Here is a 54,409-nt window from a genome sequence, read left to right on the forward strand (position 1 = left end):
TGACGGGTCTAAGTAGTACACAGGACAGAAAAGGGATCTTGTTATGGGGGGGGAAAATGTCCAAGCCCCAGGGCCGGATTTAGGTCTGATGAGGCCCTAAGCTACTGAAGGTAATGGGGCCCTTTATATGTCCAGCTGTCTTTTGTCAAGAACAAATTGTCACTTTTTTGTGTGTGTTGAATATATGCTATATGGTAATTTATGGACCTAATCTAAAACCATTTTTTATTTGTGCATAACAAATAGGAGCCTACACAACACAAAACACTGTTGCTGTATGTTTTATTTTATTGTTTTTATCTCATATTTTGGGAAATGTACATCCATTCCCTTAAAATTTTTGGTGGGGCCCCAAGAGAGTGGGGCCCTAAGCTATAGCTTGCTTAGCTTGTACCTAAATCAGGCACTGCCAAGCCCTAGTATTGTGTATGGAACTAAGCATAGGTCCTGGGAGCATCCACAAAATTCCCCATGAAGGGGCCAGGCACCCACGAATTTTGGCGCCAGGGCCATTCACGCTACATGGCACCCACGGCCCCTGGCACCCAGGTTGCCGGGTCATGTTGGCACTCCTGCAACTAAGGCTGCCATTCCATGTTCGCCTCCGGTGGAGCGAATTCAGCGATCCATCGCATTCCCTGAGCACATCCAGGACGCCAGAGCGCAAGGCAAGTTGGTTGTTGCAACTGCTAGGAGAGCTCCTGTGAGCAACTTGCTCTGATGAGGGCTAGAATTTTAAGTGGAGAACCGTCGGTCAGCGCTGCTCCTCCCCACACCACCCGCGGGTGACCGCGTCCCAGCGAGGACTCGCGATCTCTTCCCCCGCGCGATACCGAGCGCACTACGCGGCTCTTCTACCTACGTTTCCCACCCGCCAATCCCGAACGCGCGCCTTTGCCGCCGCCTCCAACCGGCATGCGCGCGGCTCTGGGGCGGTAAGGCCGGGAACCGATAACGGCGGAGACGGCTCCCTCTCTTCGCCCTCCTCCTGGAGTACCTTACCTGAAACCACGCTAGTGCTCACGCCCCTTGGCTGAAAAAAGCGCCGCCGCTCCCTTCCCCTCGAGTTGCTTCCCGGGCCCGCCACGTCGCCTTGCTTTTCCGTTGGGGTGCTTTTTGTTTTTCTGACTCTGGGTTCTCTTTTGCTGTGCTGCTGCAATGGCGCCTCTTACAAGTTACTCCAGCGGGCCTTTGTTGTTGGCGTCGCCGCCGCTGCTGCTGTTTCTCTCGTTTTCCAGAGTTCGAGGTGGGGTGGGGTGTGAGGTAGGGTGAGGGGGTTCAATGCATTTCGGTCGTACCCCTGCTCAGAGTGTTGGCATATCTCTCCGATGAGCTGCCGGCCTCTTGTGTTGTTTTGGAGAGCTAAGCGCAAGAAGGCCACTTTCTGTGTATGGACTGAGAGGCCAGTTACTTCAAAACATGTAAATTTTAGGGCATCAAATTGCACTAAAAGTTAAGGGTGTCCTTTTCTTGTTGCCTTCAAAACTTCATAAAACAGCAAACTGTCAAACGCTGAGGGTAAATGTGGTTGTTGCATATAACCTATCTTCAGATATGAGGATTATGCTTTAATTTTTGAAAAGCTGAAGGCCATGGTATGGTGATAATAAATAGTTGTTGGGACCAACCAAAAGGTTACCGGCAAGGTTTCAAAGAGCTAGGATATTTGTTGGGGATGTGCCATGAATGCAACCCAGATTGGAGGAAGACAACATGGACTTTGTATGAATCTGCAAAATTATTTATTAGTTTCATCTACTCAAGATCCCTCAAGAATACAACACATTCACACAGGCTCTGCAGGGATATAATTATAAAAGGTAGTTGCTCTAACTAGATGGCCAGTCTGCTCACACAAAGGAATGGATAGAGCTGGCCAATGATGGAAGATTCACATTGCTCCTTGGCCTTCTGAGCTTTTTGCCCCCAAATGGCCCTACGATTTTTATACTTTAAGAATATTGCCTCTTGGTAACATGCCATATTGGTTCATCTTCCAGCCTTACTTTAAGTAAATAGACATAACTGTCCTAAAATATGGTATTATTCCAAGGAAAGTTCGGCTGTGTCATCTTTCTGGGAATGCTCCTTAATCTGCTATTTTAAGTCCTGTTTATTTAAAATAGCCACCATTAATTGGACCTGTTTCCTCTTTGCATCCTTTGCACAGAGCTCCCTCTGTCTCCTGTTAGTCATTAGATGGTGGTAGCAGGTGTGCCACCCATATGGTTCTCACAAGTCTGTTCAGATGAAAAGGCAACCACTTGCGGTATTTTCCATGTGAGTAGCAGGTGGTAAATAAGGCTTCCATCTGAACCTCACTTACCTACAAGCATGCCCCTTAAAATTTGAGAGAGCTTACATCTGAAGAGACATAGTTATGATTACTCTATAAGTCTTAATGGTGCCAGTCTTCTTCCAGCTGTCCTCTGCACATGAACTCCCAGAATCGATTGGAACATGGTCCTATAGATCCCAGTAGAGGAAAATGTCATAAAGATTTATGAATTATCCAGAGTTCTGCACTACAATGAACCTCGTTTTCTCTCCCATAGCTTCAGAACTTCCTCTGAATTTTTATTTCCAGGTGATTGCCCCTATCTGTATGTAACCAATGCTAGCCTAAGGACTGGGAGTCCAAGAGACAGCTATCCTACTGGGACTGTTTTGCAGTACCGTTGTATCCCAGGTTATGAGCCTATTCCTGGAGAGACTCTTTCTATTACATGTCTTGCCGATTCAAAATGGTCAGTAGAAAATCCTAGGTTTTGTCAAGGTAAGTTTCACTTAATTTTCTGAATATCTAAAACTGTTGAACAGCCACCTTAGATCAGACCAGTTACGTCAGTAACTTGCTTATGAACTGGAGGAGGTCCAAACATTGCAGAAAGTTAGGAAATAATAAAGGAGGCTTTTCTTTTGTAGAATATTGGAGACTTAAATAAGGGAAATGGAATATTCTGAGCATCACTCCTCCTAATGATGAACTCAAGTGGTGAATGCCCTTGGGTCTGTAGATACAAGGTGCTTCTAAGAAACAAGAAAGAGCAATAGCATGTTTGAATGAACCCCAAAGTTTGCAGAAGTACCAGATATTTAAAAGAGAACTAAGGGGGCAAAAACAGCCCAGTGAAGCTTCGCTGCCTTAAACCTTAGGCAGGAGCTCCAGCTGGTCTTGCTGCACCCCCACACACAGGCATGACGTGGCAGCTCCCATAACCTCTTGGGCAAGAGTGGCGTCCAGCACACTTCCCTGTGCCTCTGAGCCTTCAGACTTCTTCCTGGCTCCAAGCAGAGTATCGCAGCAGTGGTGTGTGCCTTGTGTAGGTGCAATAAATCACAGTACATACACAAGCTTCTTTCTGAAGAGGCTTTAATGAACAGCATAGCTGGGAGATCTAGCAGCCATCCTCCCGGTTCATCAGCCAAGCCACACCTTAGTAGGCTAGACAATACACAGAACTGTTTAACCCTGTAAGTTCTGATTCTCCTCACAGAACATAGCTGATGGACTGTCCTTCCTGGGAGGTTTTTAAGCAGAGATTGGATGGCCATCTGTCATGTATGATATAGTTGAGATTCCTGCATTTTAGGGTGTTGGACTTGATGACCCTTAAGTCACACTATACACTATAATATTGTGAAGGTGAGAGGTACCAACACTGTCACCTCTTCTCCAAAAGTAGGTGAGGAGGATGTATTGGAGGTTCTCACCTTAAATAATGACCAGAAGCTGCCCCGGCCTGATTTTTCTCCACCATGGCAGATGAATAGTATGCTTACAAAACTACTGTACTTAAAAGTATAACTGTCTTAAAATTATTTGAACAAATATACCTTTGTTTTACCTATTGTCATAAATACAGGGGTGTGGGAGTACTATTACAACTTTATAGTAAACAAAATAGAGTTTTTAATGATCTCAGATGTCAACTTTTTGATACTGGATAGTGTCAGCAGCAACAGTCCAAAAACTTTGAACATCTATATGCCAGAGGCAACAAAGAAATAAGTGTACATAAAGCAAGAAATGGTCTCTCAACTGCTTTCAACTCATGAAGGAAAAAAGAAAGAACACTTAACATCTGCATCCATCCCTAAAGATCACATTATTGTGAACCACCAGTAAAACTGGATATTGAATTATCCTTTAATGAATATAGTATTTCCAAGGACACTTTCAGACTGTCTCTATATTGTAGGAGGGATTCAATTAAATACCAACAAATTCAGGTAGCACAGTTGACATGTATTTGGTTCTCTTGTGCACCAAATCTGATTTAAAAAAAAAATAAAAAATTGGACATTTTGCAGTAAAGAATGTGACAGGGAATTGCACTGGAGATACTGAGATAATTTTTTTGATACAATGTCGTATAACCTCTCCCCAAACAAATCAGGATGACTGCTCAAACAGATCATCTGGAAGTGGCCTTGGTGTCTGTAGTGTACCCTTTTTACTTTATTTTTAAAGAAATCAAGGCTGCATGTGCTAATGCTTGTTTTGATTTTCCTGTTAGGAAGGCGATGTCCTACTATAAATTTAGAGAATGGCAGAATAATAAAATCAAGAGACTTGCGGCTAGGTGATGAAATAACTCTAGGCTGTAATGAGGGGTGAGTTGTAGGTTGCCTTTTGTACCTACTTGGCTTTGTTTAGAACTCCTGGGAGGGGCTCGTGACAGACATATATTAATTGTTAAAATATTAGGCTAGATTTTTGACATTAATTCTTATCTAGTTGTGTTGTTATTATACTCCAAATAAATTAATAAACACAAATAAGCAGCACCTAAGAACAGGTCTACCATTTCTGGTTGATTTGGTAACTGAGCAACGGCAACCTCTGGCTTCTGAGAAATGTGTATTCAGGTCTTTCATTTGGTATTTCTCAGTGTGTAGAACTGTCTTTCAATGCCGGCATCTGGATGTGTTTCCACTAACTGATGAAATCCCCAGTTCTTTCCCTGGCTCCTTTTACTCCTTGTAGCCCTTAATTAAGTGCACTGCTGCTTCAAGCAAGTTCACAGTTCTCTGTTCATTTCTCTAAAAATAAAATAAAATAAATATGCTAGAATAACTATATTAGAGGGTTTTCATATGCCCCTCTAACTTCCCGTTCTCTCCAGCAAAATAGACATAATAATATTTTGCAGAGTTCATGTGATCCACACTTTCTCAACCACAGCTCTGCCCCCTATGATATGGTGTGATAATCATGGATTTTATCTACAATTGTGTTCTACAATCCCTTCTCTCCAGCAAAGTAGACACAATAATATTTTGTGTAATCCACACTCTCTCAGCCAGACACCCTGCGATATGGTGTAATAATACTGGATTTTGTTTATAATCGCTTTGGGAAAGTAATTTTCTTAATGGCAATAAACTCAAGTGGGGTGGGATGGCATTTTTAATGACATAAGGTCTGTTGGGAAGATCATGAATTCCTGCCTTTACTGCTCCCCTTTGTTTTTGAGGTCACACACTACTCCCCATCATAGCTGAATGTCAATCCTGGATTAGATACTTGAATTGTGTTTCAAGTACTTCACCTTGAATTGAGGAAGTCCACTATGATGAAATTTGAAAGCCTAGGTTGCTGCTTACAAAGGCACTATGTCCAAGCTACTGGCGTTTTTATGTTGGTATCACTTTTTCTGGGCACTCTTTAACAAAGAGAGAATTCCTGTATCTGGAATTAAATTAAATTGCTAGCTTGTCTCAACCTCGACTGAGAGCCCCCAGAGAAAGGGCTTTTTCAGTTGCCCCACCTTTAGAATCCTCTCCTCAGGAAGTTTCCCCTGGTCTCATTTTCACATTGTTTTAGCAGCAAGTGAAGACCGCTTTACCAGGTCTCATTCAGTGTTGTTTGAACTGGCTTCAATCCTACTGTTATTATATTCTTGCTGCTGTGTTGTTTGTAACTGCTTTTGAACTGGTGGTGGTTGGTTTTATTTTTTTCTGTTTATGTCAACTAGCACAGTGGTGACTCTGTAGAATGGGATATAGTCTAAATAAAGCAAGTGTACTAGATAAGAAATATGCTTTATCTGCACACTTTATGTCCCGTGCATTAAAATACAAGATTTGTCTTTCTCTTTAGGTACAGAATAGTAGGCATAAATACTCTTCAATGTAGGCTTATAAACAACAACGTTAATTGGAACAGAGACCTTCCACTTTGCCAACGTAAGATGAGCTAGTTTGAATTTATTAAGTGTGAGCTCAATGTGTTACTGTGTTACTTTGTTTATTGCAAAAGTGTAACCAATATACAGAGTTCAAGATATTTTCTGATCATGTACCATATGCACACCGTCATGGTTGTTGCCAACTAGCTGACTTCACCTACAGCTTTCCCCAGAGCAGGAAATTGGTGTTCTGAAATAACCCATTTGTTTGCAAAATCACACATAAATGGGAACTGATGGAATTGGTATTAGATCAAGGAGAAGTCGTGTGCATAAGGAATTGCTGAAGTCATTCAAACTATTGCCATTCCCTACAAATGGATATATTGTTAATCAGGAACCCTACAGAGCCTGTCCATTAAGCCACTTTTCAACGTTTCTTGGAACAGAAACGATTTCTTCCGTTTAATTTAGCATTTAAGTTTTAGTGGAAGCATCTTTGCTTCATTGTTCTTATTCAGACAAGAGAATCTAAGGGAGTAAAGCAGTGCAAATAGAACATGTGCATTGCACTAATCCCACATTGTGCTCACTGAGCCACTGGTGAAAGGGGTTAGTTTGGGGAGCACCAGAAGGTCATCATCTCTGTGGTTTTTCATATGGGAGCAGGGGAGAGAATCATGTATACCACCTTGAACTCATTGGAGGAAAGGTGAGATAAAAATATAATATGAAATGAAATGAATTAAAAAATTAAAAATTAATTTGGCTACAGCAGATTCCATAATGCTTCAACATTTTTTACCTATTTTTTTGGGCTCACCTTTTGGCCTGAGTGCTTAACACTTAACAGTGGCCTCTGAGGAGCCTGAATTTGAATCATCCATTGGTTGCCCTATATAACTTGTGGGGACTTACATACTCTTGGAATTAGAGTTTCACCTGTGGGTGGATTGGGGAGCAATTGGGTCAGATCCCTCTGAATTACTGGAAACCTCCTGGAACATCATTTGCCTTTTCATCTAAAGCAGTCTCTTTTGGGCCTCTTTACATGCCTTTCAAGTGGTTTTCTGCATGCGGAGGTTCTCTCCCCGCTCCCAGTGGTTTTCAGGGGTTCATCCTTTATTACATCATTTAAAAATACTTTTTATTAATTAAAAAAACTATGGAATTCAGCAAATTTATTTGACCTACAAGCAAATATGGTTGATAAAGTGACTTAGGGCATTCACATACTCTCATTGCTTTCCCTTGGTATAATAGGGTCCTTGTTTTTGTAACCTTTCCTTGTCTGACCATTCTGTCTATGGTATATACAGTTTTAGTCACTTCCTTTCATGCATTCCCATACCTGTGGTTTATCTATTTTGGTTTTATGTCATGTATGAATTTGTTCGACAGCGATATGAAATTGTATATGGACTATGTATATTGTCATTAAATCCCATTTGATACCCTACATTTTGGGGTCAGCCTTTATTATTTTTCCGTGCACAGCTGTGAAGGCAGCCCTGTCTCCATAGGCATGCATGAGGGGAAATAAAGGCTAATAGTAAGGAAGCTGAGGCCACAGCCCCCGCCCCCGAGCATTCCTTGCTCTGAAGGTGGCACTGGGGCTTTGACAGCTCCCTCTGTGAAGCTTCAAGGCTAGCTTGCTTCACAGAAGATCTAGTTTGCTTTTGAGGAGGTTGTAATACCTACACACCTAATACCTAAAGTCCACTTTAGTTCAGTGTTTGGGTGACAGCTAAAATGGATGCTCAGGCCTTGAATTATGAGAAGATTACTTCATAAAGTGGAACATCTTTTCCATGAAAATAACTTTAGTCCAAATACAATGCTAACAGAGATGCTTTTACAGTTGTCGTCCTACTGAACGGTTAATGTTGCTTTTGATCCCCAGGAATCCCCTGTTTCCCCCCTCCTAAGATTGCCAATGGTCAACACAGTGAGTCAATCGATGGACATTATGACTATGGCACAACAGTGACGTACACTTGTAATGCTTATTACTCACTTATTGGAAGCCGTACTATTACATGTTTAGTGGCTGCAGATGGTGTAAACGGAGAGTGGCGTCCAGCTGCACCTGAATGTAAAGGTGATGGAAACTAATGTTTGGTACCTTTCCTGTACTATGTTAATGTCCTTTGTGAACAGTGGCAGGAAAAAGTAAATCCTTCTTGGAATTTGCTAACTTTGCAGTCTGCTAAGCACTGTGCTGCTGCTGCTCAGCCTGTGAGGTTTTCAGTGGGATTGCAAGTGATTCAGTGTGGGAGATGCCCACACTGCACTGCCCCCTCAATGAGTTGCTTGTTTTAACCTGAGTCATTTTCAGAGGAGCTTATGGTCTGGTCCAATTAAAATAATCACTATTATGTCCCACTGAGAACAAAGGAACCTAGATTTGGTTGTGAGCTATGTATTTGATTAATTTCATTTGCACTTAATCGTTGCCTTTAGGTTGTTTTGCTCAGGGTGCTATGAAGAATAAAAACAATATAAATATAATGTTTCCTGCAATAAATGAAGGAGTATTAAGTAGTAATTGTTATCCTTTATAGATTTAGATTTGTTTGGCTTTCTACATTCTAAGAGCTATCTGTGCAGGAACTTTGATAATGCCTGTCTCTGAAGTAGTTTATAGACCTGTAGAAATTTAGTTGGATTGAAATTATATATTTTAATCGGCTTAATTAGTTATTTGAAGTCACCAGAAGTGTGTCCACCTATCCATAAAATAAAATAAAATAAATCCCAAACAGGTGTGCTAAGGATTTACTTCCAAACCACCCCTTAATGGTTCATGCCTAGGTGAAGAAATAACACCTTAAAGCAAAATGCAACCAAGAGAGCTATACAAGCTCAGCATCTGGTAGGACCCAGTTTATTAGAGGAACCATTGCAGTAGGGAAGCCTCTCTAAACCAGAACCACCAGTTAGGAGAACTGCTTCAAAGGCACATTCTACCAAAGCTTTTACAAGATTTTCCAAACACAATACATTACCACTGCAGTACCACTGCAATTATAACAAGTGGCTAAAGAAAAAAAATCTATCACCGGCATGGCTAATTATATTCCCTTTTTGCCAGAGTTGGGAGGTTTACAAGTTTAAAGTCCCTGCTGCTTCTTTGGTGGAACATTGGTCTGGTTTGCATAGAACACTAGCCCATGATACAACAAACCACAAGTAAAATTCGAATTTTTCCACAGACAAATAAGCAAACCTTTGTTTTGTTTTCCGGGCGCTCTTCCTTCCTATCTTTGCAGTTTGGCGACTGTCTGAGGTGGGATGGCTAAACAAGCCACAGTTAAGAAAAGGGTGCTGGGTGTACCTGTAATGCAAATCCACAATTTAAATTTTATATGCTAACATCAGACTGTAGTTTATTGGCAGTAGTTAAGTCCTTGTGCAAGCTTTAGCAAGCCATAGTTTAAATAACAAGTATATTTCTAAATGCTGTTCTTTTCAGTGGTCGTATGCCGTAGACCTGACATAAAAAATGGAAGAATAACAACTGTGTATAAGCCTGCGTACACCTATGGAGATCGTGTAATAATTACATGTAATCGTGGATACACTCTGGTGGGGAATGACAGTAGTATATGTGGGGCTAACAATGCCTGGCAACCTCCTATTCCAACATGTGTTAGGCGTAAGTATCTTCCTACACTTAAATGGGTTCCTTGGGAGGAATCACAGGGTATAAATTCAATAAATAAATGTCCATAGAAAACGGGAGATACGTAGCCGCTCCAGCAACATATCTCTATTTCCTCACATCCAGAAACGCAAGAAGGGCTTTTACTCTTGCTAGAAGCTCGGTCTTGCCCTCACCAGTTCTGGAAGGCTTCTATAGAAGAAGCCTGTACGCACAGAGACTTTGCGCCTGCCCATTAGGGGAAATAGGAAGCCCTGAACATATATTTTTTTAGATGTCCTTTTTATGTTGAGATCTGTAGAGACACCATTGATCCATTGCTGAAGAGGCTCGCCGATCTTTCAGACAAGTCTAAACTTAATTCTCTCCTCTTAGGCAAAGATCACAAGACAACCTGGCTGGTAGCCAGATTCTATGCCCAGATTTGTAGGCACAGATCATCCTCTAGAATAAAATAGCTCACTAGGGAAATGCTGAAGTTGCCCTTTGGGTCAATTTTTTTATGGTAGCCCAAATCTCAGTTGTATGGGTGTGTGTATATATCTCAATTTTAACTCATGAGTTATTGCTGCAATCTGCTCCGATTGTATATTTTATCTTTATGAACGCTGTTTTTATTGTGTTATGTTACGGGAGCTGGTCTTTGACTGTAATAAAATCTAATCCAATAAATAAATGTCAGAGCTATTGTGTTGCACTTTAAAGCAGATCATCCTTATTTCTTTGCCCCCTCTCTTTTCTGCTAGAATCCACCACCACTGTTGCCACTATCCGTCCAAGTGGAAGTACCAAAAAAACAACTTCTAGCAGACGTGAGTTAGAAAAATGTGACTTAAATATGAGATATTAAAGTCAGGATTATCTTACTCCATGTATGCTAATAGGATATATAAGATTTCATAATTAAACCTCTTGGTGGCAGCATGGATGGGGCTCTGTTGTTTTCCTGACTTCTTGGGTCACAGCCACTTACCAAGATGGGGGAGGAGTGAGGAGAGGGGATTACTGCATCTGGTGGACCTCACACCTCCTCATCCAGTAACAATCCATGATACTGGTTAGTGATTTCGCCCTTTCACCACCTGCTCCACCTGTCTGGGCCAGTGACTCACTCATTGTTCCTGCTGGGGCCGCCTGCCACCAGGGGGCAGGAAGACCAAGGGGCAGAAGGAGTTTTCTCCTTCATCCCCACCCCCTGCCATATTGACCCACAAAAGAAAGCCTGCAGTTTTGAAGTGCAGTCTTCCTTCTTTTGGTGGTGGCAGCAATGTGGGCATGGCAGTGACTTCTTCCTGGGCCACTTGCTTGCTTTGCTCACTTCACCAGCCTACTCAGACATTTCTCTCTTTTGCTCTGTCCTGTCTTCCGCATCAGTGGTAGCATCAGTAATGGTAATCCTTGACTGCCCACGTACACTCTGTTACCTGCCCAATGATGGACAAGTACTAGAGGAAAAATGCAGATAAAATGAGATGTTGAAGAAAAGTTGGCCTATAAAAAATTCAAAATATAAGTAACATCAGATTATTATTATTATTATTTTAAAAAACTATTTTAACTTTCTAAAGCTGATTCCAGAGACTGAGACCATAGAGGACCTGGTGTCCTGAGACCATATGGCACCCTATACGGACCTTTCTGACTCCTAATTTTGAAAGAACACATAAATGCAGAGCAATCAGCACTTGAAAGTTGATATAAATCTCTTTACACAGCTCGTCCAACCACTGGAGGTGGTGGTGGTGGTGGAGGAGGAGGAGGAGGAGGAGGAGATGAAGGAGGTGGAGGAGGAGGAGATGAAGGAGGAGATGAAGGAGGAGATGGAGGAGGAGGAGTAGATGATGGAGGAGGAGGAGGAGAAGACGATGGCCTAAACCCAGAAAATGGTAAACAATTGCTTTTCACTGTTATGAGTTGATGTATTTCAATAAGTGGAGAGTGACCAAGGAGTAAGCTTATGGATAGAACCAGAGTGGAGGAAATGGACCCTTATCAAGAACTGGGGGGGCGGGGGCTGGTGCTGTGGTGTTTGTTATTGTAATTATCTGTATTTTTAATAGGTCTCTCTCTCTCTCTCACACACACACACACACACAGAGAGAGAGAGAGAGAGAGAGAGAGAGAGAGAGAGAGAGAGAATTTAATTGTTTTTACATGACTTTTTAAAGCTGTTACCCTTTCATCTATAAGCTGCCTTTACTCCCTGTCTGGGAAAAAGGCATGATATAAATAAATATAAAAATAACAATCCCCCCCCCTTTTGTATAGGACCTACAAACAAACCACTGACAACTCCCCTCTTTTTTTTATAGGACCAGGTCCACAGACAACGCTTCCTCCAGACGATATAGGTACAGCGGAAAGGTGGTAGTGACAGCAAATTTATAAGCTTGTTTTTAGATTCGGTATAACACTTCTAATGAGTGTGGTAGCTTTTTAAAAACAGGAAATGGTTTTGAGCTGAGAATGGGAAGCTGCCTTCCACCCAGACAGTTGGTAGCTTGCTAAGTATTGTCAACTCAGACTGGTAGCAAGTCTCCAGGTTTTCAGACAGGGGACATCCTGGGCGCTACCTGGAGATGCTGGGCAGTGAACCTGGGACCTTCCATATATAAATATTCATTCTTATGTATTTATCTGTCTTGTGACTACCCTTCCTCTGCATTGGGGAGGACTCATTAATCTGATCCGCCCCCCTGAGACTTAATGGAATTTGATGGGTTCTTCTGGGGTATTTTGTAGTAGGCAGCCAACAGTCCTCCTGAGACCTTAATCTCACATTGGAATAGGGAGATACAGCGGGCTTTTGACATGATTGCCCCTGTATGCCTTCTCTGGCACTGTTGAGCCCACTTTGCTGCCTGGCTTTCTGCGGTACTTGCAGCAGTGAAGCAGGCTGGATGACAGCTAGAGTGCAGGAGATGTAAGGCTCCATATGAAGTTAACCATTCACATGTTGGAGTGTATGGCAGTGAAAGCTACAAAGGGTTATTTTCCTGTCTTGTTATTGGCATGTACAGCCCTGAACAACTTGGAACCAGGGAACACCTTACCTTGTATACTGCTGTCTGGACACTTTGACCCTCAGGAGATACACTCTCAGTAGTGCCATGTTCTGCTGAGGTTCATCTTATGTCTAATAAGACCAGGGGCTTTAGTGTGGCAGCACCTGCCCTTTGGATTGCGCTTCAAGTGAACATCAGGCAGCCGTCTTGTCATTTAGGCAGCTACTTAAAGCTTGCCTATTCACTCAGCCTTTCCTTGGAAGGTGATTCAGCTGTGTTGCTATATTAACTTTGTCTACAGATTTGTGATACATTTTGTATTTGTTTTATGGGTGTAAGACACTTAAAAATACATTTGTATGCTCAGACTTTTCTGACTAAATATTATTCTACTTAAATTCTATATATATCTCTGACATTGTTTATTGTTTGCTGCTGATTTTATTTTAGTTTGTTTATATTTTAATACCTACTAAAATGTTTAACATGTTTAACATTTTAGTATTGAATTTTATTCTATAAACTGCTTTGGGATGTTTGGAAGGGAAGAGGTTTAAATAAGTAATTAGAATGTGTGTGAATTATTTAAACGTGGGAAACCCATTTCTTGGTTCCAGCGAAATACCTCTAAAATCAGTCTTCCATTGTGTACTGGAGTAGATTATTTCCAGTTATTAGTTGTACTATATTTTATTCAGTGTGTGACACACACAAATGCATACAGGCATAGAAAGAGAGAGAGCACACTACGATCTGCCACAATTACATTGCTTCAAATTTTAGCTCACACTTTTTTATTTACTTCTTTTCTAGAATCTGACAACACCGCAACAATTATTATCGGTAAGCAATTACAGAGCAAGTTACTTCGCTGCTATTGTACTTTCATGCCTTGTAGTAATGTGTGTTTCCTTTACCTTTTACTCCAGTTTTGGTTTAAATGTTGAAGACTCCTACTTGGAGAAGATGTTCATTCTTTTTCAAATATGCTTAGGGTGCAAACTTTTCTCCAAGATCTGCTGTTTATTTATTTATTTGGTGAGGCCAGCTCTGCTTCCTCCACTGTCTTTGCTCCTGTAATGTACATAGCTGTCTCTAAATTCAGCACAGACTTCCCCCATGCTGTGACTTCTAATGTTCTTGCACCTGGGTGTTACTGGTGCTTTAAAAAAATCCTCAGGAGTAAGGGTGTCTTGAGCTCAGGCATGCCAACTCTAGGGGGCCTAGTGTTGAGGTGGCTGTGTATGTGAGACACATCGCAGGGCTAATGGCCAGCTCCTTCAGAGTGCTTGGTCTCCTCCGCTGCATGTGCATGACACGTGATACGTGTGACATCACACACATGCTGGGCCCCCTCAATCTTGGGGGCAACCTGGTGACTCTGCTTCAGCTTCACATACTGCTTGGGTTGGAGAGTTGCTCTTTGATTGTCATTAGGGCCACTAAGTCTGCAGACATCTGTTAGGGGCAGGAAGAACTCGTTGCTGCAATCAATCTGAGGACAACTGCACACCTGCCCCAAAAGGGGGTAACTGCAGATGTACAGTGGACTCGCTGCTCAAGGTATATATGCGCCAAGTAACTCATCCACTCGAGTGGCTTTAATGTCCATTGAGCATTACAAAGGAAGAAGAAGAAGAAGAAGAAGAAGAAGAAGAAGAAGAAGAAGAAGAAGAGGAGGAGTTTGGATTTGATATCCCGCCTTTCACTCCCTTTAAGGAGTCTCAAAGCGGCTAATATTCTCCTTTCCCTTCCTCCCCCACAACAAACACTCTGTGAGGTGAGTGGGGCTGAGAGACTTCAAGAAGTGTGACTAGCCCAAGGTAACCCAGCAGCTGCATGTGGAGGAGCGGAGATGCGAACCCGGTTCCCCAGATTACGTGTCTATCGCTCTTAACCACTACACCACACTGGCTCTCAACAACTTGTCTTGTGACTTCTATTGATACTATTGCTTTTCCTCAACACAAAAATAATTACTTTGTCTTATTAATTGGTACTACGGCATATCACTGGATTTATTTCTTTTTTCCCTTCAAGGATTGGTCCTGGCTATTTTAGTTGTACCTTGTCTAATTGTTGCATTTTGGAAATACAGATCGTCCATGAAAACTAGGTGAGCCAGCCCAAGAGCAGCTGTCCCTGATTCTCTGTTGCCTTCTTGGTTGCTGAGTGAGCTACCATATGCTTCTTGACTTCACTTTGCCTTCTACTTTGCTCACACTTTCCGCATACATGTGCTTAGTCTTCAGAAAGGGCTTGCACATTTTTTGTTGAACAGTTGCACTAATCTGCTACCATAGAATAAAAGCACAGTAATTTTTCTAGAATGAGTAGTCAGTATTTTATCCCATTTGGTGTTCTGATGTGACAGAAACGGTCTGTCTCCATTTACATCAGCTGTCCATCCTAATGCTGACTTCACAATGACTATTCTGACCCTGAAAATCTTGAAATCTGCTATTAAATAAAGTTATAAAACATTCTGTATTATACTGGGGCCACCAAGGGTACTTGCAGTTTGTGGTTATTACTTTCAGAAATAGTAAGCAGAGGCGGAGCTAGCTGCTCCAGGACCCGGAGTGGCCCGCAGGGGTGGGGCTAGCCGCCCGCGGAGGTGCGCCTGCAGCAGGGAGCGTCCCAGGGGGGTACACTGGCAGCAGTGCGCGTCCCATGGGGGCGCCACCCATGGCGATGTCAGCCCCCTCAGGGATGACACCAGGGGTGGGCTGTACCCACCTTTCTCCACTACTGATAGTAAGAAAATGGATTTGTTGAATAGTTCTGTCTAAAGGCAGTAATGTTTTGTTTTGATTTTCCCCCTAGAAGAATCTAGGCCAATGCTATAATCATTCTAAACCAACAATTTGCAGCAATCACTTATTCTGCACATTTCTCTCGCATGGCTTTTCTTTCTTTATTTGTATCCAGGGCTCTCCATTTTTGTTGTAGCATTGTATGCATGATTTTACTGTTTAGATATGATGCATATATCTTCCCATCGCTTTGTGAGTGCTAATTAAGCTGTTTCCATAGATTAATACAGAAATTATTTACTCATTATGAATATCCAGTGCAATAATTTCTGTCCCAGGTAGGTTACATGTCTTTTAAGTCTTCTGTGGGATTCAGATTTGATACCAAAGCATGCTGATTGTTTTGTCAAAGGCAAGAGTTCTGTTTTATGCAGAGGCAATAACAACCCCAGTAGAGAAAAGGGCAGGCTCATCTAAGAGGAATCCGTTAGTAGTTACCATTTTCTATAGTTAGTGTGTTAGTCTCCCACTCTTATATCTGTTTTGCTTATATAATCCTAATTCACGTCATCTGCTTTACTTCTAATATCCTGCAGTTGCCAACAATCAGTGCATTACTTCTGCAACTTCTGAAATTGATTTTCCTGCCCAAGAAGCAACAGCATGGCTACTGTTTCAGTGTGAAAGTTACTTACAATACTTTTAAAATTTGAATAACATGAAGTGGAATGCAGATGTATTTGTGTGTTGCTTTTTTCCTTCCTGACAGGAAAACAAAACAAAATGATATAATATTTGGAACATAGGTATTAATTTTAAATATTTTATTTTATTTTTACAGAGCACCTGAAGCTCCTTCTAGTCCTGCTCAATTTGACAAGTCGGTATCAAAATCTGGATTGGAAGCCAAAGGTTCTCAATTGAACAAGGTTTCTTCAGTAAACCTGTAATCCAGCACCCTTCCAGTTGATCCTAACAGTTCTAATTTTTATAACAGGAAATGAGAATTAAGGGAAGGACTATGTGAAAAGTCAAAGCCTTTTTCATTAAGAACTGGCCATCCAGCTACTTGAAGCATGAAGCAGTACTGGGCCCCAACACAACTCTCATCATTTGCTCTTACTTTTGCATAGAACTGGGTTCCAGCTTCCCTTGAAGAATGTCTCTTTAAGTGCCTTAATCAAATACAGAGCCAAGCAGAACTGATTGTGTATCTACCCTGGCAAGGTGCATTATTATTTCTTCAAACCTTGTAAAGATGTCATGGGTTCAGTGTAGGAAATGTGAAATGTTACCATTTGTTTCCTAGAATCTTGTTCATCTCATGAAACGGAGGGGGCAAGTGTAGTTGTTAAAATTTACCAAACTTTTGACTTCCTCAAGACTTCCTCATTCATAATTCTAAAAGCTGCCTTGATTTCCTTACAGGATTTTCAAAAGTGTAAACAACAGTAATATGTGCCTAATATGATATGTGCCTGTGTGTGTGCGTGCGCGCACGCGTGTGCCTATACACACACACACACACACACACACATATATATATATATATATATATATATATATATATATGGTCATAGGCAAACAAAAGCTCTGCATCCTTAACCGAAAAATCCAGGAACACTTTTACAACACCTTAATTTCAGTGGGAACAAGTTAAGTAAAATAACTCTCCCGTTAAAATCAATTAGAGTGAAAAGTGCAGTGCTTCAGATAGCTGAATTAAAGCTTGCTATATTCATGAAGGTATTTTGTTTGCTATACACTGTTTTTTAAAATCTAATTGTGCATCTTTATTTATTTAAATTGATTAAATATGTATAGAGAAGAAAAGTTGTTTATCTTAGAATGCGTGCAAATAAATTGAAATGTTGAATAAAAGACATTAAGTATTATCACTAGCTTTTCTACTCCCAATGTGATTATGCAGTACAGCTTGGGTTGATATAGCTAATGCTACATAGCTGTTTCAAATCGCTTTCTGGCTATACATAGATACACAATGCAGTGAAGATACAGTGGTACCTCAGGTTACAGACACTTCAGGTTACAGACTCCGCTAACCCATAATTCGTACCTCAGGTTAAGAACTTTGCTTCAGGATGAGAACAGAAATTGTGCGGCGGCGGCAGCAGCAGGAGGCCCCATTAGCTAAAATGGTAACTCAGGTTAAGAACAGTTTCAGGTTAAAAATGGACCTCCAGAACAAATTAAGTTCTTAACCCAAGGTACCACTGTAGATGTTTGTGGGCGGGTATTTAACTTCTCCTTTACAGCACCTAGCCAAGCATTTTGTGCACTCTTTTTTCTTATGCAAAGCCTCACAAGATGGTGCCTTGAACAGAAGTGAGTGTTCTCAGTATCTCAGGTGGGCCCTAGTATCTCAAGTGTTGCTGCTGATCAATGCTAGGTCGGTGAATGGCAAAACAGCCATTGAGGAGTTGATCTGGGATGAGCATACTGGCCTGCCTTGTGTTACAGAGACCTGGTTGGATGAACTGGCAGGTAAGTAACCTCTCAGCTTTGGCCACTAGAATTATCTGTACAGCAGGAGGCAAAATCAGTGCGGTGGGGAAGCAGAGCTGCAACGGTCTATCATGATTGCATCTCCCCTGACCAGGTGCCCTTTCTCCCAGTTTGTTGGGTTTAATTGTATGCATCTGAAGATGGGTGGCTGGGACAAAATATGGATTCTGCTGCTGTACCCTGGGGCTCACAGTCTCCCTCAGCTAGCCAAGGAGGTCTTGGGGTTGGTGCTGGAGTCCCCCAAGGTTGTGCTAGGGAACTTTCATTCATGCGTAGATACCTCTGTCAGAAGCCCGACTCTGTCCCAAGTAATTTCTGGCCCTACTCATGCATCTGGGCGCACTCTGGACTTGGTATTCTGTGCAGAATTGGATGATGGTGGTCTTAGAGTGCAGGAACATTCTATAGCTCCATTGTCATGGTTGGATCACAACGGAGTTCAGACTCGCTGAAACTGGATACATTTCAATTTGTACAGCCTAGAGACGTACACAGGATCCTTGGAAATGTGAGAGCTACCACGTGTACCTGTGGTGGGGGACATGTTGTGCACCTTCTGGGATATTTGTCTACCTTTGGTTCCCACTCTGAACTCAGCTTTCATCTGTGGTTCCTAGAAGCTATCAGCATATGACATCTACACACCAGGAAATGCCTTCAGCTAGCTGGCGAAACCAGGTGGTTAGGGACTTGCCCTGCATCCGAAGACAGGATCTGGCAGATTGAGTGGACAAGACTAATAGTGGTCCAGTGATCAATAAAGCAGTTTCTCCACGTGTTGTAGAAGGAACCTGGGTAGGTAGCCCATCTAGGATGATTAATTCTCTGATTCTAACTCTCCCGCTGCCATGTAAGATCTCTTTGAGAGAAGAAAAGGCCTTTTGTAACCCTACACAAATTCAGAATAGAGTCCCAAAGATGGTTGGATGGCTCCTTTCGGCAGCTGCTGCAGCTCAGCTGGAGCCAAACGTACTGCTCTACTTTCCACATCAAAGTGGCCGAAAGGGGTCTTGCCATGCGCAGATCCCGCGATCTCCCCCCTCGGGCGGTGCAGAGAGCAAACCCGGCAGCACGTGGCTCTTCTCCCCACGTTTCCCACCCGCCAATCCTGAGCGCGCGCCCTTGCCGCCACCTCCAACCGGCATGCGCGCGGCTCTGGGACGTTAAGGCCGGGAACCGATAACGGCGGAGACGGCTCCCTCTCTTCACCCTCCTCCTGGAGCTCCTGAGCTCAAACCACTAGTGCTCACGCCCCTTGTCTGAAAAAAGCGCCGCCGCTCCCTTCCCCTCGAGTTGCTTCCCGGGCCCGCCACGTCGCGTTACCTTTCCGTTGTGGTGGTTTCTGTTTTTTCTGACTTGCCCCAAAGGGTTCTCCTTTTTGTGCTGCTGCCATGGCCCCTCTCACCTGCTCCTTTGTCGGGCCTTCTTTGTCGCCGTCGCCGCTGCTGCTCCTGCTGCTGTTTCTCTCGTTGTCCAGAGTTCGAGGTGAGGCGGGGTGTGAGGTTGGAATTCCTTTCGGTCATGCCTTGCCTTGCCTAAAAGACGGAAAACCTGGCACCTTAAATGTTGTCTGAGGGCTAAGCAAGGCTTTCTCAGGGATGGGGAGAAGTCCAACTCCTCCCACCACTCAGTGTAGGGCAGTGATGGCGAAACCTGGGCCTCCAACTCTTTCGGGACTACAACTCCCATCAATCCTAGCTAACTGGACCAGGGGTCAGGGATGATGGGAATTGTAGTCCCAAAACAGCTGGCGGGTCAAATTTGGCAGCTGCTAGCATTATCTATCAGATGAGCTGCCGGCCTCTTGTGTTGTTTTGGAGAGCTTAAGCGCAAGAAAGCCACTTTCTGTGTATGGACTGAGAGGCCAGTTACTTCAAAACATGTAAATTTAGGGCATCAAAATTCACTAAAAGTTAAGGGTGTCCTTTTCTTGTTGCCTTCAAAACTTCCTAAAAGAGTAAAGTGTGCAGCACTGAGGGTAAATGTGGTTGTTGTATATACCACCTATCTTCAGATATGAGGATTATACTTTAATTCTTGAAAAGCTGAAGGCCGTAATATGGCAAAATATACATTTGTTAGGGCCAATCAAAAGGTCACCAGCAAGGTTTCAAATGAGCTAGGATATTTGTTGGGGATTTGTCATGAATGCAACCCAGGATTGGAGGAAGAAAACATGGACTTCATATGAATCTGCAAAATTATACATTAGTTTCATCTACTCAAGATCCCTCAAGAATACAACACATTCAAAACAGGCTCTGCGGGGATATAGTTATAAAAAGTAGTTGCTCTAACGAGATGGCCAGTCTGCTTACACAGAGGAATGGATAGAACTGACCAGTGCTCCTTCGTTTTCCAAGGTTTTTGCCCCAAAATTGCCTGTTCCTATGATTTTTGTACTTTGGGTCTGCCTCTTGATAACTTGGGATGTTGGATCACCTTCCAGCCTTACTCTGGTGCATTTAAGCAAATGGGTACAACTGTCCTTAAAAATTGTATTCTTCCAAGGAAAGCTGTTCTGCAATGTCATCTTTCTGGGAATGCTCTCTAACTTACTCTGCTATTTTAAGTCCCGTTTATTTAAGATAGCCACCATTAATTGGACCTGTTCCCTCCTTGCATCCTTTGCACAGAGCTCACATTTATTCAAAATTTATACAGTTATTCAGACAGTTTTGAACTGGTTATATCACAAATAATAATATTGTGTGATAGTTCCATCAATATGTTCCTTCCTTCCATTTTTGGGCATAGATATTTTGGGCAGCTGTGGTAGCATACATAAATAGGTTTTTTTCTGTTCAGTAGGTACTTCTCCACCAATTATACCTTAAAGAAAAGCTGCTGTTTTGTTTTTGTTTTTTGCAAAGTGTGATTAAAAAAATGATAATCAAGGATAGAGATGCAGTTTTGTTCTCCATCACTTCTGGGTTTCTAACACAGCTCAAAGAAGAGTAATGTAACCATCATGGATGTCCTATGAAGCATACTATTCTCAAACAAAATGTCATTATTATTATTTTTTATCTTTTCCGCTCTAATGGTGGAAGGCTAGATCTCCCTTTGTCTTGGATGTGACACACTGAGATTTGCCTTTGTGTGCAGAAATTGAAAGTTGCTTCGTTGAGGATTTTGGATTACAACAGGAAAATAAAGAGAAAAAACTTAAAAATATTTCACACAGAAGCACAATGGACTTGCTAAACTAATTCAGATACTGGGGGTGATGAGCCTCCATTACCTTCTTTTTATATACTTTACATTTGCTGTTTATTCTGCAAATCTCCCCTGAAAGACTGATGTTTGAAATGCAAACGGGATTGAAAGAATATCTTGTTATTGCCATTGTTACGGTTTAACTACAAAATTGACGGTGTGAAATTTTGACTTTGATTCTGGCAACAATCCTCAATGGAATGATAAAAAGAATTCTCGATGGGAGTTATGGGGTTTCTCTGATGCATCAGCTTGTTAGCAGCTGGAACGAGATCACAGAAGGGAATTTCGGATATCTGACCGGTGTTAATGGTGGAAGGCTAGACCTCCCTTTGTCTTGGATGTGATGCGCTGAGATTTGCTGTTGTGTGAAGAAACCGAAAGTGAGTAGCTGAGGACTTTGGATTACAACAGGAAAATAAAGAATTCACACAGAACTACAATAGACTAATCCACTAAACTATTTCGGAGGCTGTTAAAAAAAAAAAGAAGGATCAACATTGGAAATGTTTTATTTGGACTATTTGGACTAATTAAGAAATGCAGTATGAGATTAGATCATCACCCCCTGAACTTCAGAGCATGGGAAGCCACCCAAAAGATATAATTTGGCATTGAATATTTGGGTTTTTTTATTGTATTATAATTTGGAATGTTTTGATGTGGTTTTTATTGGATTGTTAAAATGGAAAATTTAATAAATATTATTTTTTTTTAAATAGAATTACATGTAATGGTAGGCAGCTGTCTCCTATGCACTCTTTTGTCTTATAGTTTCCCCCCTTATGTTTTGTACTGCCTTGGCTAAATCTCTCCAAAGTAAATCTTTTTATATATGTATGTAAATTTTATATATTTTACACCAAATATGATTAAAACAAAACAACCTGGACATTTTGCAGTAAAGAACATGATAGGAAATTATCTTTGATACCGTGTCGTATAGCCTCTCCCCAAACAAATCAGGATGAATGCTCAAACAAGGCCGGAAATGGCCTTGGTGTCCGATTCTTTTCCTTTTAAAGTATGAAGGCTGCATGTGCTAATGCTTGTTCTGATTTTCCTGTTAGGAAGGCGATGTCCTACAATAAGTTTAGAGAATGGCAGAATCGTAAAATCAAAAGACTTGCAGCTAGGTGATGAAATAACTCTAGGCTGTAAGAAGGGGTGAGTTGTAGGTCACCTTTTGTACCTACTTGTCTTTGTTTATAAAGGTAAAGGACCCCTGACAGTTAAGTCCAGTTGCAGATGACTCTGGGGTTGCGGCGCTCATCTTGCTTTACAGGCTGAGCGAGCTGGTGTTTGTCCGCAGACAGTTTTTCCGAGTCATGTGGCTAGCATGACTAAGCTGCTTCTGGTGCAACGGAACACCGAAACCAGAGCAGCGCATGGAAACACCATTTACCTTCCTGCTGGAGCGGTACCTATTTATCTACTTGCACCTTTTGGCGTGCTTTCAAACTGTTAGGTTGGCAGGAGCTAGGACCGAGCAACGGGAGCTCACCCCGTTGCGGGAATTCGAACCGCCAAACTTCTGATCAGCAAGCCCAAGAGGCTCAGTGGTTTAGACCAAAGCGCCACCCACATCCCTTGGCTTTGTTTAGAAGTGAAATAAAAAATGGAAGAGTGACTGTGGTCCAGCCCATGAACACATACAGTATAACAGTTGTGTAAAGTTTGTATGTGATCCTGCATACACTCTGGTGGGGAGTAGCAGTAGTAAATGAGAGGCTGACAATGCCTGGCAACCTCCTGCTCCAGAATGTGTTAAGGGTAAGTATCTTACTAAATGGGTTCCTTGGGAGGAAGCACAAGGTATAAATTCATAAATAAATGTCAGAGCTATTGTGTTGCAGAATCCTTATTTCTTTGCTCTCTTTTCTGCCAGCTACCACACCAACTGCCCCACCAGCTGCCCCCACTATCAAACCCGGAAACACAACTCTTACCCCAGGTGAGTTAGAAAATGTGACTTTAATATCTCAGATTTAAGTCCGGATTATCTTACTCCATGTATGCTAATAGGATATATAAGATTTCATAATGAAACCTCTTGGTGGCAGCATGGATGGGGCTCTGTTGTTTTCCTGACTTCTTGGGTCACAGCCACTTACCAAGAAGGGGGAGGAGTGAGGAGAGGGGATCACTGCATCTGGTGGACCTCACTCCTCCTCCTCCAGTAGCAACCCATGATATTGGTTAGTGATTTCGCCCTTTCACCACCTGCTCCACCTGCCCGGGCCAGTGACTCACTCATTGTTCCTGCTGGGGCCGCCTGCCATATTGTTTTTCTCCTTCATCCCCACCCCCTGCCATATTGACCCACAAAAGAAAGCCTGCAGTTTTGAAGTGCAGTCTTCCTTCTTTTGGTGGTGGCAGCAATGTGGGCATGGCAGTGATTTCTTCTTTGGGCCACTTGCAGGCTTTGCTCACTCCACCAGCCTACTCAGAGTTTTCTCTCCTTCATTCTGTCCCGTCTCCTGCATCCACACTGCTAGTGACGGCAGCCGTAATGGTCATCCTTGACTGCCCACGTGCACTCAGTCACCAGCTGGATGATGGACAAATCCAATATAGTATTAGAAAATACAGATAAAATCAGATGTTGAAATAAAGTTGGACTATCAAAAAATTCAAAATATAAATAACAACAGCAATTTATTTTTCATTTAAAAAACTATTTTAACTTCCTAAAGCTGAGTCCAAAGACAGTGTCCTGAGACCATGTGGCACCTTATATGGACTTTCCTGGTTCTTAATTTTGAGGGAAGGAGTAAGGGCAGTTGTAGTCAGCACTTCAAAATCTCTTTACACAGGTGGTCCAAAACCACCAACTACTGAAGACGGAGGAGAGGGCGCCGTAGACCCCGGACCAGGTAAACAATTGCTTTTCACTTTTATTGGTGGATGCATTTCAAGACGGGGGGGGGGGGGAGCAAGAATTGAGTTTATGGATAGAACCAGTGGAGGAAATGGACTCTTGTCAATATTTATAGAGATACGTCAGCAGAGAGAGGATTGATTTTATTAGAAGAATATCATGAGGATACTTGGGTACATTGTAGTGCTGTAGTAGTTTTGAGACACTGGAATTATACACCATAAGAGCAACCTGTAACAGAATGTTGTGGTGTGTGGCCTTCCTTCTGAACTGTGCCTATTCAGAATTTAGCAAGCTATTTCCCCCAGTCAGTGCATTCTATTTCCTTTGCCCGATCCCACATTATGTTTTTGTTTTCGAACTGTCACACTGTTCAGCTATTCAGCAAGGCCAAAATTGTCTATTTATTGAAATTTCAAACCCTCATAACTCAAAAATAAGATGAGATTTTAAAAAAGATTTAAACTTAGTTTTGATCATTCAATAAGTGTACAAAATATGAAGCAAATTGGATGACTTGAGGTAAAAAAGTTGGATCACTTGATATGAAATGACCCTTAAAATATAATTGTGATAGAGGGTCTGGTCTTTATTCTCTTTTCTTTTTCTTCTTCTGTTTCTAATTTTCTTCATTTGCTTATTCTTACTACTTTCCTATTTGTGGGGCTTTTTGCTGTTTTAGATGCTAGAGAGTCCTTTAGCTCTGCTTGGCTTTCTGTGAATTGTGTAACTTATGGAATGCTACTCTTTGTACTAAGACATGTCTTTTACTGTATAAGAAATTCAAGCAAGCTTTCCAGTTTTCTTTGCTTTCTTTTAAAATTTTCTAAACTGCTTTTCATAAATTCCAGTGCAATGTTTTATGAACTGGTGGGGCTGGTGCTGTGATTTTTTTATTATTATCTCTATTTCAATAGCGCGCTCTCTCTCTCTCTCTCTCTCTCTCTCTCTCTCTCTCTCTCAGAGACAGTTATATTAGTGTTAATTGTTTTTACATGACTTTTTTTAGCTGCTACTATTTTATCTGTAAGTTGCCTAGACTCCCTGTCTGGGGGGAAACGCATGACATAAATAAATATAAAAATAACAACCCCCTCTTTTTTTATAGGACCAGGTTCACAGACAACGCTTCCTCCAGACGATATAGGTACAGTTGAAAAGTGGTAGTGACAGCAAATTTATAAGCTTGTTTTTAGTTTTGTTATTGCACTTCTAATGAATATGGCATCTTTTTAAAAACAGGAAATGGTTTTGAGTTGAGAATGGGAAGCTGCCTTCCACCCAAACAGTTGGTAGCTTGCTAAGTATTGTCAACTCAGACTGGTAGCAAGTCTCCAGGTTTTCAGACGGGACATCCTGGGCGCTACCTGGAGATGCTGGGCAGTGAACCTGGGACCTTCCATATATAAATATTCATTCTTATGTATTTATCTGTCTTGTGAGTACCCTTCCTCTGCATTGGGGAGGACTCATTAATCTGATCCGCCCCCCTGAGACTTAATGGAATTTGATGGATTCCTCTGGGGCATTTTGTAGTAGGCAGCCAACAGTCCTCCTAAGACCTTAATCTCACATTGGAATAGGAAGATGCAGCGGGCTTTTGACATGATTGCCCCTGTATGCCTTCTCTGGCACTGTTGAGCCCACTTTGCTTCCTGGTTTTCTGCAGTACTTGCAGCACTGAAGCAGGCTGGAGTGCAAGAGATGTAAGGCTCCATATGAAGTTAACCAGACACATGTTGGAGTGTATGGCACTGAAAGCTACAAAGGCTTTTTTTGCTGTTTCCATGGCATCCTTTAATAATTGTTCAGAGCTTTTTGGAGTGTTGTAGGAATAACTGTCATATATTGCAGTTGGAGAACGGCTGAGACAAATTTGCAAAGCATTTTGAGAAGAAAGCCATCTGTATTTTTGCTGCCTTGAATGCTACTATTACTGAAGTACCAAATGAGGTGATCAGTGCCCAGTCTTAACCCAGTTTTATGGGACCAGTTTTATTTTTGTGGCCTGAGGATACTTGTAGCTGTCCAACTCACAACTTGATTTATCAACCCTTGCTCATTATGGTTTATTTGAGCTAGCTGAGGGGTACAATAGAGTATGTTCAGGGCCTGGTGAATCCATCTCTGCATAAGCTGGTAATGCAACCCCATTAAGAAAATCCTGGACCTGGTATCACATCTCAGTCATTCCTGGATTCAACTTCAGGTAGTTTGCCCTCATCCAACCCATCACTGCCTCCAGACAATGAGTACTCCTTTTGGCATTATCATTATCATTAGAAGAAAAACCCTTTGGTTGCTAGCAAGCACCTTTCACTAGTTTTGGCTAGTGCCCCAACTATGCTCTTACATGGACAGGATCTTACCTCTGTGGATCGCACATTGGCAACCTCACATCTGGAGTGCTGTCATATGCTTTGTGTGGGCTTGCCCTTGGGATTGCTCTGGAAGTGGTAACTAGTGCGGAACACAACAGCAAGAGCACTGAGTGAAGTAGCCTGTTGTGCAAACATTATACCTGTGTGAGCAACTCCGTGGATGGCAAGTGGCAAGGGTCTGTAGACACAATCTCTTCGGAGTGTTTCAAACAATGCTATGGCGCTCCCTGGTACTGTGGGGACTTGTGGATTAGGAAACAGGACCGCAAATAACTAGAGATAAATTTCACTCCAAGTCCTCCTGAACACAGGTAACCACACATAATTGTGCCTACTTTCTGCATGTACTGCAAACTCAAGCCACCAACCAACAGAACTCTTCAGGTAGAGGATACTTTGTGACCAACAGTTGACAAAATAAAAGATAGGAGAGTGTGGATAATGAGGTAAAGGAATTTATGTATATGCAGTTAAGCAAGAAGTAAAAAGAACTGTCTTGGAGTGCTGGTAACAGGACTACTGTATAAAAGTAGAAAATGATGTAATTGAAATGATGTAACTGAAAACTTAAAAAAAGGAAAGAAATACGATTGTGTTTGATACCATCAAACTTGATATCCTCCTGGATTGGTTCCATAGGATGGGTATGGGGCACAGTTTTACAGTGGCTCCAATCCTATCTCCCTGTCCCAAAGAGTAGCACTGGGGAAGTACCCTGGCACCTGTGGAGTTTTATGGGGCATGATTTTATCCCCAGTGCCTGGCACAGTGGTGGACTCGATGATGGCTAATAAACTGAGCATGAAACCTGGTAAGATGGCAAGTCTGCAGGTGAACAGATCCTGAGACTGGGAAACAGTTCAGTTGCTTGTTCTGAATGGGGTTGGACTCCCTCTAAAGAAGCAGGTATGGAGCTTGGGGTGCTATAGGGGTGCTATTTGTGTAACCAGGGGGCCAAATGGGTTCAGTGGCTAGGAGTGCCCTTCTCTTGACTTCAGCTGGTGTGATAGATACAGTTCTTGGGTAATTTAGTATGGTACATCAGGCAACATGCTCTGTATGGTGTTTCCTTTTTAAATATTTTTAATAAAGTTTTCTTGGTTTACAAAGGTATGCGCAATGTCTCTTTAATATTGGGTTTAGAAGCTGTAGCTAGTAAAGAATGCTGCTATAAAGCTGCTGAAGGAGGTGCCCATGGACAGTACCTAACATCTGTGCTGAAAGCTGCACTGACTGCCAATATGCTGCTGAGCCAGGTTTAAAGTCTTGTTATTGGCATGTACAGCCCTGAACAATGTGGAACCAGGAAAACCCTTACCTTGTATACTACTGCCTGAACATTTTGACCCTCAGGAGATGCACTCTCAGTAGTGCCATGTCCTCCTGAGGTTCATCTTACGTCCAGTAAGACCAGGGACTTTAGTGTGGCAGCGCCTGCCCTTTCGATTCTGCTTCAAGTGAACATCAGGCAGGCTCCAGCTTTCTTGTCATTTAGGCACTTGCTTAAAGCTTGCCTATTCACTTGGCCTTTGCTTGGGAGGTGATTCAGCTGTGTTGCTATATTAACTTTATCTACTGATTTTGAATATATTTTACAATTGTTTTATGGCTGTAAGACACTTAAATATACATTTGTATGTGTAGGCTTTCCTGACTAGATATTACTCTATTTCAGATTCTGTGTATATCTCTGACATTGTTTATTGTTTGCTGTTGATTTTATAAATGTATATTTTAATACTTCCATTACTTGATATGTTTCTAACATTTCCATAAACTGCTTTGGGATGATTTGAATCACTAAAGTAAGTGATTTAGAGGAACAAATTTGGAATGTACAGTTGTACCTTATTTTATGACCGGGATCTGTTCCGGAGTCCCGGATGCTAGACAAAAAGTACGCACGACAAAGCCCCACTCTGCACACACACAGGGAGCGTTTGCACTTTTGTGCATGCACAATTTAGTACTTCTGTGAATGCGCGAGTGGCAAACCCGGAAGTAACCCATTCCAGTACTTCCGGGTTTGCCGTGGACGTTTGACGAAACGGACGCTCGACGAGGCAGACTCAAAATGAGGTACCACTATATGTGAAATTTTTTTAAGTGGGAAACCCATTTCTTGGTTCCAGTGAAATTCAGTCTTCCGTTGTGTACTGGAGTAGATTAACTCCAGTTATTAGTTGTACTATATTTTATTCAGTGTGTGACACACACAAATGCATACATGCATAGAAAGAGAGAAAGCACCCTACGATCTGTAACAATTACGGTACATCACTTCAAATTTTAGCTCACTTTTTATTTACTTCTTTTCTAGAATCTGACAACACCGCAATTATTGTTGGTAAGTAATTACAGAGCAAGTTACTTCAGTGTACAATCGCTGCTATTGTACTTTTCATGCCTTGTGATGTTCATTCTTTTTCAAATATGCTTAGGGTGCAAACTTTTCTCCAAGATCTGCTGTTTATTTATTTATTTGGTGAGGCCAGCTCTGCTTCCTCCACTGTCTTTGCTCCTGTAATGTACATAGCTGTCTCCAAATTCAGCACAGACTTCACCCATGCTGTGACTTCTAATGTTCTTGCACCTGGGTGTTACTGGTGCTTTTACAAAATCCTCAGGAGTAAGGGTGTCTTGAGCTCAAGCATGCCAACTCCAGGGGGCCTAGTGTTGAGGTGGCTGTGTGTGTGAGACACATCGCAGGGCTAATGGCCAGCTCCTTCAGAGTGCTTGGTCTCCTCCGCTGCACGTGCATGACACGCGATACGTGTGACATCACACGCATGCTGGGCCCCCTCAGTCTTGGGGGCAACCTGGTGACTCTGCTTCAGCTTCACACACTGCTTGGATTGGAGAGTTGCTCTTTGACTGTCATTAGGGCCACTCAGTCTGCAGAGTTGACATCTGTTAGGGGCAGGAAGAACTCTTTGCTGCAATCAATCTCTGAGGACAACGGCACATCTGCCCCAAAAGGGGGTGACTACAGATGTACAGTGGATTTGCTGCTTGAGGTACGTATGTGTCTAGAGACTTACAGTACCCAGTAGCATATGAACTTATCCACCTGAGTGACTTTAATGTCAATAGAGCAAGGTAACAACCTGTCTTGTGACTTCTATTGATACTATTGCTTTTCCTCAACAGAAAAATAATTACTTTGTCTTATTAATTAGTACTACGGTATGTCATTCTCTTTTTTCCCTTCAAGGATGTATCCTGGCTGTTTTAGTTGTGCTTGCTCTAGTTGCTGTATTTTGGAAATACCGATCTTCTGTGAAAACTGGGTGAGTCAGCCCAAGAGAAGCTGTCCCTGATTCTCTGTAGCCTTCTTGGTTGCTGAGTGAGCTTCCATACGCTTCTTGACTTCTACTTTGCTCACACTTTCCGCATACATGTGCTTAGTGTTCAGAAAGGGCTTACACATTTTTTGTTGAACAGTTGCACTAATCTGCTAGAACAGAATAAAAGTTAACTAAAGCACAGTAATTATTCTAGAACGGCTAGTCAGTATTTTATCCCATTTCCAGCATTGGTGTTCAGATGTGACAGAAATGGTATTTCTCAGTTTACATCAGCTGTCTATGCCAATGCTGACTTCACAATGACTATTCTTTCCCTGAAAATCTTGAAATCTACTATTAAATAAAGTTATAAAACATTATTGTCTCTTTTACAAATGTGTACTTGCGGTCTGTGATTTTTGCTTTCAGACATAGTAAGAAAATTGATTTGTTGAGCAGTTCTGTCTAAAGGCAGTGATGTTTTGTTTTGGTTTTTTCCCTAGAAGAATCTAGGCCAGTGCTGTGCTGTAATCTAAACCAACAATTTGCAACAATAACTTATTCTGCACATTTCTCTTGCATGGCTTTTCTTTCTATTTTTTTATCCAGAGCTGTCCATTTTTGTTGTAGCTTTGTATGCATGATTTTACTGTTTTGATATGACGCATATATTTTCCCATAGTTTGTGAACACTAATTAAGCTGTTTCCATGAATTAATTCAGTAATTATTTACTCGTTATCAATATTCAGTGCAATGATTTCTGTCACAGTTTGGTTACATGTCTTTTAACACTTTTGTGGGATTCAGATTGGATACCCAAATCATACTTATTGTTTTGTCAGAGGCAAGAGTTTTGTTTGATTCAGAGGCAATAACAACCCCAGTGGAGAGAAGGGCAGGCTCTCTAAGAGGAATCTGTTAGGAGTCACTATTTTTCTATAGTTAGGCTGTGTGTCTCCCATAGGCCTGGGTGATATATTGATATCAGGAGTGAACCATGTCACCTTCACTCAGCAGTATATCGCTTGTGAGACTGCCACCGCTCTTGAGTCCCTCTGCTAGCAGCACTCGCTGAGTGAAACCACCATCCCACTCTGCCCTCATATGGTACAAAGGGAGAAACAAGCTGCATAGTTCCTCCCTTTGCATCTTTAAACTGCTCGGCTGAGGAGTGTGTGGCTGCCCTTGCCTCAGTTGAGCAGTTTGATGGAGCATCTGATCCTACCATTGGCTCACATTATCCAGTGGGGGTGAGGGCTCCGTGAAACTGCTTGGCTGCGAAGCGCAGTTGACGCTCCCCTCAGCTGAGCAGTTAAAGGATCCCCCAGCCCAGCATTGGCTCTTGCAAGCCAGCAACGTGGTGGGGGATCCTTTAATTGCTCGGCTGTGGGACGCATGGTTACCTCCCCTTGGCTGAGGGGAGGTGGAAGAGAGGCTTCTTCCATCCCGCAACTGAGCAAAGCCTGATGCTGCTGAGGGATCGGTGCTCGCTCAGTTGGGGGGTGGGAGCCCTTCTGCCCCCAACTAAACAGGGAGCGGAGGCCAGCTGCATTGACCCCAGCCTGTAAGGCACTAGGGTGAAAGGGCCTCAGCTCCTGCAGTGAGAACTGCCTCAGTTTCACCATATGTCTCGCCGGCTGGGGCAGTGCAGCTTGTTTCAGCATCGCAGTGTATCACCAAACTGTGATGTTTGGCTGGTGATATAGTGAGATGCTGAAAACTTAATATCAGCCAGCCCTAGTCTCCCACTCTTATATCTGTTGTGTTTATATAATCTGCTTCACTTCTAATATCCTGCAGTTGCTAACAATCAGTGCATTACATCTTTTTCTGTAGCTTCTGGAATTGATTTTCCTGCTCAAGAAGCAACAGCATTGCTACAGCTTCAGTGTGACAGTTACTTGCATTACTTTTAAAAAATGAATAACATGAAGTGGAATGCAGATGTATTTGTGTGTTGCTTTTCTCCTTCCTGACAGGAAAAGTAAACAAAATGATGTAATGGTCAAAATATAGGTGTTAATTTTAAATATTTTATTTTATTTTTACAGAGAACCTGAAGCTCCTGCTGGCCCTGCTGAATTTGACGCGTCAGAATTGGAACCCAAAGGTTCCCAGTTGGAGTAGCCTTCTGCAGTAAAGCTGTGCTCCAGCTGATTGTTATTTCCTAACAGTTCTCATTTGGAACTGTTACTCTACAACTGGAAATGAGAATTGAAGGAAGAACTATGTGGAAAGCCAAAGCAATTTTCATTAAAAACTGGCCATCCAGGCTATCCAGCTACTTGAAGCATGAAGCAGTACTGGGCCCCAACAAAACTCTCTCCATTTGCTCTTTCTTTTGCATAGAACTGGGTTCCAACTTCCCTTGAAGAATGTCTCTTAAGTGACGCAATCAAATACAGAGCCAAGCAGAACTGATTGTATATTTACCCTGGCAAGGTGCATTATTCTTCCTTCAAACCATGGAAAGATGTAATGGGTTCTGTGTAGGAAATATGAAATATTACAATTTGTTTCCTAGAATCTTGTCCATCTCACAAAACGGAGGGAGCACGTGTAGCTGTTAAAATTTACCAACCTTTTGACTTTCTCCTGCCTTTCTAATGCAGAATTCTAAAAGCTGCATTGATTTACTTACAGGATTTTCAAAAGTGTAAACGACAGTAATATATGCCTAATTATATGTGATTGATATATATATGAGTCAAAGGCAAACAAAAGCTCTGCATCCTTAACCAAAAAAATCAAGAACACTTTTTCAACACCTTAATTTCAGTGGGAACAAGTTAAGTAAAATAACTCTCCCATTAAAATCAGTTAGAGTGAAAAGTGCAGTGTTTCATATGGTTTGAATTAAAGCTTGCTATATTCATGAAGGTATTTTGTTTGTTATACACTGTTTTTAGTATCTAAATTGTTCATATTTATTTATTTAAATTGATTAAATATTATAGAGAAGAAATGTTGTTTATCTTAGAATGTGTGCAAATAAATTGAAATGTTGAATAAAAGCCACTAAGTATTATCACTAGTTTTTCTACTCCCAAGTGATCAAAGCAGCTGATTATACACTGCAGTTTGGGTTGATACAGCTGTTTCCAATCGCATAGCTGTTTCCAATCGCTTTCTGGCTATGCATGATGCATAGAAGCATGATGCAGTGAAGATAGATGTTTGTAGGCAGGTACTTAACTTCTCCATTAGAGCACCTAGCCAGGCATTCTGTGTACTCTTTTATCTTATGCAAAGCCTCACGAGATGGTGCCTTGAACAGAAGTGTGTGTTCTCAGTATCTCAAGTGGGCCCAATAGCTCAAGTATTGCTGCTGATCAATGCCAGGTCCATGAATGGCAAAACAACAGCCATCCCAGACTTGATCTGGGATGAGCATACTGACCTGGGTTGTATTACAGAGACCTGGTTGGATGAACTGGCAGGTGAGTAACCTCTCAGCTTTGGCCACTGGAATTATCTGTACAGCAGGAGGCAAGATCAGTGCGGTGAGGAGGCAGAGCTGCAGTGGTCTATCATGATTGCATCTCCCCTGACCAGGTGCCCTTTCTCCCAGTTTGTTGGGTTTGAATTTGTGTATCTGAAGATGGGTGACTGGGACAAAATAGGGATTCTGTTGCTAAAGCCCCAAGGAGGTCTTGGGGTTTGTGCTAGTCTCCTCCCAGCTTGTACTGGTGGACTTTTAACATTCATGCTGAGGCCCCCCTGTCAGATACATGAGTCTGTCCCAAATAATTTCTGGCTCTACTCATGCATCTGGGCGCACTCTGGATTTGGTTTTCTGTGAAGGATTGGATGATGGTGATCTTAGAGTGGAGGAATTTTCTATAGCTACATTGTCATGGTCAGATCACTACTTGGTGGAGTTCAGACTTGCTGAAACTGGATACAGTTCAATTTGTACAGCCCAAAGATGTGGACAGAATCCTTGGAAATGTGAGAGCCACCACATGTGTACTAGATCCTTGCTCTTTCTGGCTCATCAAAAAGTCCAATGGGCGAACTTGCTGGGTGGGCGAAGGGAATGGTCAGTGCCGCCTTACAACAAAGTTCTAACATGCCTAAGGGAGACAGTTAAAAGACCTCTATTGAAAAGGCTGTCCTTGTATTGGATAATTATTGGCCAGTTTCTAATATTGCAGGTGTGGTGGCATCTTGTCTCCAGGAATTTCTGGAAGAGTTACCCAGATCTATTTCAAGCAGGTTACAGGCCTGGACATAGGAGAGAGATGGCTTTGATCGCCTTGGTGTGGATTACTTACACCAGGAAGTGGACCGTGGAGCGTGACCCTCTTCAAGATTAATATTGGGAGGGAGAGGCTGTACTGTAATTACTCTAGGGGCCAAGGCAGGGCGGTAGAGGATTGGGGTAATTTGTACATGCTTGAACTCTTGTGGGGTGTATGGGGTGTTATGGGAGTGTTGATACCTGTGGTGGGGCACACGTTGTGAACCTTCTGAGGTATTTGTCCACCTTTGGTCCCCACTCTGCATTTAGCTCTCACCTGTGGCTCCTGGAAGGTATCAGCATGTGACAACATCCACAATCTAGGAAATGGATTTAGCTGGATGGCTATACCAGGTGAGGGTAGCTGATGAGTCTCAAACCCTCAGTGTGTTAGGGATTTGTCTTGCATGCAAAGACAGGCTCTGGCAGATTGACTGGACAAGACCAATAGTGGGTCCAGTGACCAATAAGGCAGTTTCTGCACCTGCTGTAGAAGGGAAGGTAGCCCATCTGGGAGAAGGAAGTCTCTGATCCTAAACCTCCCCTGCATTGTAGAATGTCTTTAGGAAGAAAAGGCCATTTGAAACTACACAAATCTGGAGTGCAGTCCCTAAGATAGTTGGATGGCTCCTTTCAGCAGCAGCTGCAGCCCAATTGGTGCCCTGCCTTCCTTTGGGCCACATCAGTGAGGCTGAGAAAGGGGTCTTGCTGTCTAGGCCGTAGAAGCTTGCACCCCAGGGAGGTCACCGGTGCTGCTAACACCGCTGTTTGACTACACCCCTGGAGACACATACCATTGTCTTTCGAGACAGATGGGTGTAGACAACAGCAGAACTTGTATGTGTTTGCAGAGATAGTGCTGGTGGATGGATGGTGGCAGTCAGCACTACCCAATTCTAAGCTAAACTAATGAAGAGTACAGGAGAACTGCAAAACCTTGGCATACCTGCTGCATTGAAATGGCAGTAATTCTTGGCCTATTTGGTATTGATACCAGATGCCCAATGTTGTGTTGTTCACTTAATTCCTATCTGTACTGTACACTTAAAGCAGTATCCTATCACCTTCATCTGCCCCAGCTACAAAAAAACATGTCTCTACTGCATCATACCCTACAGTCTAGGCAGGCGCTGCAACCTTCCAACAGTTTGACTTCACCACTAAGGCAGATGGATGCCAACAAATAATACGTCAAACAGTCATGGGATATGTAGTTGGTAAGGGTGCTGAGACTTCGGGGGCTCTTATTTCCCTCCCAGTGCTAATTTGCATTGAGAGTGTCTTTAAACTACTTTTGTTGTCCACTGACGTAATCTTGCCATTCTTAATTTGGGAACAGTAGTTGCTTTGGAAAACGATAATCAAGCATCTCTGAATGACTTGACCAGTCCAACGAAGCTGATGTTGGAAGAATCATTACTTTGACACTGGTGATCTTTGCTTCTTCCTGTATACTGACATTTGTTCACCTGTCTTCCCAAGTGATATGTAAAATTTTCTGGAAACACCGTGGATGGAATCTTTCAAGGAGGTGGAGATGTCATTTATAAGTGGCCCATGTTTCACAAGCAAGCAGTAAAGTTAGTAGTACAATAGTTTTGTAAGCAAGCATTTTGCTTGCTGAGTCCTTAATCGAGAGAAAGCTGCACTCACAGACCTCAGGCAATGCTGGGTTTCGGTATCACTGTTGGCCGTTGTTGAAAGATAACTGCCTTGGTAGGAAAAATTATTGATATTTGCCAACATCATTAAGTTGGATTTGTGGCACTGTGTGTGTGAGGGGGTGTTTTGTGCTTGCTTGTTGGCACAGCACTTTGGTTTTTTGGATGTTGAGCAATAGGCCAGGCTTTCCATAAGCTTCTGTTAAGATATTTAGGATGGTTTGGAGGTCATCTTCTGAGTGTGCACACACTACATGCTTTGAGCCTACTTTGCTTTGAGCTTTCCATCTGTTTGATATATGATTTCTACACCGGTGGGGAGTTTCTCTTTTACAGTGTTTAGGGTCATGGTGATGAAAATAGGGGTTATTTATTATCTTAGGAAGTGGGATGGGTTGTTAAACCGTTCTGAGAGCAGAATAAAGGGTCTTTTTCTGTGGGAATGAATTCGGGTCCCTCGAGGTCCCCCAGTCCCAACACCAGGAGCAGCTGGACACGCCCCAGCTTGGGCTGCCATGCGCGGAGCCCGTTATCTGTTCCCCTCAGGGGTCCAGAGAGCAGACCCACCACACGGCTTTTAACCTAAACAACAGGGCGCCTTTCCCCCTCAGTTATGGTTTCGCCCACATTTTTCACCCGCCAATCCCGAGCGCGCTCTTGCCCGCAACCTCCAACCAGCACGCGCGCGGCAGCCTTGGGGCGTTAGCTAATATCGGGAACCGATAACGGCGGAGGGGGTTCCACGTGTGCCCCCCCCCCCGCCTTCCTCTCGGCGGAGCCTCGGAGGCGACGCCGCTGCCCACGCCCCTTGGCCGGAAAAGCGCGCCGCCGCCTCTCCCTTCCCATCGAGTTGTTTCCTGGGCCCGCTCCGTCGCTTTGCTTTTCAGCTGCGGAGGGAGCTGCGGCGGCGCTTTCTCTTTCTCTGACTCCGGGCTCTCTCTTTCGTGCGATGGCGCCTCTTCCTGGCGGGGGGCGGTTTCCGTTAGCGCTGCTGCCGCTGTTTTCCTCGCTGTCCAGAGTTCAAGGTGAGGGGGGGGGGCTTCGGGATGCCCGTCGGTTCTTCTCTCAAATGGGAGCGGCCCGCCTCCCTCCAGAGACGGATCATGTCCGAGGGCGAAGCAAGGCTTTCTCGGGGATGGCGAAGGCAATTCCCGCGTCCAGGGCAGGAGGGAACTAGGAGCCTGTCTATGTTTACCTGAAGTTTGCTCTCTTCCCCTTCCCACGTGTTCGTTCTTATTCTGCTCCGCCTTCGGCTGTGACAGCACTTCAGATATTTGAAAACAGCCTTAACGTCTCCTCTTCAATCTTCCATCTTCCAAGGCTAAGCATCCTCTTTCTATTGCGCTTCATAAGACCTTTTAACCATAGTTTCTCCCACACAGATTCTTTCTCAAAGTAATGGCTCCATCATGCGGAAGGAGACAATCCTTCAGTTGCTGGTGTTGTTTGTATCTTTCTCCCTCTGTCTCCTGTTAGTCATTAGATGGGGGTAGCAGGTGTGCCACCCATGTGGTTCTCACAAGTTTGTTTAGATGAAAAGGCAACCACTTATTTTCCATGTGTGTAGCAGGTGGTAGATAAGGCTCCCATCTGAGCCTCAATTATCTGTGAACAAGCCCCTTAAAATTCAGCTTACATCTGAAGAGACATAGTTATGATTACTCTATAAGTCTTACTGCTGACCATCTTGTTCCAGCTGTGCTCTGCAAATGAACTCCCACAGTCTATTGGAACATGGTCCTATAGATCCCAGTAGAGGAAAATGTCATAGAGATTTACGAATTATCTACTACACTCCAATGAACCTTGCCTTCTCTCCTATAGCTTCAGAACTTCCTCTGAATTTTTATTTCCAAGTGATTGCACCCATCCACATGTAGCCAATGCTACCCTAAGGAGCGGGGATCCGAAAGACAGTTATCCTGCTGGGACTGTTTTGCCCTACCGTTGCATTGCAGGTTATGAGTCTATTCCTGGAGACACTCTTTTTCTTACATGTCTTGACACTTCAAAATGGTCAATAGAAAATCCTAGGTTTTGTCAAGGTAAGTTTCACTTAATTAGCTGAATATCTAAAACTGTTGAACTTCCATCTTAGATCAGATATCTTGTTTGAGGACTGGAAGAGACCCAGAGACTAATAATAATAAAGGAGGCTTTTCTTTTATAGAACATTGGAGACTTAAATTGAGGAGATGTAATATTCTGAACATCACTCCTCCTAATGATGGACTCAAGTGGTGAATTCCCTTGGGTCTGTAGACACACGGTGCTTTTAAGAAACAAGAAGAGAGCAATAGCATGTTTGGAGGAAATATTACAACATTGTAGTAAACAAAATAGAGTTTTTCATTATCTCAGCTGTTGTCTTTTTGATACTGGATAGTGTCAGCAGTAGCAGTCCAAAAACTTTGGACATCTAAATGCCAGAGGTAACAAAGAGATAAGTGTACATGAAGCAAGAAATGGTCTCTCAACTGCTTTCAACTCATGAAGGAGAAAAGAAAGAACACTAACTTCTGCATCCATCCCTAAAAATGACATTATTGTGAACCACCAGTAAAACTGGATATTGAATTATCCTTTAGTGAATATAGTATTTCCAAGAACACTTTCAGACTGTGTCTATATTGCAGGAGGGAGTCAATTAAATACCAACAAATTCAGGCAGCACAGTTGAAGTGGTTCTCTTGTGCATCAAATCTGATTTTTTAAAAATAAAAAAATCTGGACATTTTGCAGTAAAGAATGTGATGGGGAATTGCACTGGAGATACTAAGATAATTTTTTTGGACACAATGCCGTATAACCTCTCCCCAAACAAACAGGTCACCTGGAAGTGGCCTTGGTGTTTGTAGTGTACCCTTTTTATTTTCTTTTTAAAGAAATCAAGGCTACATGTGCTAATGCTTGTTTTGATTTTCCTGTTAGGAAGTCGATGTCCTACTATAAATTTAGAGAATGGCAGAATAGTAAAATCAAGCGATATGCGGCTAGGTGATGAAATAACTCTAGGCTGTAATGAGGGGTGAGTTGTAGGTTGCCTTTTGTACCTACTTGGCTTTGTTTAGAACTCCTGGGAGGGGCTCGTGACAGATACATATTAATTGTTAAAATATTAGGCTAGATTTTTGACATTCTTGTTTAGTCTGTGTTATAATTATAATTATGGGTGTCCAGGGAAAGGGTGAGGTGGGGAGTAAATACACCAAATAAATTAATAAACAACTTAGCAGCACCAGAGAACAGGTCTACCATTTCTGGTTGGTTTAGTAACTGAAAAGTGGCAAGCTCTGGCTTCTGAGAAATGTGTATTCAGGTCTTTCATTTGGTTATTTCTCAGTGTGTAGAACTGTCTTTCAATGCTGGCATCTGGATGTGTTTCCACTCACTGATGAAATCCCCAGTTCTTTCCCTGGCTCCTTTTACTCCTTGCAGCCCTTAATTAAGTGCGCTGCTGCTTCAAGCAAGTCCACGGTTCTCTGTGCATTTCTCTAAAAATAAAATAAATATGACAGAATAATGATATTAGACCACACTTGAAGGTTTTCAGATGCCCCCCTAACTTCCCCTTCTCTCCAGCAAAATAAACATAATAATATTTTGCAGAGTTCATGTGTTCCATACTTTCTCAACCACAGCTCTGCCCCCTATGATATGGTGTGGTAATCATGGATTTTATCTACAATCGCTTTGGCAAAACAATTTTCTAAATCATTATAAACTCAAGTGGGGTGTTATGACATTTTTAATGAAATAAGATCTGTTGGGAAGATCATGAATTCCTGCCTTTACTGCTCCCCTTTGTTTTTGAGGTCACACACCCCATCATAGCTGAATGTCAGTCCTGGATTAGATACCTGAATTGTATTTCAAGTACTTCACCTTGAATTGAGGAAGTCCACTATGATGAAATTTGAAAGCTTAGGTTGCTGCTTAAAAAGGCACTATGTCCAAGCTACTGGCGTTTTTATGTTGGTGTGACTTTTTATGGGCACTCTTTAACAAAGAGATAATTCCTGTACAGTGGTACCCCGGGTTACAACTCTTCGGGTTACAAACTCCACTAACCCAGAAGTAGTACCTCGGGTTATAAACTTTGCCTCAGGATGAGAACAAAAATTGTGCGCCGGCGGCAGCGGGAGGCCCCATTAGCAAAAGTGTGCCTCAGGTTAAGAATGGTTTCAGGTTCAGAACGGACCTCCGGAATGAATTAAGTTTGTAACCTGAGGTACCACTGTATCTGGAATTAAATTAAATAGGTAGCTTGTCTCAACCTAGACTGACAGCACCCAGAGAAAGGGCTTTTTCAGTTGCACTGCCCCACCTATAGAATCCTCTCCCCAGGAAGTTTCCCCTGGTCTCATTTTCACATTCTTTTAGCAGCAAGTGAAGACCGCTTTACCAGGTGTCATTCAGTGTTGTTTGAACTGGCTTCAATCCTACTTTTATTATATTCTTGCTGCTGTGTTGTTTCTAACTGCTTTTGAACTGGTGGTGGTTGGTTTTATTTTTTTCCGTTTCTGTCAGCTAGCAGAGTGGTGACTCTGTAGGATGGGATATAAATAATCTAAATAAACCAAGTATACTGTATTTAAAAATATGCTCTATTCACATACTTTTTAATGCCCAATGCACTAAAATAAAAGATTTCTCTTTCCCTTTAGGTACAGATTGATAGGCGAAAAGACTCTTCGATGTGTGCTTGTAGGCGACAAATTGGAGTGGCATACGGGACCTCCATTTTGCCATCGTAAGATGAATTGTTAATTTGAATTTAATTTAATATAAACTCAATGTACTATTATGTGACTCTATTTATTGCAGAAGTGTAAGTGTCCTCAACCAATATTCAGAGTTCAGGATGCTTTCTGATCATGCTCAATATACTCAAACCCACCCCCACCCCCGCCGAGCATTCCTTGCTCTGAAGGTGGCACTGGGGCTTTGACAGCTCCCTCTGTGAAGTTTCAAGTCCAGCTTGTTTCACAGAAGATCCAGTTTGCTTTTGAGGAGGTTGCAATACCTTCACAGCAGTCCACTTTGGTTCAGTGTTTGGGTGACAGTTAAAATGGATGATCAGGCCTTGAATTATCAAAAGATTACTTCATAAAGTGGAACATCATTTAAGTGAAAATAACTTTAGTCCAAATACACTCCTAACAGAGATGCTTTTGCAATTGTAGTCCTGCTGAACTGTTAATGTTTCTTTTGATTCCCAGAAATCCGATGTTACCCCCCTGAAAACATTCCCTTTGGCTCACACAGTGGTCGACCTTTTGAAGAGTTTCATTATGGCTCATCAGTGACATACACTTGTAGACAAGGCTTCTCCCTTATTGGAAGCCCAATTAGTACATGTTCAACTTCTGCAGATGGTACTCGTGGAGAGTGGCACCCATCTCCGCCTAAATGTAAAGGTGATGGAGATTATGTTTAGTATCTTTGATGTACTATGTTAATGCAATTTGTGTGCAATGGCTGGTGAATGGAATTCTTGTTAGAAGGAGCTAACTTTGCAGTCTGCTAAGCACTGTATTCCTGCTGTTCAACCTGTGAGGTATTCAGTGGGATTGCAAATGATTCAGTGTAGGAGATGCAATAGTATTGCCCCCTCAATGAGTTGCTTGTTTTAATCTGAGTCAGTTTGAGAGTTTATCCAGGCATATCCAACTCCCAAGAGACTGTGATCTACTCCCAGTATAAAAAAACTGGCAGTGATCTACTCATTGTCATTGGAGGGAGGAGGAGCGTGCGTGGGGTGGGTGGATTGCCCAGAATTGTTGGAAGTGCCCAGAGTTGCTGAGCTTTTTTGGGGAGGATTGCACATAGTTTTTTGTAGCTTTCCCCCATAACTTTTTGTACATAAGGATCCCATGATCTACCAGGATCAGCTGGCGATCTACCAGTAAATCACGATCTACTGGTTGGACATCCCTGGCCTCTAATCCAACCAAAATAACCACTATTGTGTCCCACTGAGAACAAAGGAAATTAGATTTAGTTCTGAGCAATTTATTTGATTAATTTCATTTGGACTTGGTTTGGCTTTCTACATTCCAAGGGCTCTTTGTGCAGTATCTATACTAAACAAATCTTGCATTCAGATGAAGTAATCAGTATATAATGACCTAACTTTACCCATAGTATACTGGCATAATACTATATGCCATATATCAGCCTTATTAGGAATAGCCTGCATAGATGTGGTGGTTGTTTAAGAAAAATATTCAGTGGGTCACGAATAGTGAAATAACTTCAGCAGACGGACTGAGGGCAGATGATGCAGTCATCTTTCAGTAACTAAGCAGATCTAGGAAGGCAGGTTCTGAATGTACTAAGTAGATCTACACCATTTAACATCAAAATCTGAGGCATTGGGAAACCTGATCCAAAAATTGTATAGGGCTTTAAATAGTTCTTAACAATTTCCAGAAAGCTTTCCCTGAAGTGCGACTCAGCCTATTTTAATTTTATACTTGCTGGAATGATGTTAATGTTTCTAGAGGTTAGTCTTTTGTATCTTATCTGATTTTATCTCCTTGTACATCACTTTGATAGTTCCTATCTCTGAAGTGGTTTACAGACTTGTAGAATAAATACAGGTGAAACTCGGAAAATTAGAATATTGTGGAAAAGTTCATTTATTTCAGTAATTCAACTTAAAAGGTGAAACTAATATATGAGACAGATTCATGACATGCAAAGCGAGAAATGTCAAGCGTTTATTTGTTATAATTGTGATGTTTATGGTGTACAGCTGATGAAAACCCCAAATTAACAATCTCAGAAAATTAGAATATTAAATGAAATCAGCAAAACAAGGACTTGCAAATAGAGCAATATTGGACCTCTGAGAAGTAGAACCGTGCACATGTACTCAGTACTTGGTTTGGGCCCCTTTTGCATCAATTACTGCCTCAGATGGATGCTATCAGCCTGTGGCACTGCTGAGGTGTTATGGATGACCAGGAAACTTCAATAGCAGCCTTCAGCTCTTCTGCATTGCTCGGTCTCATGTCTCTCATCTGTCTCTTGGCAATGCCCCATAGATTCTCTATGGGGTTCAGGTCAGGCGGGTTTGCTAGCCAATCAAGCACAGTTATCCCATGGGCACTGAACCAGGTTTTGGTACTTTTGGCAGTGTGGGCAGGTGACAAAGTCCTGCTGGAAAATGAAATCAGCATCCCCATAAAGCTCGTCTGTGGAAGGAAGCATGAAGTGCTCCAAAATCTCCTGGTAGATGGCTACGTTGACCCTGGACTTAATGAAGCACAGTAGACCAACACCAGCTGATGACATGGCTCCCCACAGACAAATAAGCAAACCTTTGCTTGTTTTTCTGAAGTTTGCTTAGTTTTTTCTTTCTTGCCTTTGCAACTTGGTGAGTGTCTGAGGTGGGATGGACAAACAAGCCACAGTTAAATAAAAAGGTGCTGGCCGCACTTCTAATGCCAATCTACAATTGCAACAAACTGAAGTTTATATGCTAATAACATCAGACTGTAGTTTATTTGCAGTAGATAAACCATAGTTAAGTCCTTGTGCAGAGTTTAATCAGCCATGGTTTAATTAACAGGTAGATTTCTAAATATTGCTCTTCTCTTTTCAGTGGTCCGTTGCCGTGATCCTGAAATAGAAAATGGAAGAGTGACAACAAAGCCTCAGCGTTTTTACACATATGGAGATCGTGCAGATTTTGAATGTAATCCAGGATATGTTATGGTGGGGAGTAGCACTTGTACATGCGGGCCTGACCATGCATGGATTCCTCTTTTTCCAAAATGCTTTAAGGGTAAGTATCTTACTAGACCTAATTGGGTTCCTTGGAAGGAAGCATAGGGTATAAATTCAATAAATAAATGTCAGAGCTATTGTGTTGCACTTGTGTTGCAGAACATACTTATTTCTTTGCCCCCTCTGTTTTCTACCACCAATGTTGCCACCATCCATCCAGATGGAGGTCCCCAAAAAACAACTTCTAGCACAGATGAGTTAATAAAAAGCAGGGTGGATTTGATTTAAATGAATGGATTGATGGGATTCATTTACCAAAAAATTTAAACATTGCATATAAAGCCTCATGCTACATAATTAAAAACAAATCCTTATTTCCTTATGAATAGCCTTTGGACTATAATGTTACTTAAATAGAAAACTATCTTTAGAAATATTTATCCTCCAAAATAGTTTATTTTTTTTTAAAAAATCCATTTTTATCCTCCACAGTGGGAACGCCTGGAGGAGGAGCTGGAGGAGATGACAACCCAGGCCCTGGAAATGGTAAACATTTGCTTTTCACTGTTATTGGTGGATGCATTTTAAGAAGTGGGGAGTGAGCAAGAATTGAGTTTATGGATAGAACCAGAGTGGAGGAAATGGACTCTTGTCAATATTTACAGAGATAAGTCAACAGAGAGAGGATTAATTTTATTAGAAGAATATCGTGAGGAGACTTGGGTACATGGTAGTGCAGTAGTTTTGAGATACTGGAATTACACGCCATAAGAAGAACCTGCAACAGAACGTTGTGGTGTGTGGCCTTCCTTCTGAACTGTGCCTATTCAGAATTTAGCAAGCTATTTCCCCCAGTCAGTGCATTCCATTTCCCTTGTCCCGTCCCATGTTCTGTTTTTCTTTTCCAGCTGTCACTATGTTCAACCGCTGTTTGGCCTGCTCTTTCTTCATTAGTCTATGTTTTGAGAGGGTTGCCTCTTTAGGTTTTCTTTTACCAAGCATGCAAATATCCACTTGTTTCACAGTCGATATTCTGGCTGCAGTTCAATAGGCACTCAACCATCCGAGTTTGCATTTAGGTTAAGGCAAACTAGGTGGTTAAAGTTCAAAGATAGCATGATCTGCCAGCTAATTAGCACCCAGAGAGCTGGCGGGTTGCTGGGGACCCAAAAAGCACTGGTTAACAGGCTAGAAAATAAATAAATAAATAAATGCAAGCTAGCTAGCTTAAAGGAATTACTTGACTTCGAAAGAATACAACTGATAAGATAAACACTGAACCTTCAGTTTATACTGCCTGTAAATCTCCATCTTGTACATGTTGTGTTTGCTGCGAAAACAAAACTGAATTCTGTCTGTGTGAGAAAGGAATCGTAATCAAATGAAAGGAATTGGAAGACTATCTTTTTCTTTATTTCTCTTCTTAGCTCGCTTTTCTATTATCTTTAATTCTTGTTTTCTCTCTGCTAAGTTTATCTATCTATCTATATGCTTTTTGAAGTTTCCTATCTTGGATTGATGAAGATACACACAGGAAGGTGATGGATGGAAGATGAAGGGCCCTGCTTAAGGGGCAGAGGAGAGAATCTCCCAGGGTGGGAGGCTGCGGGAAGAGGAAGAAAGTCCCACCCACGTGAGAGCTGGGAGAGGGTTCACTTCTGTGTGTGGAATAAAGGTTAAGGTATAATTGTGATAGAGGACCTGGTATTTCTTTTCTTCTGCTACTTTTCTTTATGATTCATTATCTTCTTATTTTGGTTATTCTTGCTTCTCTCTTATTTATCTTCTTTAGATTAGTTCAGCTTTTATTGTATTTTATGTTGAAAACTCTTAATAAAAAAGGATAGCAGGGGAAACTGAAATGAGAAAATGTCAGTGGGAAAGCTAATGTACAGAAATTGTGAGAACCTGTCTTGTGGTAAAATGGAAGGGAGAAGTGGAAGCATTTGTTCTGTTGTGTCAATAGATGTAAATTTTATCAATAGTACATATGCTCCTTATTTTTTTGTTTTTGTTTTGGTACAAAGTTTTATTGAGAGAAACTAATCTACAAGAAATAACATAAAAGAAACTAAAAAGGAAGAAAAGAGCAAGAGAACTACACCATCCTTTCTCACCACTGTATCTTAAATATTATCCTATTATCTAATGCTTCTTGGGTATCTCAGATACCTTCTGACTGCTTGGTCAGTTTGGTCAACTCCCAAATCCACTAGTGTCTGAAATACTTTTTTAATGCTGAATTTTCCCATGGAAAAATCACTCAGAAATTTTGAGGAGTAACTGCTCTGAGGGTTTTTCCCTTTCCACTTTAGTTCTTTGTGGGGCTTTTTAGATGCTAGAGAGTCCTTTAGCTCTGTCTGGCTTTCTGCAAATTGTATAACTTATGGAATGTTTTTCTTTGTACAAAGACATCTCTTTTATTGTATAGAAAATCCAGGCAAAGCTTTCCAGTTTGCTTTGCTTTATTTTAAAATTTTCTAAACTGCTTTTCATAAATTCCAAAGCAGAACTGGTTGGGCTGGTGCTGTGATGTTTTTTATTGTAATTATCTGTATTTCAATAAGTCGGTCTCTCTCTCTCTCTCTCACCCCCCCTCCAGTGTTTAATTGTTTTTACATGACTTTTTTAGTCATTTCCATTTTATCTGTAAGCTGCCTTTACTCCCTGTCTAGGAAAAGGCATGATATAAATAAATATAAAAATAACAACCCCCTTTTTTATAGGAGCAGATCCAGAGACAGTGCCTCCTGGAGACAATACAGGTACAGCTGAAAAGTTGTAGTGACAGCAAATTTATAAGCTTTACAGTTTTCTTTGCTTTAATTTAAAATTTCCTATACTACTTTTATGAACTGGTGAGGCTTTTTATTGTAATTATCTGTATTTTTAATAGGTCACACACACAACATTGGTGTTTAATTGTTTTTACATTATTTTTTAAAGCTGTTTCCATTTTATCTGTAAACTGTTTTGATTCCCTGTCTGGAAAAAAGGTGGGATATAAATAAATATAATAATAACAACCCCCTCTTTTGTATAGGACCGACACACAATCCAGAGACGCCTCCTGGAGATGACACAGGTAAAGCTCTATGCTGGAGATACGGCAAGGACAATGCCTATTTGAAACATAAGTTTGTACAGTGTTGTATACACACTATGCTTTGGGAGGAAGTGCTGGACTGTATAACTATGACTATGCAGAAAAAGCTAAAGCTTTTAGCAAAGAATATTCTTTTGAACTATATACCTATTCTTTTGAACTATATACCTATATGGAAATTAACAACCAGACAATGAAAATGGATTCTATTTGCCCGAATAGTGGCCGAGAGACTGGAAGAATAAAGATAAGATTCCTTCCAATCAATGGATTGACAATATGACAACACTCGTGACTTATGACTGGACTGCTTATAGACATAGACTTTGTTTGGAAAAAAATGACAACATTTGAATTGAGTTTATACAGAATGTAGCATTAATATCCACATATTTATTAGGATTATAACATATTTTATTTATATAAGTATGCATGGGAGTACATTACATTGCAACTTTGTATATTGATTCTTTTGACACATATTTATTCTTTTTTTTTCTTATCTCACCTTTCCTTTTTTTGTCTGTATTACTTTATTTCTTTATAACTGGAATTCCTTCAATAAAATATTAATACATACAGCAGAGAGAGAGAGCCACAATCTGTCAGAATTAAATTGCTTCAAATTTTAGCTCACACTTTTAATTTTCTTCTATTCTAGAATCTAAAAACATCACAGCAATTGTTATTGGTAAGTAATTACAGAGCAAGTTACTTCAGTGTACAATTGCTGCTATTGTATTTTAATGCCTTGTGCATTTCACTAACTTTTTTCTCAAATTTGTGGTTTAAATGTTAAAGACTCCTACTTGGAGGGGAAAAATGATTCTTTATCAAATATTCTTAGGGTACAGATGGATATACTTTGTCTGTTTGTTTATTTGGTGAGGCCAGCTCTGCTTCCTCCCCTATCTTTGCTCCTGTAATGTACATAGCTGTCTCTAAATTCAGCCCAGACTTCCCCCATGCTGTGACTTTTAATGTTCTTGCACCTGGGTGTGACTGGGGCTTTTCAAAAATCCTCAGGAGTAAGGGTGTCTTGAGCTCAGGCATGCCAACTCTAGGGGGCCTAGTGTTGAGGTGGCTGTGTATGTGAGACACATCACAGGGCTAATGGCCAGCTCCTTCAGAGTGCTTGGTCTCCTCCGCTGCACATGCATGACAGGCGATACATGTGACATCACACACATGCTGGGCCCCCTCAATCTTGGGGGCAGCCTGGTGACTCTGCTTCAGCTATACACACTGCTTGGGTTGGAGAGTTGCTCTTTGATTGTCATTAGGGCCACTCAGTCTGCAGAGTTGACATCTGTTAGGGGCAGAATGACTCGTAGCTGCAATCAATCTCTGAGGACAACTGCACATCTGCCCCAAAAGGGGGTAACTTCAGATGTATAGTGGACTCGCTGCTCAAGATATTTGTCTAGAGACTTTGCCCAGTAACACCTGAGTGGCTTTAATGTCCATTGAGTATTGCAAGGTAACAACTTGTCTTGTGACTTCTATTGATACTATTGCTTTTCCTCAACAGAAAAACAACTACTTTGTCTTATTAATTGGTACTACGGTATATCTTTCTCTTTTTTCCCTTCAAGGATGTCTCGTGGCTCTTGTAGTTGTGCTTGCTCTAGTTGCTGGACTTTGGAAATACAGATCTTACAAGAAAACTGAGTGAGTCAGCCCAAGAGAAGCTGTCCCTGGTTCTCTGTAGCCTTCTTGGTTGCTGAGTGAGCTTCCGTATGCTTCTTGACTTCTACTTTGCTCACACTAAGCATACATGTGCTTAGTGTTCAGAAAGGGCTTGCACATTTTTTGTTGAACAGTTGCACTAATCTAGCACAGATAAAAGCTAACTAAAGCACAGTAATTATTCTAGAACGGCTAGTCAGTATTTTATCCCATTTCCAGCATTGGTGTTCTGATGTGGCAGAAATGGTATTTCTCAGTTTACATCAGCTGTCTATCCCAATGCTGACTTCACAATGACTATGCTGGCCCTGAAAATCTTGAAATCTACTATTAAATAAAGTTATAAAACATTATTCTCTCTTTTACAAATGTGTATCGCAGTCTGTGGTTTTTGCTTTCAGACACAGTAAGAAAATGGATTTGTCGAACAGTTCTTTCTAAAGGCAGTGATGTTTTGTTTTTCCCCCTAGAATAATCTAGGCCAGTGCTGCAATCTAAACCAACAATTTGCAACAGTAACTTATTCTGCACATTTCTCTTGCATGGCTTTTCTTTCTATTTTTTTATCCAGGGCTGTCCATTTTTGTTGTAGCTTTGTATGCATGATTTTACTGTTTTGATACCATGCATATATTTTCCCATAGTTTGTGAGCACTAATTAAGCTGTTTCCATGGATTAATTCAGTAATTATTTACTCATTATGAATATCCAGTGCAATAATTTCTGTCCCAGGTAGGTTACATGTCTTTTAAGTCTTCCTGGAATTTAGATTTGATACCAAAGCATGCTAATTGTTTTGTCAAAGGCAAGAGTTTTGTTTGATTCAGAGGCAATAACAACCCCAGTGGAGAGAAGGGCAAGCTCTCTAAGAGGAATCTATTAGGAATCACTATTTTTTCTATATTTAGGCTATGTGTCTCCTACCCTTATATCTATTGTGCTTATGTAATCCTAATTCACTTTATCTGCTTTACTTCTAATATCCTGCAGTTGCTAACAATCTGTGCAGTACTTCTGCTTCTGCAACTTCTGAAATTGATTTTCCTGCCCAAGAAGCAACAGCATGGCTACTGCTTCAGTGTGAAAGTTACTTACATTACTTTTAAAATTTGAATAACATGAAGTGGAATGCAGATGTATTTGTGTGTTGCTTTTTTCCTTCCTGTCAGGAAAACAAAACAAAATGGTGTAATGTTTGGAACATAGGTATTAATTTTAAATATTTTATTTTATTTTTCACAGAGTACCCGAAGCTCCTTCTAGTCCTGCTCAATTTGACAAGTTGGTATCAAAATCTGGATTGAAAGCCAAAGGTTCTCAGTTGAACAAGGTTTCTTCAGTAAACCTGTAATCCAGCACCCTTCCAGTTGATCATTAATTCTAACAGTTCTAATTTTTATAACTGGAAATGAGAATTGAGGGAAGGACTATGTGAAAAGTCAAAGCAATTTTCATTAAGAACTGGCCATCCAGGTTATTCAGCTATTTGAAGCATGAAGCAGTACTGGGCCCCAACAAAACTCTCATCATTTGTTCTTACCTTTGCGTAGAACTGGGTTTCAGCTTCTCTTGAAGAATGTCTCTTTAAGTGCCTTAATCAAATACAGAGCCAAGCAGAACTGACTGTGTATCTACACTGGCAAGGTGTTTTACTATTTCTTCAAACCTTGTAAAGATGTAATGGGTTCTGTGTAGGAAATGTGAAATGTTGCCATTTGTTTTCTAGAATCTTGTTCATCTCATGAAATGGAGGGGGCAAGTGTAGCTATTAAAAATTACAAACCTTTTGACTTCCTCAAGCCTTTCTCATGCAGAATTTTAAAAGCTGCCTTTATTTCCTTACAGGATTTTCAAAAGTATAAACAACAGTAATATGTGCCTAATAGAAAATATTCTTTAAAAAAAATCATCATAGGCAAACAAAAGTTCTGTATGCTTAGCCGAAAAAGCAAGGAACACTTTTGAGACACCTTAATTTCCGTAGGAAAAAGTTAAAATAACTCTCCCATTAAAATCAATTAGAGTGAAAACTGCAGTGCTTCAAATGTACTGAATTAAACTTGTTACATTCATGAAGGTATTTTTTTTTACAGTGCTTTTAGAATCTAAATTGTTCGTCTTTATTTATTCAAATTGATTAAATATTTATAGGAAAGAAAAGTTGTTTATTTTAGAATGTGTGCAAATAAATTGAAATGTTGAATAAAAGACACTAAGTATTATCACTAGCTTTTCTACTCCCAAACTGATTGTGCAGTGTAGTTTGGGTTGATACAGCTATCACCACGTAGCAGTTTCAAAGTTCTCCTTTACAGCACCTGGCCAAGCATTCTGTGCACTATTCTATCTTATACAAAGCCTCATGGGATGCTTTTATTGAAATATATTTGGAAGCCAAATGTGGCATTACAGTAACTAAAATAGGTTTTTACAGTTTCTCTTCCTCAGCTAGCCATGGTGGTCTTGGGGTTGGTGCTTGTTCTCGGGGACTTTGAAGCTCCCCTGTCAGAAGCCTGAGTCTGTTCCCTGTTTCTGGTCCTACTCATGTAGCTGGGCGCATTCTGGGCTAGGTTTTCTGTGCTGGATTGGATGACGGTGATCTTAGAGTGGATAAACTTTCTATTGTTCCATTTTAATGGTCAGACCACTTCTTGATAGAGTTTAGAATTACTGAAACTTCTGCAGAGGTGGGGCACCTACTAAGATGGTCCACCCCAGGTGGCTGATGGCTCTTGGGGAGTTTCCTGTTGCCTTGGAAGGTGATTCTGTTGAAGCACTGGTGGACTTCTGGAACAGAGAAATAACCAAGGTGGTGGACACGATCGCTCATGAGTATCTTACTGAGTGGAGCAAAACCCGCCCCCTGGCTCTCTAGAAACACGTGATGATGAAACACATGAGACAGCAACTAGTGATGTTGGCAGAAAACACAGAATGAGTCCAACCAAACACAGGCTAGAGCCTATTTGAAGAACTATTCTGTAGCAGTGAGCACAGCAAAAATCTGTTTTTCTCTGCCTGCATTGCATCAGCAAGGAGCCATCCAGTGGAGCTGTTTTGAGTGGTCAGATATCTTTTACACTCTGACCCATGGGAAAATTTAGAGTACTCAACAGCCTGCCCAGCACTTCACTGACAAAATCACTCAGATCCATTCTGACTTGGACATTGTAGTTGATATGTGTCAGGTGGATGGAACTTTGGCCTCTGCTTGTCCAGTGTTAATGAATACTTTTCAATTTGTACAGCCCGAGAATGTGGGCAGGATCCTTGGAAACGTGAGAGCTACCACAGGTGTACTAGATCCTTGCTCTTCCTGCCTCATCAAAAAAGCCAGTGGGGAACTGCCTGGATGTGTGAAGAGAGTGGTCAGTGCCACCTTACAACAAGGCAAGGATCCTGCAAGCCTAAGGAAACAGTTAAAAGACCTCTATTGAAAAGGCCCTCCTTGAATCCCACCGTATTGAATAATTATTGGCCAGTTTCTAATATCCCAGGGTATAATAGCATCTCAGCTCCAGGAATTTCTAGAGCGGATGGAGTATTTAGATCCATTTCAATCTGGTTACAGACCTAGTTATGGGAAAAAGATGGCTTTGGTAGCTTTGATGAATTCCTTATGTCAGGAACCGGACAGGGGTAGTGTGGCTCTATTGGTTCTGCTGGACCTCTTGGCAGCTTTTGATACCATCAACCATGGTATCCTTCTGGGCTGCCTCACTGAGATGGGACAAGGAGACACTGTTTTTCACTGACTCTGTTCCTTCCTGGAGTGACAAACCCAGAAAGTGGTGGTGGAGAACTCATGTTTGGCCTGCAGGGTTCCTCAGGATTCTGTTCTCTCTCCCATGCGATTTATCATTTACAGGAAACCACTAGGAGGGCTTGTCTAGAGTTTCAGGGTTCATTGTTACAAGTATGCTGATGACACCCAGCTTTAAATCCTTTCTACCTAAATCTAAAGACGTTGCCTCAGTTCTAAACTGGTGTCTGTCACATGTAACAGACTGCATGAGGGTGAAGAAATGGAAACTTAATCCAGACAAGACAGATGTGCTCTTGGTCAGTTGCGAGGCAGAACAGGGAATAGGGATTCAGCCGGTGCTGGATGGAATGTAACACTCTCCCTGAATACACAGGACCACAATTTGGGTGTTCTCTTGCACCCAGTCCTGATGGGTGCTCATGTTCTTCAGTGGCCAGAAGTGTATTTGCACAGTTAAAGCTAGTGTGCCAGCCGTGCCTGTTCCTTGAGGTGTTGATTTGACACACCTTAGTTACATCCTGTTTGGATTACCATAATGTGCTCTACATGGGGCCTTGTCAATGTTCTCTTGTGTATACACACAGAGAAATGAATCTGACACCGATGAAGCTGTGCTGATCTGAACAGCTAGAGGGGAAAGAGCTGGGAAACACACTGGGAAGCGGGGGACAGACTGTGTTCTAAGGCAGCAATGTGAACACACCCTGAGTTCACCTAACAGCCCAACCAAGGATATGAGGTTGATGATCTTGTAATAGATCAATATCATTATTGTTTTCTATCTGTCTTCTGGGCTCTGTATGCACGAAATTGGTATCTGAAGAAGTGTGCATGCATACGAAAGCTTATACCAAGAACAAACTTAGTTGGTCTCTAAGGTGCTACTGGACAATTTTTTATTTTTTTATTAATTGCTATGGTATAGGTAAAGAAAAAATATAGCATATAAAGTGAATCATACCAGTAAATAATAATTTCATATTCATATATATATTCAGGTACAGAATAAGCTGTCTGCCACCTCATCCACCATGACACTATGGAAATGTCACTATGAATATTCAGTAGTAACAAATACACGTGCACAAACCTGCAAAAGATAAAAGCTGCAACAACCTATTAAATCAATGGCTGCTTTGATCATGCATGTCCTTTTTAAACACATTTTTGTTCTAGTTGCATTTGCTTTCATTTGCCATCTGTTTGGCATGCTTCTCTTCTGCTAAGCTACCCAATCATGAAGAAGTTCTGTACTTGGCAAGAGAGTTTGAATGTGAGATAAGCCGACTTTGCTACTATCAGATGACTCCAGGCATATTTGAGTCTAGAATATAGATTGCATGCATGTGACTAGCTGAGCTAATGGCCCCTCCAGACGTCCTTTTCATTACACATTCCTGATGCTTTGTGCTTATTCTGCTTTCAATACAATAAATATTTATTGCTTGTAGCAAATACGATAAAATACACAATAATAAAGGATACATAAATATACTCTCCAGTGAAAATAAAACCAGAATCAAAATTAAAATCAATTATAAACTTTTTTTGAAGGTAGTTCTTAATTTTAACTTTCTCAAATTAACAAGCTTCCTTTACAAACCATTGATGCTTGGCTCAAAATTCTTGCTTAGATTTTATTTGCTGCAGCTGCAAACAATGCAATTTGATAGACTAATACAGTATATGTGCTCACATTCATCAGATAACAATACTGTTTTATCCTGCAAAAGCTTTGAGGTGGTCACACTGCTTCATTCCCAATCAGTGCATCTCCCATAGCTCCCTGCTGAAATTCTGTAAATATTTATACCACAAATCTACTGGTTTATTTTCATCCTGCTTTTGTTGTGCTGTAGCCCTTCTGGACAGCAACAGCGGGATAGCATTGGGATAACATCGCAGAAGAATCTAATGCAGGATAAATACACCACTAATGCACTTTTCCACAAGTCAAGAGCAAAGATACATAGAACACAATGTGTTAAAGCACTAGTCTGGATGGGCCATAACATCTCATTCTTGATCTGTAAACATGCACATTATGCATATTGTAAAACACAAGGCATGAGATTTCCAGCAGACTGACCACAGTTTTTGCAGTGGCAAGAGTAATGCCTCAGATGGAGGGAGTTTCCGTACAATGGTAAATCAGATATTTCAGACTTACGTCAGGTTCAAATTCCACTGGGAAGGGAATAACTTTATTGGGAAGGCTGAAGTTTTGCAGTGAGTTTTCAAGCCTGATATTCGAGCTAAAACAGAACTGTCAGGGGTTGTTTATTCATATATCTTCACCCCTGCCTTCTTAATTCCTGGCAAGAGTCTAACGTATTTTTCTCCCAGCCTGA

The 54,409-nt window shown here is 41.6% G+C and overlaps 3 protein-coding genes and 1 long non-coding RNA gene across 7 annotated transcripts; 3 read left to right on the forward strand and 1 right to left on the reverse strand.

Annotated features, from left to right (window-relative positions):
* Positions 1–850: 850 nt before the first annotated feature.
* LOC310764130 (membrane cofactor protein-like) lies at positions 851–17,451 on the forward strand. 3 transcript variants are annotated; one of them, XM_083617519.1, is made up of 12 exons: positions 851–1,246; positions 2,588–2,776; positions 4,521–4,617; positions 6,107–6,192; positions 8,038–8,235; positions 9,610–9,792; positions 10,545–10,610; positions 11,514–11,684; positions 12,111–12,149; positions 13,617–13,646; positions 14,844–14,919; positions 16,401–17,451. In XM_083617519.1, exons 1-12 carry the CDS (start codon positions 1,159–1,161, stop codon positions 16,507–16,509), a joined length of 1,332 nt encoding a protein of 443 aa, XP_083473645.1. In that variant the 5' UTR covers positions 851–1,158; the 3' UTR covers positions 16,510–17,451. The 3 variants fall into 3 exon arrangements, with proteins under 3 accessions (XP_083473645.1, XP_083473644.1, XP_083473646.1); XM_083617518.1 differs by lacking the exon at positions 851–1,246 and adding an exon at positions 1,287–1,820; XM_083617520.1 differs by lacking the exons at positions 851–1,246; positions 14,844–14,919 and adding an exon at positions 1,287–1,820 and having other exon boundaries at positions 11,514–11,540; positions 11,601–11,684; positions 12,117–12,149.
* Positions 10,616–18,877, reverse strand: LOC310764212. Its single transcript, XR_014549072.1, has 2 exons — positions 18,366–18,877; positions 10,616–11,243 (listed from the first exon to the last, which is right to left on the reverse strand). It is a non-coding gene; the product is annotated as an uncharacterized lncRNA (long non-coding RNA).
* Positions 18,878–19,124: 247 nt separating this feature from the next.
* On the forward strand, positions 19,125–32,511 carry LOC310764187 (uncharacterized protein). 2 transcript variants are annotated; one of them, XM_083617650.1, is made up of 7 exons: positions 19,130–19,570; positions 23,193–23,258; positions 24,121–24,180; positions 25,294–25,332; positions 28,887–28,913; positions 29,781–29,856; positions 31,907–32,511. In XM_083617650.1, exons 1-7 carry the CDS (start codon positions 19,477–19,479, stop codon positions 31,980–31,982), a joined length of 438 nt encoding a protein of 145 aa, XP_083473776.1. In that variant the 5' UTR covers positions 19,130–19,476; the 3' UTR covers positions 31,983–32,511. The 2 variants fall into 2 exon arrangements, with proteins under 2 accessions (XP_083473777.1, XP_083473776.1); XM_083617651.1 differs by lacking the exon at positions 29,781–29,856 and having other exon boundaries at positions 19,125–19,570.
* A 3,974-nt stretch (positions 32,512–36,485) lies between these two features.
* LOC310764162 (complement component receptor 1-like protein) lies at positions 36,486–50,500 on the forward strand. Its single transcript, XM_083617601.1, has 12 exons — positions 36,486–36,784; positions 37,584–37,804; positions 38,691–38,787; positions 40,427–40,512; positions 40,982–41,179; positions 43,372–43,554; positions 43,989–44,042; positions 46,223–46,261; positions 46,540–46,581; positions 47,264–47,293; positions 48,198–48,273; positions 49,535–50,500. The coding sequence occupies exons 3-12, from the start codon at positions 38,747–38,749 to the stop codon at positions 49,641–49,643; spliced, it is 858 nt and encodes a 285-aa protein (XP_083473727.1). The 5' UTR covers positions 36,486–36,784; positions 37,584–37,804; positions 38,691–38,746; the 3' UTR covers positions 49,644–50,500.
* The last annotated feature ends 3,909 nt before the right edge of the window (positions 50,501–54,409 follow it).

Source organism: Podarcis filfolensis (assembly GCF_964270895.1).
Source record: "Podarcis filfolensis genome assembly, chromosome: 6".
NCBI lineage: Eukaryota > Metazoa > Chordata > Lepidosauria > Squamata > Lacertidae > Podarcis > Podarcis filfolensis.

What these genes read in the sequence shown, in the direction of transcription:
- LOC310764130 (XM_083617518.1), top strand. Translation starts at nt 1,598, where the DNA reads ATGGTGATAATAAATAGTTGTTGGGACCAACCAAAAGGTTACCGGCAA. An exon ending in AAATCCTAGGTTTTGTCAAG is followed by an intron (nt 2,777 to 4,520) that starts GTAAGTTTCACT and finishes TTTTCCTGTTAG; the next exon opens with GAAGGCGATGTCCTACTATA. An exon ending in TATTCCAACATGTGTTAGGC is followed by an intron (nt 9,793 to 10,544) that starts GTAAGTATCTTC and finishes CTTTTCTGCTAG; the next exon opens with AATCCACCACCACTGTTGCC.
- LOC310764187 (XM_083617650.1), top strand. Translation starts at nt 19,477, where the DNA reads ATGGCCCCTCTCACCTGCTCCTTTGTCGGGCCTTCTTTGTCGCCGTCG. An exon ending in CTCGTTGTCCAGAGTTCGAG is followed by an intron (nt 19,571 to 23,192) that starts GTGAGGCGGGGT and finishes CTTTTCTGCCAG; the next exon opens with CTACCACACCAACTGCCCCA. An exon ending in CAACACCGCAATTATTGTTG is followed by an intron (nt 28,914 to 29,780) that starts GTAAGTAATTAC and finishes TTTCCCTTCAAG; the next exon opens with GATGTATCCTGGCTGTTTTA.
- LOC310764162 (XM_083617601.1), top strand. Translation starts at nt 38,747, where the DNA reads ATGCGGCTAGGTGATGAAATAACTCTAGGCTGTAATGAGGG. An exon ending in GCCTCCTGGAGACAATACAG is followed by an intron (nt 46,262 to 46,539) that starts GTACAGCTGAAA and finishes TCTTTTGTATAG; the next exon opens with GACCGACACACAATCCAGAG. An exon ending in CATCACAGCAATTGTTATTG is followed by an intron (nt 47,294 to 48,197) that starts GTAAGTAATTAC and finishes TTTCCCTTCAAG; the next exon opens with GATGTCTCGTGGCTCTTGTA.